We start from the raw sequence: 72,089 nt of genomic DNA, 5'->3' as shown, positions 1-72,089 counted from the left end.
TATAGTAGAGTTGCACAGGGCGTGGCACCTAGGTTGCATAATACTGAATATGATCTTTATCTAACCTAGGATGTTTTAAATTTCCAATTCACCCTCCTTCTTAGGAATAGACCGTTATTAACAATGATGTTGTTTTGAGGAGAGACAATGAAGCTCTAGATAGGTTGACTAATAAGGCTATTTATTTTATTGGATTTTGTATCTGTAATTTTTTCCGTTTGGTTTTAATGAAACTTAATATTTTCCAAAAAAAAATTTGCATAGTTATCAAATTAATTAATATTTTTAGTTTAAAATGTTAACATATAAATACTATTAATGATTGTTAATTAAAGTATAATTGAACTCGGAACTAGTCGGATGGAGTGGATAATTTCTTTGTTAAATGAAAAGGATGCCATGAGGCGGGCCTTGGAAAGTTTTAGATTATATTTCTTTTCTTTTGTATTCATATGCGATTCAAATTCAGCAATCCCAAAGCATGTCTTTCTTTGTTCATGGTTTGATGTTTGGTTGATATGGGCATATAAGTCATGTTATGCTGCCGAAGAAGTTCCTATAAAATTGGAAAATGCCCTACCTTTGAGTGTGGTTTAAAATATTGATTTACGTAATTGGAAGTAACCAATTAGGTTTACGACGAAACCTCTTGAAGAACGAGATTTTTGACTATTTAACCTATTAACCACTATGCTATCAAAATATAACTACATATTATCATAAAATAAATGATTTAAAATCTCTAGTAAGATAAAACATATTCCTCCTTTCGCGTTCCCCCTAAAGAATCAAATTTATCCCTATAACTACCCATAATTGTCCCAAAACTCTCCTATAACTTTCTCAAAATGTCCTCATAGTTATGTCAAATTTATTTCTATAGATACTCAAATAATTCCAAAATACCCCTACAATTATTCATAAATATCCTAAAGAACCCTTATATTTTTTTAAAAACCTTTTGTAATAAATATAAAATTAAAATATTTTTAACTCTTAATTATTTTCTTTATTACTTTTAAAAACCTTTTTTTTATAAAAAAATAGTGGAGCATTCACATTTGCTATTTCTTATTCTATTTGCTTATTCTATTTGATTAATCAATATGCTTACAACAATACTGTATACCTTAAAATGCATGTGATTTTGAATGAAAAATAATAAAAATAAATTAACTTTGTTAAGACATCTTTTAAATAAAACATATAATTATTTAATCTAGTATTAAATGACAATTATTTAATCTAGTATTAAATGATGAATTGGTTTCTTCCTCACTTTCCCCCCTTTCTTCCGTTTTTGAAGTTTCTTAGTAAGAATGGATGACGGTATTATGCCTAAATAGTAGACACAGGTAATAAATAAGAGAATACTAAATATTCGAGCCATAGAATTTCTTAATTCTGACACAAGATACTTATTAGATCTAATGTACTTATTAGATCTAACAGAATGATTTTGCCGTATCCAGACTAATACCAATTCAACCCATTTCATTAATAAAATGTAACCAATTAACCAACCAACAAAACTATTTGTTACAAATAACATCTTGTTGTTGCATCGAAATATATAAATGTTGACTAATCTGGGTAACATTGAACTTGGTAAAATGAAATGGTTGAATAATTGAAAAATGAGATTATTCAGGAATATACATTGAATGCTGAGATTACGCATTGAATTTCTAGTAGTCGATCCATAATAAAGTGTTTGTGATTGTTTCAGAAGAAATGAAACAAATGATACGATAGATCTAGGACAGTTATTGAGTGAGGTCTACCCAATGCTAGATGTAGAGGCGCATAATAGATCAATATGAACATCATGAGCTGTCCCGTAATAAAACCAATTGTTGCTGATACCTTCTTCCTGGTTCCTTCTTCTCCTTCTTCCATAACCTGAGCTCGGATAAGGAAGAGATAAGAGGGCCCTATGGAGAATGTGGTCAGAAATCCATAAGAGTCCGACCACAACGGCCGAATTGATTATCTTCATACATAAGGATACTAGATTACCTAGTAGAAAAGATTTAAAAATCATCACAAACCTCCCTTTTTCTTTTTCTTTTCTATTGTAATTTCTGGATTATTATATGATGATTTTTAAACTTTCCATACATAGAAATAGAAACAGATAGACTAGAAATGACATCTCTTATGTCAATGACATCAAAGGGATATTAAATGAATGGAATTGGGAAATGGATGGAATATAATGAAATAGAGCCACTTTGAGGTTCCCTATGAAATGAGGCATGGAACGAAGCCACCACAAAAAGTTATGGGAGTTACATTACAAAGGAAGCTTCGAGTTCATATTGGTCATGAGTTGAGAACGGGAATTGAACTTTATGAGATCTAATCTCTCGTTGTTCCTCAGTAGCTCAGTGGTAGAGTGGTTGGCTGTTAACTGACTGATCGTAGGTTCAAATCCTACGTGGGGAGATTTGATTCATTATGAATTCTTTAATTCATAATGAAAGGGCTCGCTTTGCCCGTTAAGAGTAGGCAACCCGTTCCCTGTCTTTGTTTCTATTGCATTCTATTTCATCATATCACATTTGGTTTTACGATATTTGAGAATCACTGTCAACCCTGGTAATAAAGACTTGTCTTCTAGATGTAAAGTGAAAAGTTAAAAGGGTAAAAATTGTCATTTAATACTAAATTAAATAATTATATGTTTTATTTAAAAGATGTCTTAACTAAGTCAATTTCATTCATTGTATGGGCCCTTATAATTAAATTAAGTCAAAGATGTATGAGAAATGAGTGTGATAATGCTTATTTGAATTGTGTGGTCATTATAATAAATATATTATTTATTTTATTGCTTAAAAAAAGTCTTGATTTTTTCTTTTTTTTAATTTAATTTTTAAATTTCAAATAATCAAAAATTATGAACTAAGAATCAAACAAGCGCAAGGCTATCGTAGTTGTTGTGAAGTTTCAAATATCATCATATTCACTATGTATAAAATGCATTATAATTTATGAATAAATAAAACTATTTCATTTATTAAGTTTTTTTGGATGGTACAATGAAGTTCATAACATATATGTTATGTGAATAAATAAAATTTACAATATATAAATATGTTATTATATTAATATAATGTGGATATAGTATAATTTTATTTTATAAAATTAATTATTTAATTCCTAAAATTTTTATCCTTTTTTTATTGTTCAATTAATTTTTTGATGTTTTTAACATGTTATTTCTTTTATTTTTTTGTCATTCACACCCCAAAATAATTTATTGTCTTTTTTCCCCTTATGGGCACGCTCATCCTGTAAAATTTATTAATAAAATATTCTTTTAACTTATAAGGGTAATTTTGTATAAAAAATTATTAACAACTCATGTGCAATATGCATTACAATATTCACTTGACTTAATCAATTTTTATTAACAGAAGGAATTTTTTGCAACCATAAAGATAGTTTATGGGATATAAGTGTGGAGACCCGAACTAGGAAAATAAGGAAATTAAATAAGAAAAAGGAAAATGGGGATTTCGGTAGGCTTCGTCAACGAAGTCCATGTTCTCGTCGACGAAGGCCCTTCTGAGGTTCGTCGCCGAAATTCAAAGCATCATCGACGAAGAGATCCAAAACGTCCGAAAATATCAAGTTTAAGGTTCGTTGACGAAGCTCTTCTTTTATCGACGAACGACCTTCTGTAGTTCGCCGACGAGGCGCCATTTCGTCGACGAATTTGACCGAGTCAAGGGGTCTATAAATAGATTTTCAATTGCTTTATTGTTAAGAAATCAAAATATCTCACTCACTATCTCTCTAGAACCTGCGCCCACACACTCTCTCTCTCTTCGATCTTTCGCCGTTCGTTGCCCATTTCAATGATCAGAAGTTACCATGAGGATTAGAGGGCAAATCTCTACGAGTCTAGCGGAGTGGATTCTTGATCTTAGGAAAAATCTAGGGTTCAATTTTCGAGCATCTCAAGTCATTTTTTAGGAAATAGGTAAGGGAATTATATTGTGTCAGCTATGTTTATGAGTTCTAATGGAATGAAATGTTAAAACGGTTTTTAGATAAACAGTTACGACTTTTCTAGGGTTTCTGAGCTAAGGGTTCGGTTAACCAACTTTATTTTTGAAATTGACCTTTTAAATTTAAGTATGATATTTTAAAAGTATAGTATTGGACTTTATGAACATTTTCACCGGTTGAGTTGTTATTTCAAACCATAGACTTATTTTAAAACCAACCAAAGACGGTATGGTTGATTATCTCCATTTTTCCCGTATTCAGCTATATATTTATATTTAGTAAAATAACAACTTTGAGATATTCATACCCCAGTTTTTGCAACAGTAATTACTTTCCCAAGAAGATGATTTATTTATGAGTTACTAGAAGAAAAATTGTGTGGCATGAGTATAGTTTTAATTGACATTAAATGAGCAGGTTTTGTGTAATACTAAAATGTAACAACTATAAGCCGAGATATGAGATATGATGGCTATATGCCCAGAGATGAGATATGATGGCTAAATGCCGAGTTTATGATACGCTGGTTTTTATTGAGTCAGTATCTAGCAGATGTTTTCACATAATTATGTACAACATATGTTACATACGGTATTATGAAATGAATTATGATTATAGTTTTATATAATGTGAATTTCCATATATGATAGTAGAGTCTTGTTGTTATGTTCTCATGGTGAAAGTACGGTACTATAGTTATATGTATGCAAGGGTGCAACTACACGTCTCAGATAGAGTGTGGATGGGAAAGGCGATTGGTGACCTGGGTAAAGTACTCCCTGATGTAGAAATTCTAGGGCTCCATCTGATGTAGTAATTCCAAATGACTCAGCCTTCGGGCGGCCTTTGGGTACAGATTGAGTAGGCACCATCGTACTACTTTATGTTTAACTTAGCATTAATCGGCCGACTATATGCTAGGTCCAACCTCTGAGCCGCACAACTCGTCACGGGGGGAAGCATGTCACACGTGTATGTGATGGCATGACAACGCTAGTCCTACAGATTAGATTGTATCTTCTAGGCATATATGGGCATATTTACTATAGAAAGGGTTATATTGAGTCAGCAATATGTATTTTTAGGTTTACAGAGCAATACAGATTTTAAAATTCCAATTACATGTATTTAAATGTTAGCAGTATATGTACACAAGAAATCTCATGCTAGCCACACACTGATGATAATATAATCCGTCTTACTGAGAGGTGTCTCACCCTAGCATACAAATATTGTTTTAGGTCTTCCAAGGGATCGAGCCTAGCGTCCTGCCGGGCTGAGTTTGGATAGTAGACAGTCCTTGTCAGAGCTAGTGAGACATTAGACAGTGTCTGTCTCTTTTGGGAATTGTAATAGTAGATTATGTTTACGTATGGATGTTTATGTGAGACAGTTAGAAACTCTAGTAAATATTAGATGATGCATGTATTTCCGCCGTGTATGTGTATGCAGATCAGTATGGAATACTCGTTTTTCCCTTGTTTGGACGGGTTGTATATGTATGGTATTTGAGAGATGTATGTTATGTATGTTTAGTGATACTTCGGGCCCACTAAGAGGGTCGGGGAGCTACAATGAGCGTTATTTTAAAAAGTTCAAGGGGCTATTTGTAGTATATGGTATTGTTTAGAGGGTGTAAGTGTATTTTCCCTTTATTAATATTTTTAAATTTTAAAATCAATTAGTAATTTAACTTTTGTATCATTAGCTAATAAATTTACAACTTGAAGTACATTACTAATAATTATTCATAACTAATATTTAAAACAAATGAGACAAAGTTTATATTATCATAGTTAATAAAAAAATTTAAAATAAGAGTTAATGTGTTGTATATAAGTGTTTGTAAAGTAATTTAATGAAATAAATAATTAGATATACACCTCAATTTTGCCAAAATGTTTCATATATTTCAAACATTTTCCTTAGACCCAATTTGGTGAAAACTTAAAATATTGTACTACATTTGATTGAAAACATTTTTATTAATTTAAAATTATCTCATAATTTGATAATGTAATAAGATGATTAATATTTGAAATTGATATATATATATATATATATATATATGAAATTATTAATATTTTGAAATTGTATTGTAAATTCGTAATTTAACTTTATAGCAATTATTGGTGATTGAATTAAAAATTTTTACAATAACCAATAATCATAATTGAATTAAAGTTTCTTGTAACAACTTATATAAGTTGACGTCTACAATCCTTGTTAGTTTTTTTTTTTCTAACACTTTATTTACTATTATTATTTTGAAATTCCCATTAAAAATTAATATTTTTAAAACATCTGATAAATTTGTAATTTATTTATCTAGTTTCTACCAAATTTGAATTAAATTTATATAATTCATAATATATATTTATGTATAGTGTCACGCCCCGAAAATTCTGCTATATTTTTTTTTTCTCACATAATATTAATAATACTCTGATATCATAAAACGTAATCAAAGTCAACCCAAACCCATAGGTATCGGGGATTCACTTGTTTATATATACATGTCAACTAAGCAGCGGAAACCATAATATACTTAACTTATACACAATGCCAGAGTTTTACTGTTTCCATATATATATCCCAAGAAGGACTATAAATCCCATAATCATACCCCAAAGATCCATCTTGCACTCAATCCAATTACTTACACTTCAACTAGGGTAGCATTATCAGTCTCCTCTATCTTGGAACTCGCTCCGCTCATCTGTTTGGGTTTCCTAATGTTTGTATTGTTAAGGTGAGACACCTCTCACTAAGGGAGATAAACTAACATCAGTGTGTGACAATATGAGTATTATCGTGTTATAAACATAGATTGCAAGTAATATAATTATAATATATTAAGTTGTAACTATTAACTCATGAAAATCTATACTTTTAAACATAAGCATACTATATCATAATAAAGTTTCGTATATTACTGAAATTATACCCTGGATGGATAAATGTGTATCATGAATTAACCCCGCATGATTCGGATTATGTGACCCGTAAGCTAGACTTAACTCTGATTGACCTACTAGGCCAAGTCAAACATGACATAACTATGCACAATTGCCCATTCAACCTAGTCCACCCATCCTACTCTCCGCAATGCTTCTTGGGTCGACACATAGTGTGTAATAACCCCAAAAAGGGATATAAAAGATTAGTGGAGTGATTCCAAAAAAAAAATAATAATAAAAATAATTAATTAATAGGATATTAAAAAAATAAAAAATAAAGAAAAAAATAATTAAAATTTATTTTTATTATTCTTCTTCTTCTTTTCTTTTCTTTTCTTTTCTTCTGCCTGCACGCAGACACTCTCTCTCTCCTCTCATTCTCTCTCCCTTTCTCCTCAATTTCGTGGCAGATTTTCGCTCGATCGAAAATCGAAAGATATTGCTGGACTCCATTCTCTGCTGTCGTCATTTCTACCTGAGCGGATCGGTGGTAGGAGCGGCGTAGACATATCTCCTATGGTAAGCCAATTTTCCTTTTTTCTTTAATTTCTTGCAAATTATAAACCTGATTGACAAACAGACACCACCATGAGAATCTAGAGATGATTCTCTACAAGTCTAGCAGGACGAAATTCTCGTGGGGTCGTCGTGGGCAAAACCCCAAATTTGGGGTATGGGGGTTATTAAAGGGTTTATTTTTAATTAATTAGGATTAATTTAGAAATGCTAAAATGTTGAGCATCTGGAGTTGAAGTAGGATTTCTGAAATTTAGGACCCGAGTGAGCACCGCGGGTGTAATTTTGAGACCCACAGGCAAAATTCAGAAAATTAAGTAGGGTTGTTAAATGTTAGTTTAAATATTAATTTGAGGTATATGGAGTTTAGGGAAGATTAGTTGAGTATTATTTTGGGGGAAATGAATTAATTAATTTAGAAAAAATGTGAATTTGAGGATTTGAGTTTCGGGCGCCAAGGGTGTAAAATCTGGGTGTTAACGAGTCTCTCAGTAAGTCAGGTAAGGGGAATAAATTATAGCAGTATTTTTAGAATTACTGTTTAAATTAATATGTGAAAATATGCTTACGGTATTTTGTTTGGAAATTATTACGATATAAATATCAAATAAATTGTGTGGCATTTGAGTGATTTTAAATTGTGATATTTTGAAGTGTGAAAATAATATGTTATAAATATTAGATGAAAACTGTGTGACACATGACATGTGTTGAAAAATGCGAAATATAACGATGGGAATTTTCTGAGAAAATATTGAAATGAGCATGATTGATGTGATTAGTGAAAAATAATGAAATGTAATATTTATATGTGGGTGAAAATTATTCGCATGAGAAATTAGTTTGTACAAATTACTGATATGAGTATTTTGAAAAAATGTGAAAATACGTGAAATACGATATATATTATTACGAGATGATGAAATGTGCATAGAAAATTATGAGAATATTTATATTGAACTGAATTATGATATACTGAAATATGATTGATGAAATGTCAATACCGCATAATGATTGCGGGTATGTGGTAGTAAACCCTGTTAGATGGTTATGATATTGAGCACGGTACCATTGCTAGTGGTGTTAGTGCAACCACACGGACTCTTGGAGTGTGTGGCGTGATAGTCGACTGAGTCATTTTGTAGGGTTTTGGGCCCCCTGAGTCCGGATCAGGGTTATAGGCCGGCTAATCCTACTACAGACGTGATATGTGATATGATATTTGATCTAACCGGGTCGGCCAACCGCGGTTAGATCCAGCATTCGGGCCGCACAACCTTGACCATGAGGGGAAGCATGACGTGGATAGAAAGATCCTCAAGGTGGCCATGAGTTATAGACGCGATGTTGGTATTTGATACCAATGATACTCATGAGTCCAAAAGTAAAATGAAAATGGAAAGTGAAAGAATGATAAAATTGGCTAAAATGATAAATGAAAGAAAGAAGGGAAATTGAGAAATAAAGAATGTTAAATATGATAAATGAATTGCGTGAGTTAATGACATAAATAATTTAGGCAAAGTGAAACTCTCCGCCCGAGGGCTTACTGAGTAAGGTGAGTGTCCTGATAGGTATCAGATGTGGCCATACCTAGCTGCATAATGTGTTAGGGCAGAGGAAAACTACCTGTATGGGCGGGTAATCTTCCCTATTCTCAGGAACTGTGCAGATAATTATGTGTTGGAAATCATTGAATTTGAGAAATAATTTTTAAGTTTATAAAAGCTTGTGTTGTATATCTATATGATTATGAGAATGTGTATATTAGTGTATTTTCTCATATGAAATGATGATTTGAAAAGTAAAGTGTATTATAATTGAACTCATATGATCACACACTATAAATAATTTATTCCTTCTTAGTGAGATGTGTCTCACCCAAATTATCTAAATTTTTCAGGGAACATAGATAGACCAGGTGATAGAGTTCCGTGATCATAGGGAGCTGGGATCTTGACACACAGGGTGAGTTTTTGGATTAGGGGGTGTGTAATTTCCCCTAGAGTTGAGTAGTTTTTGAGTTTGTGATAATGATGTATATGTGTGTATGTAGATATTTTGGATATTGTATTCTGAATAATATAAATACACTGTCTTTTGCTGTTAGGTTTTATAAATAAAATGACTTTTTACCCTGTACCCAATGTAGGTCGGGTCGTATGAATGTTAGTAGGGTTGTTGACTTGGCCGATTTGTGGATGTTATTGATGACGTGTAAATTATTTATTTATTATTGTTTACAAAAAAAAATTATACGAAAATCGGGGCATCACACAGTGGGTATCCTACTCTTCGTAACTTTTTGGGGTTAATCGGCCTCCAACCCAACACATTTTGAATAGTGTGGTTGTGTTGTCGGCTCTTACCAACTTGGTCCGCCCATCTTACTCTTTGCAACACTTTTCGGGTCGGTACACAGGGGTTACACTGTCTGGTCTGACTAACTAGCTACGGTACTGTGCTTTGTAATCTGTTCTGGTCCATCAGGGATTCTGGTATCATAGTACATTTCATATAATATATAACTAAACATATCTCATTTCATATTTCTGCATAAAATATGTCATATTATAATTTATGAATAAATTGTTATATATATAAAAATCTGTTTACGACATCTAGGCTGGTTGAATAATCACAGCATCTGGGCCGATTGTATTATCACGATATACTGAAAATATAATTTCTGTATTGTTTATAATTTTTCTAAAGACTATTGTCAAATCATGCATGTACAGTGAATTCATAAAATATTATGACATGCTATTATTGTTATAAATATATATATACTCATGCCACATGAGTGAGTGCTACTATATAACATAGTATCTAATTGGGGAAAAGCGTATTTTACTGAAAAATATTATTAGATCTGTTTTTAAGGTTTTCTCAGTTCAACATCAGTATCCCAAAAACTATACTAAATCATATATATAAATTTCTGAATCAAATACTGTATATTTAATAATTAATTTTTTGAAAATACCTGATTTAATTTATTCCCTTACCTGTTTCCTAAAAAGGCTGTTGAAAAATCTTAAATCACGCCCGCGGCGCTCAGAACTCCAAACTCTGAAATCGCATTATCCCTCAGTTCAATCAACTCAACCCCAGAATATTTCTCATTTAGCACTTCCTAAGTTCTATATATTCCAAATAAACACTTAAATCCTAAAATACCTTACTTACCCTGATTTTGGAGTGGTGCCCAAAGACTTCAAATCAACAATCCGCTCTGGTCAACTTGCAAAGAATCGTCCCTAGATCTTCGCGGTAACTTCTGATCGTCAAAATGGGCTAAAATGGAGTCGGAAATGAAGAGAAAATGTGGAGGATTTGAAATTTAGAGAGAGAGAGTGAATAGAAAATGAATTTTCTCACTGAAATCTAATTTTAACATATATATAGACCGCTGACCACGTGCATTCGTTGACGAGACACGTGTACTCGTTGACGAACCACAAAAGGGAGTTAGTTGACTCGTCGACGAAGATAATGAGTTCGTCGATGAATCCTTTAATGGCCTAAATTCTCTGCTCTCGGTATCTCCTTGTGGACGAGACATGTGTATTTCATCGACGAGATCAAGAAAGACGTTCGTCGACGAAGACAATGAGTTCATCGACGAATCTCTACTGATGTCCCTTTTTATAATTCATTTTTCCTTCATCTCATTCTCTTTCTTTTATTTTCCTTTATTACTTTCGTAGTTTAAATTTTTTCGGGTCTCTACATATAGTGTCCTTAGTAGCCTTTTTTTTTAATATTTTATTAATGGAAGTATACCTTTATTAATAATTGTTTATTTCTCTTAAGAGTATAGATATATTATATATTGACAACATTCTGAATTTCGAGTTTAAAATATATTTTTCATGATTACTAATAAAATTTAAGATTAAAGACAAAAAAGAGTTTTTGATTACCATCTAAGTTGAAATACAAAGAAAGGGAAAAAGAATTCATCGGATTAATAGAGAAAATGTTTTCCAAACTAATATTTTTTGCACCAAAACAACAAAAAAATCAATTAAATGAACACATAGTGTTCCAAGAAATTATAATTCAATATTCACCACAGCAGGAATGGTTTTTAACGACAATTATTTACCGGTGTTTCACTAGTTGCCTATTACCTTAAACCATGCCTCCTAGGGCTAAAGAAATAATTGTCGCACTTAAGTAATTTTTAATGATGTTACTATTAATTGTCATTATAAATCACCACTAAAAGAGTCTTATTTTTGTGTGTGTGTGTGTGAGGCATTCTCATTTCCCTCTAACAAAATCCTTTGTGCGCCTGACTGTTTTTGGCTTATCCAAAGTAAAAAATCCCTAATTTGAGTAAGATTTAATTTTTGAAGATAATTTATTCCCGAATCATTTTATTTTTTTAAATTGACTTATTGTTTGAATTTTACTTGATTTTGACATCATTCAATTTAAAAAATTAACTTGATTCTCGACTAAATTTAGTAAATAAATTATATTATTATTATTTTAAAACATATGTAAATAAATAGCCATTAGAATCAAAGAATTAAAAAATTCAGCTAATAAAATTTTAATTTAAAATTATATTATTATTATTTTACAACATACGTAAATAAATAAACATTACAATACAAAAATTAAAAATTTTAGCTAATAAGTATTTAATTTAAATTTTAAATGTGACCAAAAATATAATTATTAAGTTGTTCATTATTTGCTCATATTGTTGCTATTACTCTTTTTTCTTTTATATTAGATTTTTTTTTTCCTTTTGTATACAATATCCTAATAAATTTAAAATTGTATTTATTTCTTAAATTTGCTTTCAAGAGTGATGAACTTTACTTTTATTCAATCATATTTATGTTTAAACTTAATTGAAGAAAAAAAAATGATAGTTGTAATTGAATTACTTGGTTAGATGTTCTATCTAAAATATACTTCATTTACAATCCATTTACTTTCAAAATTGATTTAAAAACAAATCATAATATTAGAATGCAAACATATAGCGACATTCTAGATTTTCCAACATGTAAATTTTTTTTTCCTATGTACAAACTATAATGATCAACAGAAGCATTCATTTTCTTATTGATTAGTAGTAATAACCCTAAATGCTCAAAACTTATCAAATATTGTACTGATTGTAAGACTTCGTTCTCTAGTTTTATGAGTATCAATTTTTCACAAACACTTTATTAAAAATAATAACAGTGAAACATACAAATAAAAATCAAGTTTTTTTCGTACTCTAAATTTTACTAATTGTTAAGCTATTGATTGACTAGAGAGATAAACACTCGTAAAATTAGATCAGGTTGGGATTTTGGGAAGTCAATGGAAAAGGTCATTGTCATTGTGTCGTTAAAGTGAATTCTTAAACCATACCCAACATCTTTGCTTTCGTTGCATCAAACGTTTGCACCATCAAAGCTAGTTATATAGCGTGACTGCACTCAACGATTCTTGACACCCTCTAAAGCGTCTGAAAATCAGAAGTGATTGAAAAATTAACTTTATTCACTAAAAAAAATGCATCTTGCGAATAACATCCTCCACTATCATGAAATGCAAGAACTTGATGTCTAATTAGAGTTGCTCGTTGGTGCAGCTGAGATTGTCCAAGTTGGCTTGCGTTAAGGCGGAGTCCAGGGTTTTGAGGTTGAAATTGGTGCAAAAAATGTTGCAGTATGATAAAAGCACCGAGGTTTTGGTAAAGGGAGCTAGAGGTGGTTGAAAAATATACCTGGATTTATTTTAGAGTTTTTTGTGATTAATTAAGTGAATGATGATATATTTTTGATTGAGATAGAGATCCATAAAGAGAGAGATTGGCGCTATAAAGATATAAGGTGGAGAGAGAGAGAGAGAGGGGAAAAAATGTGGAAAATTTGGGTGGAAATATATAGAATAAAGAAATAATAATTTTTAAATTTTTGTTAATTTGAGAAAGAGAATAGCGTGGAAGAAGAAAGAAATTTTTTTAGAAATTTCTGTTAGAAATAAATATAAATAAGAAAATAACAATTCTGAATGTTTTATTAGAAAGAGAAATAATTTAGTTTAAATTTTAAAATATGAATTAATTATGAATACATAGAATTAAGTACAATATTAAAAATTTGAATTAATTTTAGATGCCTAAATTGTAATAAGATTTAGTAATATGTCATTTTATTATTTTAATAATTTATTTTAATAATAATTAAATAATTATACTTAAGAGTACATAATTTCAGTCAATTAAAATTTAGATAGAGAATTTAAAAAGTTCAAAATTTCTAAAAATTTAGGCTTGGGGTGTTGGAGCCTCCTCATTCACCAATCATTTGTATTATATATATATATATATATATATATATATTTATATATAAATTATATTCTATATTTGGTAGTAACCTAAATTCTGAAAAAGAGTCTTAACCTAAGTGCAACAATTGAATGTTGGATTAGATCTTGAACTAGTTTTCTTTTTATAATGGGATTCATAATCTAAAGGTCATTGGGAAGTCCACAAATCCGACGGTGCAGATCGATTTGAGCACCCGCAGGCCCACTGAAAGACCCGTGAGAGAGAGTGTTAGGGATGACACTGTAGATTTTCCGTCCACGAAATGCTATAATTGGGTAATTAGCACGTGAGGCGCATGCGTACGATACTCACCATGTCCCACCATTCTGAAACCTGTTTGCTCTCCATAAGAGAAGCCGATGCCCCCTCTCCCTTCTCCCAATCTCTGCAACCAACCGATCGCTTGAAGCGTCTGGACCACCGATAGTCGATGACCGTCGCTGCCGGAATTCGAAGCAGCATCTGGCAGAAGCAGTCTCCGTTCTAGGGTCTCGAGCAGGGAGAGAGAGAGAGAGACGGAAGAGGTGCGTAATGGGGAAGAAGAGGAAGTCCGTGGCGAGTAGCCTGGACGAGGTAGATCGAACGATGTACACGACGTTCTGTAGCGCGGCGAATTCTCTGTCGCAGCTATACACGCAGACCATGAGCCAGCAAAAGCTCTCCTTTCAGGCCGGAGAACGCCATGGCCTTGTATGGATTTCAACCCTCTTCTTATTGTTTTTTTCTACAGTTTCTTTCATTTTTAGACTGATGATTTTGTTACGTTCTTATTTTGCAAAAAAAAGTTTAAATTTTTCCTGGACGTTGTTTAGTGCTTCCGTTGTTGATGTTTAATATGGTTCTATTATCTTCTTTCTCTCTTCAACCTTTGGATGTATTGTAGTTATTTTTTATTTTTAAAAAATTTCTGATTTATTACTGGTATTCATTGTCGTACCATTCTCGCTTTCAGTTTCCCGGAGCTTGTTTGTTTAATTCTGGATTTAGATTAATAGCATTCTACGATAGGCTAGGTTTGATGTTTTCTATTTCGAGGCAAACTGTTGCGTGTTTATGAAGCACAGTAAGAAGTAAATATAGTTTGTCAGCAATTCCATTTAGGGGTATTGGCATTAGGGAGTTTGTGGTAACAAAATTTTGTTTTCTAGGAGTAATGATAATCATGGAAACAGAATCTGAACATAGTAAGCCATAGGAGATAGACAAGCATATTGGTCACCTTTAAAGTGTGGACAAGTATATTGGCTTGCCCCTTTTATGGAGATGGTTGTAGAGTGTACTGCAAGGTAGAAGCAGGATTGCTTTTGACATCGAAATTAAAGATTTTATTTTATTTTTCTCTTTTTATGGCTGTATTTGAAGAGGATTGCAGCACCCATGAGACAACCAATGTTGGGGCTTCAATGATTTTTGTGTTGGGGAACATAACTACTGCTGAGTTTTGCCTATATTACAAGGATCTTGCCTATATGAAAAATTACATCGGCTTCCCTTGATAATTAATTTTGCTACAATATTTTTTCTTTTTCTTAAGCACCTTTTCATCACACTCATTGAGGTTTTTAAATAATATTTGGTTGATAGAAAAAGAAGCTTTATCGAAGACCGCAAGCAGAATTAGATACAGTAAAGGAGAAGAAGAAGTCCTCCCTCAAGAAAACATAGAAAAAAAAATTAACACCTATTTAATAAAGCCACAAAGTCTCAGTTGAACTCCTCATAAGCTGAAAGAGAACAAAAAAAGGAGCCCCATTGATAGTATCCTTTGAGAAAAAAACTCTCTAGCTTTTTTTAGTAGTCATATTCCCCATAAAACAACACAAAGAGCTCACCTCCCTAACTTGGTTAACAACCTTACCTTTCCCAAAACCATTAAAATAAATAATTAAGAGTTCCTCGATCAACTTTGGATGAATCCATACTTCACCAAGAAGTCTACGAAATGTATTTGGTGATCCCCTTGCTAATGGATGGTGTTAGAACGAATGGCCAAGGGAATGTGCCCTTGGCTATTGGTTCCCTCGTTGCCATTCTAAACTTGTTGAATCTCCTACTGTGGCCTTTCTCATTTTGCAATGGGGTGGCCTTTTGTGGAGTTTTCACTTTGGGAGGAACCTCAATGAGTGAGAAATTGATGAGCTTGCTTCTTTGACTATTATGCTTGATTCTTTTTGTGACTAGGTGGGGAGCGATAGAAGTGTTTGGAATCTTGATTCTTCTCGGATTTCTTGTGCAAATCGTTGTTATGCATTTGATTTATGACCCTATTGTTAGATCCTTCAGCCCCTTTTCTTTAATCCAGAAAGCTAAAGTTTTTTCAAAGATCAAGGCCTTTTTCTGGACTACCATTATTGAAAGAATCAATACTAATTATCTACCTCAAAAACGAAGATTCAACAAGGCCCTATCTCCCATTTGTGTTCTCTTCTTTAGGAATGGGGAGACATGTTCTGACTTGTTTCTACATTGTCCCTTCTCGAGATTTTGGAATGATTTATTTTGGATATTTGGAGAAAATTGGGTGTGCTTGATTTCCTTGGATAATTTTTGCGTTACTATGGTTGAAGGCTTTGATAAAAGCATGGAGAGGAAATCTCTATGGAGATGTAGTGTTTTGGCAATTATTTAGTGCATTTGGATGGATAGAAATGCAAGATATTTAGTGGGTTTTCCACATCTAAGGCATTATCCTTCTGAAAAAATAAAATTTATACTAGTATATACATGATGGTTAAGCATCCCATGTATATAAACAAGACAAGTAGTCACAGGCAAGCATAATGCCTTGAACAAGCTTGGCTCGTGGTTTGAGCATATGTCCCATTGGCATTCTGCCTTGTGCTTTCAATGTTTTTCCCCTCCTTGAAGTCGGAGACATGGGTCAACCCAGCCAGTCCATTGGGTTTGTCCGAATCAAGTCGAGTCACCCAGTTTCAACCAAGTTGAGCCTGGGTTGCACAATTTCTAGTTTGGTAGCATAACTTGAACTGGAAATTGGACCAGTGTGAATCTAAGTTTAAAACTCTGTTTCAAAGTTGGGAATATTTTTTGAAGAATTTTGTGACAAATTTTCCAAGAGGAATGAATTGTAGGATTGTGGGGAAAGGCACATGAGATCACACACTCCTCCGTACATGTGGTGGCTACGGGAGATGAAGGTGGAATAAAGCTAGATACCTCAAAGTTCAAAACTCATATCCAAACTGAGGCCTCCCATTCCTTGAAGGCCCAAAACCTTTGAGAGTTTTGAAGCAATGGGGTTGGGCCTCAGAATGGCTTTGGTTGGTCTTCAAGCTCATCTATTTTAAATCCAATTTCTCCTAGTGTAAAGCCTTGTTTGTTTGTTAATGAGGGGAATGGGCCAAGATGTTGAAGCCTCGTAGATGGACTTTTTACAAAGCCCATGGCCTTGTCCATAGCATTGTTTATGCTAAAAAGAGGGCTTGCCTTGAGGAAAGAAGAGGAGATAACAGAGAATTAATGATCTGTTAGCGTGAGGGCCAATGAGATGATGAGGAGTTGAAGGAGAGTTTAATGGCGAGTGAGAACCTTACTCTCAAATGATGGAATAGTTTCAGACAAACCTTTGAGTCAGGGGAAGTGAGTGATGGTGGTGAGTGAGATAAAAGCACTATAGGTGAACTGATGTTCCCCTGTACTATTTCCTTCCATCGTTGGCGAAATTTAAGGTTGTGAAATCCTTGGTTGCAGCCTAATCGACATACTACTAGAAGAGATTCTGAAGGTAGATATATTGAGAGAAGGTATTAGGTTGGGTTCTTCACAAACTAAAAACTGTCAGTAAAAATTGATAGAGATCTCCTTTGAAGGTTTCAAAGAGCATATTTACCACTTATTTAAAGTAGAGAGCTATTGAAGAATCTAATTGGAGAAGGTAGCAAGTCAGCAAGCCACCATGCAGAAGGTGTTGCAAAAATAGAGAGGTGAATGGGGAATTAATATGGATTTTGGGGTCAACTATGATCTGAATAAGAAAGTAAAAGTTGCTGAGATGAGAATGCTTAGATGGATGAGTAGTATAACTTTGAAACATAAATTAAGGAATGAACATATTCATGGTAAGTTAGGTGTAGCTCCTATAGAAGATAAGATAAGAGAGGGACGACTCAGATGGTATGGACATTTGCAACGTAGGCCACATAGTGCACTAGTGAGCAAGAGTGAGTTAGTTATTGTGGGGGGCAGTAGAAGGGGTAGGGGTAGACCTAAAGTAACTTGGGAGGAGATAGTGAGTAAGGATTTAATATCCCTGAATCTGTGAAAAGAAATGGTCCATGATCGCATAAATTGGTAGAAAAAGATTCATATAGCCGACCCCACCTAGTGGGACTTAAGACTTGGCTTGGTTTTGTTGTTGTTGTTGTTGTTTATGATCTGAATAGGATGGATTAAGGGTCAGGCAAAGGTAAGGTAGAAGGGAGAGCAATCGTTTGTCAATGATGGCATTGAAGATAATCGCTTGGAATGTTAGGGGATTGAATGGCAGTAGAAAAGGTCAAAAAGGTTGCCATAAAGCATTGCTTGAAACTGTGATGTGGATCTTGTGTGCATCCAAGAAACAAAGTGGGAAAGTAGTACTCATCAACTGGTGCACATCATCTGTGGTGGCAAAGTCTTCGATTGGAAAACCTTGCTTGCTAGAGGAGTAGCTGGAAGGGTACTCGTAATGTGGAAGATGGATCTGTTGGATGTATTTGGCAGTGGGTTAGGCAAGTTTTCTGGGAATTGTTGTATTAAAGACCTATATGATGATGCAATTAATCTTTGATGAAATAATCTTTTCTTCACCATGGTAGTGGAAGCTAGGCGGGTTGTGGCTATTTAGAGTAAGTTGTTTGATCTTGCACTAAAAAGAGAGATTGAGGATGTGTGTCGCATTTCAGGGAATGGGACAATTAGGAGGGTTTAAGGGAAGGGCTGTGTTAGCTAAAGGGCGAGGGACATTAATGGAGGACGTTTGATGTAATAGATTGAATGTTGATCTTCCCAGTTCCCACAAATAGAAACATGAAAACGAGATTCTTGGAACTGATGGAGATTCATAAAGTGGGTGGTTGAAAACAATGATATTCCTAGAGGTTTCAACTCTAAAGGTTGGGGAAGAATCTTTGACAGTGTGAAGGAGCTAGTAAGGTTTGCAAATTCATAAAATGGCCACCATGATGGGTTGAATGGGGAAGAAATTTTTTGGGTGCAAAACATTCTGAAACAGAAAATGGATTGATTGTAGGTAATTACTTGAGATGTAGCTGCCATCTAGAAAGAGAGGTGACACAAATAGGACTGAAACTCACACATCTAGGGTTCCAGGCCAGCGTAAATTGAAGGAAGAAAATGGTGTGCTCGGGATAGGGTTTTGGTACATTTGACAATTTTTAATATATATATTTGTTTTTGTTTTATGTTTTTTTTTCCCCCCAAATTTGAGTCTTAAGGGTGTGGACTAAATTAAGCCCATAATCTTTTTGGGATTTAGGAATTGGGAGCTAGTTTGTGTTTTGTGGCCAAGAGAGAAGAATGGTAGGATGGTACATAAAGAAGTATTGGTACATTTGATTATTTTTAATTTCTTTTTTGTTTTTGTTTCTATTTTTTGTTTTTTGTTTTTTGTTTTTTGTTTTTCTTTTCCTGAATTTGAATCTTAAGGGCATGGGCTAAATTAAGCCCATAATCTTTTTGGGATTTAGGAATTGGGAGCTAGTTTGTGTTTTGTGGCCAAGACAGAAGGATAGTAGGATGGTACATAAAGAAGTATTGGTACATTTGATTATTTTTAATTTCTTCTTTGTTTTTGTTTTTGTTTTCTTGAATTTGAATCTTAAGGGTGTAGGCTAAATTAAGCCCATAATCTTTTTGGGATTTAAGAATTGGGAGATAGTTTGTGTTTTGGGGCCAAGAGAGAAGGATAGTAGGGTAGTACGTAAAGAAGTATTGGGAATTTGGGATTGGGCTTCAGAAGGATTGAAGCCCTGGTTCAAAATTTAATATTTATCCCATTTAAATTAGAAGACACAAGCCCAATAATTATGAATAAGAGGAGTGATGAGCAGCGACTGAGGCAATTTCACCAATTGTGAAGCCCTTTAGAGGAGAAAAGGGAAATTGAGGGATTAAGGGAAGAACTCAACTCTCGGAAAAGAAACTAGTGAAGATTCTAGAACATGCAGTCAAGGAAGGAAACAAGGAATGAAGACGACGAAGATCTTTGTGGTTGGTTCATTGCTTGCAAGAGATAGAAGCATTGGTAGATGGGGGAGTGTGTTGCAATTATATCTAGAGAACTTGATTTGGGGTGAAAAGGGAAATTGAGGGATTAAGGGAAGAACTCAACTCTTGGAAAAGAAACTAGTAAAGATTCTAGAACATACAGTCAAGGAAGGAAACAAGGAATGAAGACAAGGAAGATCTTTGTGATCAGTTCATTGCTTCAAAGAGATAGAAGCTTTGGTAGATGGGGGAGTGTGTTGCAGTTTTACATAGATAACTTGATTTGGGGTTTGACAAAGGGAGAGGAATGGGCAATTGTTAAGCATATGGCTGTGAGCCTTTGGAGATGGCGCCGACAATGAGTTCAATTCTTGACCTGGGTAGTGACTTTTAGGAGCAGGTCTTGAGGTAGGTCTTCTAAAAGAAGAGGCCAATATGATCCTGCGGAATCATTTGAAGGTTTCAAATAGGCTGTTATTCTATTTGAAGATATGGAGAAAAATAGAAGAGATAGGAAAATGATAATAAGGAAGAACACTATTAGAAGTTGTAGAAAAAGGGAAACTTTAAGAGATTAGAAAGCTTAATAAATTATGACTGAAGTGGTGGAAGAAACAACATGTTTGGAGGAATGCAAGGGGAGAGGGGGCATAGTAGTCAAAAGTGTGCCTCTGTGAGGCACAGTGGGGCGACGAGGCCAGCGCCTCATCACTTGTGAAGTGAGGTGACCTTTAAGTGGCGCAGGAGGGCGCACTGAGGCGCATTGATGCACTAGGCGTCATGAGTTGTGCCTTGAAATTTTTGAAGCTGTTAGCTTATTAATAAAGAAATAGCCTGAATAAGCCCTAGCCCTCATTCGACTCGAAGCAATAGGATTCATCTGCAACTCTTTGAGCCAACACGAAACCAGACGAAACCCTGCACGACACTAGCAGGAGCCCTTTGCGAGTTCGTCTTCGTGCCTTCAAACCAGAAGGAGCTTCGTGTGTTCGTCTTTGAGCTTTCGAACCAGTAGGAGCCCTTCGGGAGCTAGTCTTCGAGCCTTCGAGAATCGTTAGATCATCTGCTTCAAAGTAGCATGAAACCAGCAAGAGAAGTTCATTTTCGACCAATCAATCCTTCGAAGCAGTACGAAACCAGCAGGCCCTTCATCTTCGACCTTTCGAAGTTCGAACCAGCACGAGGCTTTTGTCTTCAAGCCTTCAAACCAGCAGAAGCACTTCATCTTTGAGCCTTTGAACCAGCAGGAGCCCTTCGTCTTTGAGGTTTGAGCCTTCGTGAGTTGTTAGGCTGCTTTGATTTTCAAACTACTAAGTTGTCGTCTTCTTCTTCTTCTTCTTCTTCTTCTTTCTTCTCTTCTTCTTCAGTGGAGGGTAGTGTCTAGTGCCTTTATGGTAATTGGAATTTGTGAAAATATGGGACAAGAAGGCTTAAGGGAGGCCCTTTTGAAGAAATAGGGGATTGTGGCAGCACTTAGAGATAGTAATAGGGAAAAACGCCAGGCATGACCTTTAGGAAAATTGGTAGTAGCCTAGTAACAAAAGAAAATATTCTCAAGGTGTTCATTGAATACCACGAAAGAGGATACTTTGTGTTTCAATGCTTCTGTGGCCTTGATACTCGAAAAAGTTGGAGCTATGGGCCTAAAAGATTTTTGCTTGATTAATTTAATAGGCTGTATTTATAAATTCATTGCGAAGATCTTGGCAAAATGATCAAAGGAGGTACTATGAAAGGTTGTGGGACCTTTTCTCGGTTGATTATTGTATTCTCGGTGGAGAGTGGTATATGAGTTGGACAAGTTATCTCAAAGCTCTTGTTTGCGGGTGACCCACATCTTTTGTGGAGTGGTCTTAATGAAATGTTGAATTTGAGGTGTATTTATTTACGCTTTTTTTAAAGCAGTCTCTGGCTTGAATGTCAATTTGGGCAAAAGTGACCTAATCCCTATGGAGAAAGAGCTGGTGGGAGATTTTTTTGGCTTGTGTACTGGGGTCTAAAGCGGGAAATATCCCAATTCTGTACTTGGACTTTTCCTTGGAGCAAAACTTAAGGACAATGGAATTTGGGGTCTTGATGGTAGAAAGGTTCAAAAGAAAATTAGCAGGTTGGAAATGGAAATAACTTTTGAAATTAGGGAGGCTTACTCTCATTTAGAGTAACACTTTCCTATTGAAAATGGTTATCTGTGCTACTTTTTTGGCATATTGAGCTTGGTGCTGAGGAAACTTGAAGATATTTGGAATATGTATTTCTTTGGGCCAGCATGTGGGGAATAGTTCAATTACAATTTGTGAGATGGAGATTGGTGGAACAACGCTTTTGGGCAAATGGATTTGCAGGTTCATGATGGAACACAAATAAATTTTGAGAAGGGTTTGAGTGATGAAGTATGGAGTGGAGTATAATGGGTGGACTACTAATTACACAAGAGGCTCATATGGGGTGGGAGTGTGGAAATATGTGAGGTTGGAAAATTTGTTTGCATATATTATATTTCAAATTGGAAGAAGGGACACTGTCCTATTTTGGCATGGTGGCGTCGAGCTTGCCTTTAAAAAACTAGTTTCCAGATCTGCTTTTGCTTCCAAGAGATGAGGATGCTTTAGTAAGCTCTTGTTTCTTCACTTCAGCTAGAAGGGTGGTGCGGGATGCACTATTAATAAGAAGAACCCAGGATTGGGTTTTGGGAATTGGAAAGCTTTGCAATTTTTTTGAGTGCTTGGATGGGACTATTTCCACTTCACATAAAGAGGATAATGTGAATTGGAAAATCTCAAAGAATGTCTCCTTTGATTTTTGTATTTCTTTTCAAGATTTCAGTCCTAGATAACCTTCAGAAAAAGGTGGGGTAGCAGTGTTTTCCATGCAAAAAGAGGTTGTGTGTGCATGTAATATTCTAATTAGTTGTAACTGGGCTAGAAAATATTTGGGAACATGCTCTGTCTATGCTGGGAATTATATGGCTAAAAACATGCTTTGTCTTGGAAGAATTGTCGGCATGGAGGCGAGATGTTCAAGCAGACAGTTAGAAAGCGAGTGATGAAGCTGATCTCCCAATCTAGAGGGGAAGGAATCATAGAGCTTTTGAGGACATAAAAGTTTCTATTGACATCATAAAGGATAGAATGTTTGAACTTTTGTACTTCTGGTTTAGTAGTAGGTAGCACCAATACTCGAGCTGCCTTAGATTTTTGTTGACTCTCATTTTTCGTACATGGGTTGCATGCCATTGGTGCCTATGGTGTTTCTCCGTTTAGCCACAACAACAAACCACCACCAACCCGAAGTCCTATTTGGTGGGTCGGCTACATTAATTTTCTTCTACCAATCTAATATTCTCATCAAGTTGGAATGCTGTCAATGCATTCAAAAAGTGCTGTTAGGAGACTTTAGCCCCCATTTGGGAGCACTTAAAAAAGTTCTTATAGCACTTGTCACTTAAAATAAACACTTTTACAAAAAAGTGGTGTTTGATTGTACTGTGACGCCCTGAACCCGCGGATGGGTCCCAGGTGTGATTTTAGTAACCTAACCTGTCTCTGTATCATTTAAAACATACATGATACTATACTGAATGAGGGTCCGACCTCGTGGGGTTCACATACACCCTATACACATTCACATACATATCCATACTCATCAAATACGTAGCGGAAATGTTCTTTCTATGCATACATCATATTATACAACGTACCATACCAGAGTCTATACATAACTAGAATCTACATTCCAAATATCATATATGCCCCGGGTGTCTATAAAACCCAACAATGACAACCCGGTTACAACATCCGTACTTACACAGGTACTCTACGTAACTAACCGACACCCACGCTTTCGCTGCGCTAGGATGCTAGTTCCGGTTACCCGAAGGACTTAAAAAATATTTGTATGTTCGGGGTGAGACACCTCTCAGTAAGGAAGAAAGCATGTTATATCAGTGTGTGACATACAAGTGTTATTTCAACATAAAACATAACACAATATAGTTCTAGTATTTTTACAATCTAGTTCTAGTACATACGATACCAAATATACGGTCAATGTCGTCACACTCAAGCACACGATACCCTGCAATAACTGAAGCCTCAGAGCGATGTCGTTGCCAGTACGGTGTCCACTCACACCCATCGGTGACCAGCCTGAACAAACAGGCGATATTTCACACCCTCGGATATAGAGTCGGACACTTTCGCCCATGGTAATTAGCCAAGACATGGCGGCAGCGTACGGTAATTAGCCGCCCCTAGCTACTTTACAAAATCTGGAACAATTTTGGAACTCATGTTCCTATACTCATCAGCGTACGGTAATTAGCCGCTCCTAGCTGTTTTACATAACCTGGAACATTTTAAATACAACAGTTCATTCCACACTTATTTGAGCATACACAAATCATATTGTTTTTAGTTCGAGAAATACAGTTTAATATAAATACATGTACGGTCATCTCAATATTACCATTTTATACAACATATGATTTTCTAACCGAAATAGAGATGATACCCGAAACCCCAAATTTTTCCAAAATTGTAAACCGAAAATTCACCTGATAGATTTTCCCAAATAGGTAGCTAAAACTTACATACGATCGTAACCTACAAGTTTACCGATCCCGAATTCAAAAATAACTGATATAAACAGAATCCCTTTACCTTTTCCTGAATACCACAAACCCGAACTCTACGGCTCCAAAACTACGAACCGAGTTCCCAAAACCTAAACATCAAAGAACTATACTTCACTATAATTCTTACTACTACATATATACCGAAACGAAACTGAAATCGGACCCTTACCTCGGTTTTGGGTCAAAACCTGAAAATCCTCGAAACGAATTTATGATTCGCTAAAAACGTAGAAATTCTCCTCTTGATCCACGTGGTAACGTTGGATCGTTGATTCCGGTAGCAGATGACACGAAATCCTAGAGAGAGAGAGAGAGTATTTGAGTTCTAGAGAGAGAGAGGTTTTAGCTTTCTTAACCATTAAGCAAATGAAATAAGATATTGGCCTCATCGACGAGCTTGAGATTTCAGGATTTCTCAAAATCTCTTGGCATCTCCTCGTCGACAAGCTACTTAATCTTGTCGCCGAGCTAAACAAGAGGCTTCGTCGACGAGCAAAGAAGCCTCGTCGACGAGCCTTGCAGATTTTTACCCTTTAAAATTTTCCTTCTCTTTTCTCATTTATTTAATACACTTATCTCGGGTTGGGTTCTTACATGTATTACAAGTTTTTTGTAAAAAGTGCTTTTCCTGAACAACTTTTTTGAGAATTATTTAAGTGAATTTTGAGAGGCAATCTAAGGCTGCTTTTTTGGCCACTTATAAGTGAATAGGCAGGGTCAATTTTGCAAATATAAGAAAATTTAGTGGCTATTTTATAACTTAAAAAATACAGTAGAAGATAATAGTATATTATTTTATTATGTATTATAATATATTAATTATTAATGAAAGATAATTAATTTTTGGAATAAAGAAGAATCATCCATTAATTGAAAAAAATATTAAAAATTAAAAATATTAATTTAATTAATAATATTATTTTAACATAAATTAATATGATAATCATATGTTATAAATATAAATTAAGAGCAAGATTATTGTTAATAAAAACAATATTATATTATTTTTAATTAATAAAAATATTTAAATGTTAATAAAAATAACAGCAACATAATTGTTAATTTTTTTCAATTAAATTAATTATATATTATTTTATTATGCATTATAGCCTATTAATTATTAATAAAATAGAATTAAATTCTGGAATTAATAAAAAAACCATCTATAAATTTCAATTAACATTAAATAAACTAAAATTTTAATTTAATTAATACTATTTTTAACATAAATTAATGTCGTAATCATATATTATAAATATACATTAATAACAAGATTATTGTCAATTAATAAATAATATTACGTTATTTTAGTTAATAGAAAATATTTAAATTTTAATTAGAAAATTAATATAATTATCATTTAAATTTTTAACAAAAAATTATTAATATTTTTATTTAAAGTATATTTAAACATACATATTAGTTATTATAATTCAATTCTGGATTGAACAAGAATTATTTATTAATTTAAATTAACATTAAATAAATCAAACTTTAAATTTGATTAAAATTATATTATTTTTTATCATAATTTAATATGATAGTAATATGTTATAAGCATACATTAGTAACAAGATTATTATTAATTAAAAATAATTATCTAATATTATTTTTTTAATAGAAAATATTTAAATTTTAATCATAGATAATTAAAATAATAAAAAACAAAACAAAACAAAACCAAGCCTTAGTCCCACTAAGTGGGGTCGGCTATATGAATCATTTTCTGCCAATTTATGTGATCATGGACCATTTTTTTTTTGATAGATTTAAGGATATTAAATCCTTACTCACTATCTCTTCCCAAGTTATTTTAGGTTTATCCCTACCCCTTCTATTGCCCTCTACAGTAACTAAGTCACTCTTCCTCACAGGTGCACTATAAGGCCTACGTTGCTAGTGTCCATACCATCTGAGTCGTCCCTCCCATATCTTATCTTCTATAGGAGCTACACCTAACTTACCACGAATATGTTCATTCCTTAATTTATCTTTCAATGTTATACCACTCATCCATCTAAGCATTCTCATTTTGGCAACTTTTACTTTTTGGATATTATGTTTCTTTGTCGCCCAACATTTTGATCCATATAGCATAGCTAGTCTTATAGCTGTCCTATAAAACTTCCCTTTCAATTTTAAGGGTATTCTACGATCACATAGCACACTTGAAGCACTTCTCCATTTTACCCAACCTGCACCTGCTTTAACTCCATGCATTACATCAACTTCAATTTCTCCTTCAGCTTGTATAATAGATCCAAGGTATCGAAATCTACAAGTGCTATTTATTTCTTCATCATCAAGTTTAACTTTGTCTCCAATATTCCTCTTATCATTATTAAAATTACATTTCATATATTCTGTTTTATTTCTACTTATCCTAAGGCCTCTAGATTCCAAAGCTTCTCTCCATAATTTAACTCAGCCTCTACTCCGTCCCTAGTTTCATCAATTAATACAATATCATCATCTGCAAACAACATACACCATGGAACCTCCTTTTGAGTACTCTTAGTCAATTGGTTCATCACTAAAGCAAAAAGATAAGGACTCAAAGCAGATCCTTGATGTACACTTATGGTAATTGGAAATTTTCTAGTTTCTCCATCTATAGTTTTTACACTAGTCATTACTCCATCGTACATATTCTTAATGACATCGGTATACCTACAACATACACCCTTTTTTTTCTAAAACCCACCATAGAACTTCCCTAGGTATCCAATCATATGCTTTCTCAAGGTCAATAAATATCATATGCAAGTTCCTCTTCTTTTCCCTAAATTTTTCCATTAATCTTCTTAAAAGATAAATAGCTTCTGTGGTAGATCTCCCAGGCATAAAATCAAATTGATTTTCTGAGATCTTCGTTTCTAACCTTAATCTTTGTTCAACTACCATTTCCCATAGTTTCATTGTATGACTCATAAGTTTAATTCCACGATAGTTATTACAATTTTGAATATCTCCTTTATTTTTGTATATAGGTATTAAAGTGCTTTTCCTCCATTCATCTGGTATTTTCTTAGTTTTTACAATTGTATTAAATAAATTAGTTAACCATATAATTCTGTTATCACCCAAGCATTTCCAAACTTCAATTGGTATGTTATCTGGTCTCATAGCTTTCCCATTTTTCATTTTTTTTAGTGCAAACTTAACTTTGTTAACTCTAATTTTGCAAATAAATCTTATATTTTTAGTCTTTTCCTCATTTGACAATTCTAAGTTTAAGCCTTCTATTTGGTTTTTGTTAAATAACTTACTAAAGTAACTTCACCATCTTTCTTTAATATCTTTGTCCTTAACCAAGACAATATCATCCTCCTTTTTTATACATTTTACATTTCCTAAGTCCTTGCTCTTCCTTTCTCTAGCTTTAGCAAGTTTAAATATATCTCTTTCCCTTTTTTTTTTGTACCTATTCTATCATACAAACTATTAAATGATCTATATTTAGCTTCACTAACGGCCCTTTTTTGCATCTTTTCTTGCCTCCTTATATTTTTCAAAGTTATCTCTATTTCTACATTTTTGCCACGTTTTATACCAAATTCTTTTTTTCTTTATGATTTTTTGTACATCTTTATCCCACCACCAACTTTCTTTGCTATTCGAGAATCTTCTCCTTGATTCACCTAAAATCTCTTTTGTTATCTTTTTAATAGAGCTAGCTAATCTATTCCAAAGAGTATTTGTATCTATCCCATCCTCTAAGGTCCAATCCCCATCTTTGATCATTTTATCTTTAAATTTTATTATATTCTCTCCTTTTAGGTTCCACCATCTAGTTCTCCTTCACTGGTTTATTTTATCCTTTTTCTTTCATTTTTTAATACATATATCTAACACTAAGACTCTATGTTGTGTGGTTAGCCTTTTACTTGGAATAACTTTACAATCCTTGCATGATAAACAATCTACCCTCCTAGTTAAAAAAAAAATCTATTTGACTTCTATTTTGTCCACTTTTAAAGGTTATTAAGTGTTCTTCTCTTTTCTTAAAGCAAGTATTGATTATACTAAAATCATATGACATAGCAAAGTCTAAGATCATCTCCCCAGACTCATTTTTGTCTCCATATCCATATTCTCTATGTATCCTCTCATAATTTTTATTATCTCTTACAATGTGTCCATTCAGATCTCCTCCTATAAATATTTCCTCAGTCCCTGGTATGCCTTGTATAATACTATCCATATCTTCCCAAAATTGTCTCTTAAGATTTTCTGCTAAGCCAACTTGAGGAGCATAAGCACTAATGATATTTATTATCTCTTGTCCTAATACCATCTTGATTTTTATAATTCTATCCCTTACTCTAGTTACATCCACAACGCTATCTTTTAAGTTTTTGTCTATAATAATGCCTACTCCATTCTTATGTTTTTCTTTTCTAGTGTACCAAAGTTTAAATCCTGATTTATCGATTTCTCTAGCTTTCTCCCCCACCCACTCAGTTTCTTGAAGGCAAATTATATTAATTCTTCTTCTAATCATTGTATCCACAATTTCCATGCTTTTACCCGTAAGTGTCCCTATATTCTAAGTTGCTAATCTAATCCTAGTTTCCTGAACTAACGTCTTTACTGGCCCACGTTCAGAATGATGCAGGAACCCTCGTATATTTGACACCGTACCCGGGTGCCGACACGGCGCGTCGCTTTGGGGCGACGACCTACTAAGTATCTAAATACCTCGTATTTTAAATACAACCAAACACCACTTATAACTTACAACACTTTTCAAATTCAACACGTATTATCAACACTAATTAAATTCAACACTTTTTTTTGAAAAACACTTTTGTATAAGTGGTTCCAAATGATCCCTTAAGGACAAAACTTGTATGCATCTCAAAAACCAATTTTCTCATTTTGGCATTTATGGGTCACAGGAGGTCAAGGCCGGGCATGCTTATGGGATGAAGAGTTCAATGTAAGAGGTAGAGGTGGGAAAAGCTTTAGCTTCTGGGAGGATGCATGGGTAGGAACAGATCAAGCTCTGAAGCTGCTTGCATCAGAGTTCCATGAGTTTTTAATTCTGAATATTCTTGTTGTTTTCCCTTTTTTAGGAGGATCCTTTTCCCAGTTAAACTTTTGGAAGAGTATATCCAGTCCAGAATTAATAGATTCTTTAATTGGTGGGTTGGGACTTGGGAATACCACATCCCTCAAAACTGCCCTAAAACTCCTTCCTGTACTTGTTTCAGATCCCCATCTAGTTCTCTGGATGATGGGTGTGTGAAATGGGGTCTGCATCTTTTTGCTTTAAGAATACATGGCTAAGAGCAGAAGGTTTTGGGGACCGTGTGAAAGAATGGTGGAATCAGTTTCAAGTTGAGGGGCATGCCATTTTCTTGGAGAGAAAATGAGGCTCAAGAAAGGAAATAGGAGATGGAACATAGAAGGGTTTGCGGCTGTGAGGGTGAAGAAAGGATACTCAATGAAGAGGAGGTATGATTGCTTTAACAAATTGAAATGGGGATAAAGTCCTAAGTCCGGATGGCTTCATAATAGTTTTCTGGCAAACAAGTTTCGAAGTGATAAAGGAGGATTGATGAAGATTTTGAGTAGTTATATGCAGCAGGGTGATGCAGGACCAAATGGCCAACAACTTGATATTTAATTCCCATCCCGTAAAACCTGATACATAACAGATTATTTATAGGTTTTCAGAGCTTGGAGGAAAACTAATGTGAGAAACCTAAATATACTTAAAAACTAGTTTCCTAAATAGAAATACCCTAGAATCTTGCGTCTCAAATGTTAATAATCTAGTCCCTCTTGGTGCAAAGTTAAAGGAGAAAAGGACTTGAGATCCTATTGAGATCTGAAAAAAAATTTGCTGGTTGGAAGCATAACTACCTCTATAAAAGTGGCTGGCTTACTCATCAAAAGCACCCTCTCCAACCTCGTACTTCATGTCCTTCTTCCCTACCCCTTCTTCTATGGTCAATTACTGGAAGAGGAAGACTTTCAAAAAGTATTTCTTTGGTGAAAAAACCAATCCCAAGGGACAGTCTGGGTCTCAAATATCTCCCTCTCTCTCTTCAACAAGGCAGTCTTGGGCAAGTGGATGTGCAGATTCATGAATGAGAAGGAGTTATTTTGGAGGAATATCATTGCTTTAAAATGGCCTTGATCTTAACGAGTGGATATCCAATGAGCCCAGGCAACATCCTATGGGTTCAGTTTTCAGAATTCAATTAGGAAGGGTGGAAGGATTCATTCACCTTCATCCATTTTCATGTTGGAAATGAGAGCAATGCCTTCTTTTGACATGATAGCTGGTGTGGCTCATCACCTGTAAGCTCTCAATTTCTTGCAATCTTTAACCTCGCGTGCAAGGCTGCAAGATACTTTAGTGAGTACTTATGTGGACAATTCCATCAGTAGGGCCTGGAACATCCCTTTTGTTCAACATGCTCATGATTGGGACCTTGATTCTTTTGCTAATTTTTATGGCTGTATTTATAGAAATGTCCCCAATAGGATACTTCTCGATGTGCCCTTATGGAAGCCCAATAAAAATGATTACTTCTTGGTCTGCTCCTTCTACAAGCAGCTGGACAGGCGTCAGCTCTGAGACCAGGCTTGATTTCCCCTGGAAAGCCATTTGGAAAACCCTTGCAACAACCAAAGTTACTATTTCAGCTTGGGATGCAACCTTGGGGAAGATATTTGCACTCAATAATCTTCAGAGAAGGGATTTTACTTTGGTTGACGGATGCTTTCTCTGCAAAATTGATGCTGAAACTGCTGACAACCCCACCTTCTGCTCCACTGCCCCTGGATCAGAATATTGTGGAATGTGGTCACTGCTATTTTGAGACAGCACTGAGGGCCACTGCTGAATCTGTGGGAAAGGAAATCTGGGCTTGGAAGGGTATTTCTGTGAATAGAGGAAGGGAGAAAGCATTGTCGTTGGTACCTCTCCACGTCCTTTAGATTATGTGGAGATAAAGAAATTCTAGAGCTTATGAAGGAACTTCTTCTACATCCTCAAGGATAGATGGCTGTTTATGCTTCCTTCCTGGTTAGCTGGCAGTACATGCTGGGGAAACATTTAATTTTCAATCTCTTGGATATATCGTCACACAGTTGATTCTTCTTTTTTGTTTTGTTTTATTTCTCTCTCTTTCTCACCCCTGCTTTTAAATGGGTGCCACCTTCTTGGTGCCTTTTTAATGAATTCTCTTCTTTCCGGTCAAAAAGTATTCTAGAATCTTTTGAGGATATTACCCTAATAAAAATTAACATATATAAACCAAATGGAAATACAATAAAATTTAGGAAAGTAAAATAGATCTTGCTCATACGCCCCATCATTCTCCCCCAATAACAACAAATTTGACCTCAAATGAAAAATCCAGATCATGACCATCCTTAAGGGAGGTCAACATAATATATCAGCTTTAAATTGAGATGGGATCTTATGAAATGAGCAGGCTGTGTAAGTATAACTTGCAAATTATTTGGGCTGATGAGATCAAATGGTTTGAGGATCGGACTCCAGTTTTGAAGCATCCATTATTTCTTCCAGTGACCTTTCAATCTCAATAGTAGCTTCCTCAACTACGTGAACAAGTTGAGGCTCTGGCACCCAATGCAGTGGTTCTGCAATCTCAATTGAAGCAACCTCATTTTTGGACTTCCTCTTCCTGAATGGACTGAAAGGAAGTCATCTCTTCTAAGGTGCAATTGGAATAATTAGGATCAAGGAACGTGCTAAGGATGTGAATTATTGAATAAATCCTAGCATCCGTCCTGTCCAATATAAAGGTAAAGGTAGCCTCCATTTCTTTTTTTTTTTCTCGGCTGGTTCAAACTGGTTTGGATGAATTATCCTGGTCTGGTCCTGCGCTCTCTGGTTCAGGTGAACAGATTTAGTTGTGCCTCATTGGACCAATTTTGGTTAGATACTTGAATGTGCCTAATTGAACTTAGGGTTGACTGCGGCTGCTCTGTCTATGCTCCTGCATGTTGATGACGATGGTGAGGGAGATCGAAGGAGACATTGTTGAATGATGTGCAAGGCACCCAACTTGAGGTACAAGGGCCTTCTTTCGAGCTTCTTTCTAGAGCTTTCATTCCAGCTTTGTTCTAGGGCCACTTGATGATGATGAAGGCAGCAAACTCGATGACGGCTATGATGGCATAGAGCACTCAAGAATTTGGGATGGTGTGACTTGTTTGGGCCTTCGTTCAGTGGCGATGACATGACTAGATGGTGATGAACTTGTGATGATGGACATAATTGGACAAAAGGGCAATGAAGGGCGTTGATCCGAAGGAGGCCTTGTAGGCTTCTGTGAAAGGCATTGTTGGCAATGAGGATTTGCTTTGATACCACTTGATGCAGGGCCAAACGTTTGACAACTTAATATTCAACTCCCACCCCTGAAAATGTAATACATAAAGGCCTATTTATAGACTTCAAATGCTTGGAGAATAAGAAAACCAACTCAATTAACTTAAATAAACTAAAAAACTAGTTTCCTAAATAAAAGATACCCTAGAATCTTGTTAAATAAACTAAAAGACTAGTTTCCTAAATTAAAAATACCCTAGAATCTTGTTTCTTGAATAATAGTAGTCTGGAATCTTTGAGAATATGACCCTAATAAAATTAACCTAAATAAAACAAATGACAATACAGTAAAAGTTAGAAAAGTAAAAATTATCTTGCTTTTATGCTGCATCAAGGGGATTTTGTGGACAAACTTGATGCAACTTTTGTTGCTTTGGATCCCAACAGAGTCATGCTATTAATATTAAGGACTTTAGGCCTATTACCTGTGCCAGGCCCAAAATGAGAATCATGCAATCTGGCCCAGATCTCTTCACTGCCTCCTCACAAACACAGCCCTAGCCGCCTCTCTAATAATTTCTTTTCCATTGCAAACCCTAGCTTCCTTCTCGCTCCTGTCAATCGAAGCTGATCGATTAGTGATTGCCTTAGGTTCATTTCAATGCAACTTGTCTCCACACCGGTGGCACAGCTCTTGTTTCCCAACCTTCAGACCTTGCTTTATGGACTAGGCTTGACTACTGTACCCATCATTGTCGCGATTTTTGCCTTCCAACACCACCTAACTCCACAATCTATGTTGTGAAGAGTTATCTGCACCCACACTGCCAGTTTCCTTAAGAAAACCCTTTGCTGTCTTGTAAAAGGCACTCATGAAGCTTCACCAACCTTTACCTTCTACACTTTGAGGAATAAAGACTAAAAACTTCTTCCCTTTCCATCCAATCCTATCTTCCAAAACTTTCCTGCCTTTGTCCATTTAATCGACATCCAAATTTTTGTGATACACAATTGAACTGATAGAAACCCTCATTGCATGTGACTGATATGCCATCAGTGAACCAAAGCACAGCCTCTTTGGAAAACCTAACCCAGCTGGTACGAGAGATATTGTTCTTGACCATGAGCAAGGATGCAAGCCCTCCAACCTTATCTAATTGCAGATCGAAGGATTTACCTTTGATCTGGATCGAGCATTTCAGTATTGGTTACCATAGAAGCTTCCATGGATTGAGCACAGGGAGGGGAGAAAAAAGTTTGACAGAGAGAGAGAGAGAGAACCCATTCCCTCGCTCCATAGTCTTTGTTAGATCCTCGTGATGAAACTGGGAATTAGAATAATTTTATGAATTATTTAATTGTTTGTATGAGAAAAAGAACTGTCGTGAGGACTGCAAAATGGAATCTGATAGAGGGGGACAGATTCACTGTAAAATCTTTCCAGAAAGAGGTTTGAAGCAAAATAGTGGTGTTGCCAAACTAATTTTCATTAGAATGCTGTTTTAAAAAATGGGTGAATCAACAAACAGTGGCTTTCTTTACTTGGGACACAGCCTGGGGAGGATCCTACTATCAACATTACCCAAAAAAAGAAAAAGAATAAAGGCATAGCCAACAGATGCTTCTCTTGTGCAAAGAAGATGGAGAATCTGTCTCCTCTGCCTTTGCTGTTCTTGGATTGAGGAACTCTGGGAGGTAGCACTTTTTGCCATGGTTCTTCCTGGTTGAGGATTGGATTCTATTGCCCAAGAATCATGGGATTGGTCAACAATTTTTAGAGCTTGTACGGATAGAAGAAAACCACACAGCTGATCCCGCTTACTCTTATTTGGGTTGTGTGGAGGGAGAGAAACAGAGAGCCTTTGAAGGAGAGTAAACCTCTTTTGATTGTCCTAAAGACAGATGGTTTGAAATTTTTTGGTATATTAGTAACTGTAAAATGGATGTACATGCGATCTTAGATTTTGATAATATAAGTGATTTGTAGTTTGGTTCATCTACCTTGGTACCCTACTAATGAAACTTCTCTGCTTATCTGTTTATTTAAGTTTTAAAAGTATTTTAATGGTTTTCAAAGTTTTAGGCTGGTAACAGTGATGGAGGAGCAATGGCACCATGAATGAAATTTTATATTTCCTTCATTCTAATGCTGCTGGGTCTCCTTAATGCCAGATATTTTGAAAATAGATCATCTCATTATCTGTAACTAGTATTCTGCAAAAGAATTGGTACCTCATGTGCGAAAAAACCAGAGGAATCAGTATATCATTCTATTATTTAAAGTTTGGCAAGTCAGGTGGGCTTTCATTCATGCTCCTTTTAAGGATTAGTGGATGATTGAATGTGTTTGGGAATTGTTTAGGTAGACTTCAAAGGTGTGGTGCATTGCATTGTTTTTAGGTCCTTGGGGAAAGAAGGGCATTGAAAAGTCTTTGATGAAGATGATCATCATGTTTTGAAGATGCTGGTTTTTGATAATTGTTGCACTTTGGAAACTGAAGGATATGATGAGATAGGAGATGGGTTACTATTGTTATTATTATTTTGCAGTAGATTCCTTGTATATCCTTGTTCTTTGAGCTTCCCAGATCTTTATTGCTAGGTCTTTATCAGGCACCTTTCTTTTTATTACAGCTTACATTGCTCATCCAAGGGAAAAAAATTGTGATGACATCTGCTTTGTGTGCAGATCCACTAGAAAATGCTTCTATTTCAATTTTCTAATTTTTTCGTGTTACTTAAAAATAGGTATGAGAAAGGACATTTTCAGGGAGAACCAACAGGCAGTTCAGCCTCCATTCCTCGAACTGTTAAAAAACATATCAAATGATCATTGCTGGGGCATCTTCTTTGTCACCACCCCTCACCCTGCACACCCCCCAAACCCTCACTTTTTTTGAATTCATTTTTATTTTCCTCACATTTTAAGATCCATCCTTATTTTTATGATTATGAAGGTGATGATGATGCCAGTGGATTATATTTGTAACTCTGGACAGGGAATGAGTTGGAGATTAATTGAACACATGGCCTTGTGGTTATGGGAGATGTAATGGTGATGCTGAAAACAATCAAATTTTAGGAATCATAATCATTTTAAAAATTCCATTTTCCTTGCAATTAGTATTGCCCATAGAAGGAAAAAAATAGTGAATATGAGCAATTCATTCAATATTTCCTTTTTTCGAGGAATTATACCATTTAAATTATATGTCAATTAAACTTATACCCTATCCCATGTATTTGGAAATCTTGGCGTCACATTTTGAAAAATTTGTCCTTTTTGGAATGGAAATTCTGCTTTTCCTCTTGATCTTTTTTCAATCTTGGGTGTAAGGTTTCTTACAGATCCCTATTGGACGAAGGGGAGCAATCGCTGCTGCAACCCCCAAAAAGCTTTACATTCATCAATTTTATATTGTGCATGATGTACATAACATTTTTCACCAGGGAAGTAAGCTTTTGTGAGCTTAATTTGCTTACATTGGACTATGCTGGATCCCTGTTGTATTTTTCAGTGCATATATCCAGATTATAGTTTTGTTTTCAAAAAGTGAAGTGAGGAGAGGAAATTTGATCCAAAGAAGAAAATCGGAATGGACACATTAGGTTGTCTAATTATCATGAAACATGGCGTAGCCGAGTTGAAAAATTACTTTATGTTGAAACTTGAAAGTAAATGATCAAGAACTTGTATTAAATGCTTGCATCTTTATATTCCTCCTTGTTAAGCTTCCTAAGATGAAAGATTTTAATCTGTGTTTTCTCTTTTGAGCCAGTTGGTGTAAATTGTGAAATTTACTAGCACCAAATATTCCTTTCTTTGATTGTATGCTTGATGTTTCTTGACATTTCATTTATGCGTCTGTTTACCTTGTATTACAGGAAAAGCTATATCAATGGATTTTGAGACAAGAAGAGGGAGGATCGAGAGTGACTGCAGTTGATATTCTCACTTACCTGCAGGTTTTGGCTGCTTGGTTCTTTTTGAATTGTCACTTTCTGTTTGTGTGCTTAATGATAGAAACATGTGTGTGTATGTGGCTTTTATGCTACAGATCAATTTATATATGGAAGATTTTAACGGTTTCTAGCACTATGTTTGGGAGGTTGGATGGGCGGGGAAGACACTATGTGGAGGGGAGGTTCTAAAAAGAACTCTTGTTTGGGAGGTTTTTTTTTGGAGGTTTTTAGGGGGGGATGTGTGGAATGAGGAGGACATTTGGGGGTTCTTCAAATTGAAGAGTTGGGATAGAACAATAGAGCAAGAACAAATTCAACAATTACCCTCCATTTCTCCTTTTTGCTTCCTGTCCTGTGCCTTTTCTTTAAAACCTTTCCATTTGTTCCCCTTCCACGCGAACAGACAGTTAATGAACAAATTATTACAATCAATGAACTTGGTATCAAGTATGGCCTGCGATGGTGCCACTCAATACATAGAATCCTTATCTTTAGCATCTGCGAAATAAAGTATAATCATGGGTGTTTCCTATATTATGTCATAAATGTTAGTGCTTGGTTTATATGATTACACTTTCAAGGCATCATAAAAGTACTTCTCATGTGTGGTCATATTATCAACATTTGGTAATTTTTCTGAAATTTCAGATTTCGGGAGGGATCAAAACAAAAATGGAGCACTGTTTTCCCTGAAATTTTTAGCCTAAAATTTGAAAATTTCCAAAATGTTGGATATATCAACAGAGTTAAGAGTTTTTGAATTGAAAAGAAAAAGAAAAATTTGGGGCCTTCTATTTTGATTCTAAATTATTTACACAATCATCTATTTTAACATTTTCCAAAATTTTATTCATAATTTCTATCCTTTTCTTTAAAACAAAATCGGAATATCCACTGTTTCTGTAAATGAATCCCTCAACATTTCCATCAAAATCATAAGTTCAGTGCTGTCCATGTAAATATTCTAATTTGGCTGTGGAAAATGATGCTTGTTCATATTCAAAGGAACTCTAGAACTTGGGGAGGCATTTTTTTAGAAGTATGGGTATATGCCCTTTCCCTCAAGAGCAACTGATATTACAGCAGGACACTGAGTTGTTCCTATGGTTGTCAGTAAAGAATAAGCACCTGCGGTCATTGGTTGTAATCATCTGTTGATGAGTTTCAGCCTGTTTCTTTGCCGGCATCTTGGATTCACTGCCTTCTTCTTAGGCAGAAACAGTACTCCCTAGTCCCTTCAGTATGGTTGATACATTTTGTTATTGCTGTTCACAATTTAAGACATGTGCAATTCCTTCAAGTGAGGAAAATGGCTTCTGTTAAATGGGTGGTTAATTGGTTATATATGTGCTCATATGCGTTCTCATGTGTGTAAGTTTTCACAATATTTGAAATTGTTATTTTATCATGTGACATGTCTACTGTAGAATATTTCTGAAGCTTTTCGGTGAGCCTTGGTCTGTTGGTGAGGATGCTATATCCAAACCTTGAGGTCATTTGTTCAAATATCACCTCCAAATGGGGTGGTAAGGCCACGTACATCGTGCCCTCTCCTGGGTGAACTTTCTTCTCTTTCCCCTAAATATCTGAACTCTGGGATCCTACTTTCGTGGTTGCCGCATTTCTTGGAACACCCAAACTTTAACAGCACATAAAAATTTGCAATTTTCTTTTGTTGCATTGGAACTTGTTGAATGTTATAATTTTGCTGCCTTGTGCAAGTTCATATTGAAATTTGAAGAGTTTTTGATCTCAATACAGAATGAACTGGACTTTTGTGGCGAGGATCCATCCATGTCCCCGAGGGTGCCCCTCCAACATCAGCATTCCCAGCCGACAGTGCACTTCATGAATTCTGGCTTCTTGGTTTCTGCAGGCTCATCTGGCCCAACCGCTGGCCAGGGAACTCGATCTGAGCACATTGATCATCAATCCAAAAATTCAGTCTTCTCGAATGCCCTTTCAAGCCCTGTTCGCCGCAGCCTTCAGCACTATCACCTCTCTCAGGGTGGTTACAACCTAAGCAGTGGCCCTCCCTCTGCAAATGGAGGCCGCAATAGTGAACCCAACTTTGTTCCCCTCCAGAATCGGGATGCTAATCCTCCCAGTTCCAATGATTCCTCAATGGACATGCATGCAGACAGTCCTGGTAATGAATCTGCTTACTGAAAATGCTGTTGTGGCCCCTTCTCACAAGCTTTTTGCCATGCTCTGGACAAGTCTTGGAGGAGCTTTTGCAAGTTTATTGCTATGTTGATTCACTACAGCTCCGTCAGGAAGGAGAGCATTGAATACCTCATGCAAGAATAAGTACATGATGCTAACGAGCTTCTGAAGCGTGTGGAGAAAGAATATATTAGTAGTGCATGCTCTCATTGGGCAGAATGCATTGTCATTGTGGTAAGCACAAAAATGTGTCAAAAAGACTTTTGTCTCGTCCCGTCAAATTGATTAGTTTATCTTGGGTCTTCTATGTATTACTATTATGTAAAGTGTTGTTCTAAAATAGGTTATGAAAAATTTATTGTGTTGCAATTTGTTTTTTTTGCTTTTTTTATTTTTATTTTTTTTGGCTGGACCAGTATCACAAAGCAACAACACACAAGCAACCTATAACGCGAAAGACAGAAAGCAACTACAGCGAGCTGGTGGACGAGGTCAATTAATCCTTCTTTTGGAAGGCTAAGAGTTCATCTGTCAGATTCGAATTGGCTGCCAATCTGCAAGATTGTCAGCTGACGCATTGGGTCCCGGCGGGTGGACTGAAAAGTCCAACATGTAAAGAGTTACCCTCTGTTCAGAATGCCCAAATGGATATCTTTGTTTACGAGTCTGATAGCTATGAAATCTCAAAAGATCATTCTCAGCCTCTTCAATTGCCCCTTGATTATTATGGCAATACAACCTGCGATAGTTCTCCTACCATTTCATTCCCAGTTGCTACGCCGAAGTTCAGTTTCATCCAATCTTGTTCTGGATAGTGTCCTTTGACTTATCTTACGGTTTGCATGTCTTCAAGAGCCCTTTTATTTCTAACAAAAAAATTGCTGCAAAGAGAGATTCTTTGCGTTTGGAATTGCGATGCCAAGATTCTTTTGGGGGTGAGCCATAGCTTGAATTCCAAGAATTCATGCATCTGTCTTCTGCACAATGGGCAAATCTGTAGTGATACAACCAGACTCAACTCGGTTAGGTGTTACATTAGCTAGGCCAACTCAGTTGAATAGTACATTGGATGGATCAACATGGTTTGTCCCATTTCATAATTGGGAAGACGGGGCTGGTAGCGGGAAGCATAAAACGTCAATCACTCCTTCCATTCCAAGGAAGATTTAATTCCTAAATGCTTTCATAATAAAACAAAATTACCAAAAGTAATTCAGTTGCCTGATGAAAAGGTAGAAGTCGGGCAATCTAATCTAAATTTGTTCGCACACATATTCCTAATATTTTGAACGGGCTGGGGCGATCACCATTAGACCCTCCTATAGTGATTTTTGTTTGGTAGGTCTTGGAACAGGCCAACAAGAAGTCTCAGTGAGAAATTCATTTGTATTTATATGCTCAAATATTTGCAGCGTCAATTAGTGTCATATGTGGGGAGCATAGACAAATTTTTCTTAGTGACCTTATGTTGGAAAACTTTGATCGAGAGGATTTCCGTCACAGGGGAAAGGACTCCTAGCACTACAAGAGGCATAACCGAACCTCATTGTGTCTCCTACTAATGAGATGACTGAGTAGCCAGCTCGAATGAATTAGCTATCTTAGGAGGTTAGCTAACTAGTGCTCCCCCCATCATTAAAGTAGGCAAAGTGAGAGGGCCTTTTATCGTCCTTTAGTTTTCTTCTCCAAGTGGGATATGCTCCTCGTGCACAATGCGCGGCCTTAAAATAACCACAATTACCAAGGAACAAGGGGACGTTGTAAAATGCATCAGTTAGTCCACTATTAGTCTAACGATGGGGTTGGGGAAGCAACCTTGATTAAACAAGGAGTTCTGTAGATTTGATAGTTTGCACAAACAAAAGGACAGCAAAGAAAGGAAAAAAAAATTGTCGCATCACCAACAACCTCATGCAAACAATCTTCGTCATTGAAGAATTTATAGCAACGTGTCATATTGAACTATAATGAGACTCTAAATCCAACGTATCATGTAAAGACATTCAGCACCGTTAGATGATCCCATTGCATATAGATCCTTTGTTGCACATTGAAGGGAGTGGAACTAAAATAGCGTTTGATCCCACCACATAGCTTGTTTCATAATTTTAATTAGTTTTTTAATCTGCTTAAGGCTTAGTTTTCAAGAAGCAAGAAGATAAGAACGATTATTGTTGATAAAATGGAAATCAAACAAGGATCATAGGAGTCTTCTAGAGGTTATACCTAGAGATTCAATATGGAGACCTTTAGATCTTAAGCTCGTTTAGGATACAATGACTTTTCATGGTAGGAGCAATGATTCTTAGATCAATTTCTCTCTTTTAAAATTAGCATCAAGTGAATAAATAAGTTTTTGTCACAACTGGGCATATGCATTCAAGTTGTAGAACCAAAAAAAAAAAAAATGAAAAAAATAAAATAAAAGGAGAGTTCATTTTATCTTCAGATGTCTTTGAGCTTCCCTTTTTGATCACTTCATGACACATCATGTACTTTTGAGCTTGTTGGTGATCTTTCGAAGCTTTGTTGAATTTGGCTTACTAAGTTGTCTGAAACTATTATTACTTGAACACATAATGATATTAAAACCGTCTTTTATTCAAAAACTAGGAAAAGGAAAGGGAGATGAGAGGAGTCAAGCCCTTCAACTTCCATGGCTCTCGAGAAAAGTTACAAAAGGCAGGAGGAGCCAAAGAAGCCATACCATCATTGTATCTCTCTTTCAAAGTCCCACGTAGATATTGTAATGTCGATCCAGACTATGATAGAGTAGATGACCCATGAAGATGAATCAAGGTTAAGTAGACAAGGCAGGGATAGATATTGCTAATTCCAATAAGATTATGGGTACATTATTAATGAGTTTGGAAATCTCAAAGACCAAGTAGAACACATCATTTAAAGAGCTTATCTTTGAAGGTTTGTTTTTGGTGATTGGTCAACAGAAGACAAAGGAAGTGATAAAGATGCATATATTGAATTATGGTACAATCACACTAGTAATTTTAGGTGAATCAATTATAAAAACAAGGGCAACATGTAAAGAGGAAATTGGATAGAAACTACAAGGATGCATGAACATGATTTGGAGATTAACTTCCTTAAATTACAACTCAATGTGTTATATCCTTATAATGACACCATATTAATCAATACAATAACTGCCTCTCACATTGTCAAGAGGATGCTAGTTAATACTAGGAGCTCAACCAACAAGATTCTATACCATATCTTTAAGAAAGATGAACATAGAGTGTGACGACCTCAAAATTTACATATATATATATATATATATATATATATATATATATATATATATATATATAAACTACTTTGATACCCCCTGCTATGAAACTCAAGCCTCGGAAGGCACCGGGTAAATTTGAATATAAAATCATACCTATGTAACGGAAACGTAATCCATACATCCATATACATCATACAATACCAGGAATCTGTATTTCTAAACCATAACTATATAATACATCTCTTTCCAAAATATCTGTCCCAAAATACAAAACCCTATTCAAACTTACCCTCTAAACCAGGGTAACCAATATACTCTCTATCCGCGAGCTTGGTCTGCTCGCCCAACTGGCTTACCTGAAAAATGTTAAAGTCATGGGGTGAGTCGACGCTCAGTAAGTGGAAATATGCTATTACTAGTGTGTGACAACTAAGTTAGGAATACTGTTTAAATAACAACTGAACTATAATACAATAGTAAATCTGTAAAACATATCTTTCTTTTCACAATTTAAAATATAACTGTATCATCTGTATTTTCTACTTTTCATACTGCTAAAATCATACTATACTCATCAGATATTGTAAAACTATATGCATATACATAACTGTGCTTTATCCCTGGAACTCTGTATGTCATGATTTGACTCCTCATGACAGGGTTGTGCGGCCCGTAGGCGAGACTTAATCTGGTCGGTCCTCTAGATAAGTCAATATATTCTACACTACCTCAGCTCAATCAAACTGCATACACTCTTAGGCGCGGGACTAACTGCTACCTCGTCAAACAGGCCCCTTCTACCCAACGAATTGGGGAGCTGCATACTATTCGAGCACGGTCGACGGTACCCACACACTATCTGAGATATGTGGTTGCACTCTATCTGTATCTAGCAATGGTACCGTGCTCTATATTCTTTATCTGTATCTATTTGTAATCTTTCCTCAGGGATATGATACTATATATATATATACACATATATACTCTTTTACTATTTTCATCATGTTTCCAAAATTACCATAACGCTATCTTTCTGTACTGTAAATACTGTAATCTCTGTATACTGTATCTATAATATCTTGATGCTATCTTTGTATATCTGTCTGCATACTCTGTCTATATACTCTGTCTGTATACTTTATATGTTATGGTAGTAGGAAACATGACATACTATAAACAATGTATATACTGTTCTGAATAAAGCTGTAATATACTGATCTGAGTAAAATTGTATACATGTATATGTATATATTTCTGTTTTATGAAACTATTCGAATAAAAGCTGTATATGTATGTATATCTTTCTGTATAATCTTTGCGAATATATGGTTATACTGGGAAAAACTATATAAATTGTATATATTGTCTATATCTGTGTATTCAGTTTAGTATGATATATTGTAAAAACCATATAAGTTCTTTATTACATAAATATCTACTCAGGCCACACAAGCATTTAAATCTCATATTCTATAAAACTAGGTAATAAGCTAGTATATACATATGTGTGAAATCTCTGTTAACATTATAAAAATTCCTAGCATAACATATTTCCCTTACCTTGTCTTTGAAAAACCCCTACTGTACTCTAGCCCTATACCCGCAAGGTTCTCCACTCAACACCCTGAAAATCAAATCTCCTAGAACAAAACATCAGTATTTCTTCGTGTATTGTATTTCTTATAACCGAGGGAAAGACAAATACTGAATAAAATGTCTTACCCTGAGATTGGGACGAAATCCAAACCAACTCCACCAATGATTAGCTCCAGTAGACTTGTAGAGAACTTTGTCAGGAGCATCGTGGTGGCTTTAGATCGTTGATCCGACGTAAAACGGACCCGGAATCGAAGAGAGAAGGAGAAAGGGATGTAGAGAGAGAGAGAGAGAGAGAGAGAGAGAGAGAGAGAGAGAGAGAGAGAGAGAGAGGAGAGGGTTTCTGTGCGAGTTTTGCGTGAAAAATATGGGTTTTCACTATTTATAGAGTCAGATTCATCGACGAGACACGTTACCTCATCGACGAGTCCTTTAATAATTTCGTCGATGAATTTCCTCCCTCGTCGACTAATTTCAGACTATCCCAAAAACCCTTCTCGGTATCTTCTCGTCGACGAGGCGTGGCTTCGTCAACGAGGTCCCCTTATGCGCTCGTCGATGAACTCCCTGTGTTTGTTGATGAGGCCTTGTGGAAAAATCTTTTGGGTTATTATCTTCAAAGCGCAATGTCTTCGATGAAGCCTACTGCCTCCTTCTATTTTTGTTTCCATTTCCCTCTCCCTTTATTATTTAAATACCATTATTTTTCGGATCGTTACATAGACCACTTGAAGTTGGATACTATTCCATTGGAAAAATTTATTAGAGAAGTAATCTACTTTGTACCATTGATAGTGAGGTATTACTCTTGACAAACGACCATTATGGTAAACTTCCTAGTGATGGAAGGATGTTTGGGCTATAAAGTAATGTTTGACTGACCTATCTTGAACCAAATGAGAGCTACTACATTAATGTGCCACTTGTTAATGAAGTTCCTTATTAAGAATTGGGTTGCGAAAATTAAAGAAGACAAGGGCATAGTTTGGTAGTGCTATGCTGCGACTTTTAAGGGAAGTCAAAGGCTCTAGCCATTGACACCTTGGATGTTTGGGAAAAAAAAAATCGACCAAATGGCGTCCAATAGAGAACTTGATAAAAATTAGATTATATCTGATGAGAATGAATAAATAACTAATCATAACTCAAAGATCCTATTAGAACTAAGTTGAATGACTATTTGAGAGCCAAAGCTTATGTGTTTGCATGGTACACATTTAATATGTATGACATTGACTTGGAGGTAATTGTCAACACCGCCTCCACCATCTAATCTCAGACATGCCAAGAAAAAGAAGATGAAGTATGCTTTAGATAGGATTAAAGCCATTGATAAGGAGGAGTGAAAACTATTGAAAGAAAGATCCATTAAAGAGGTAAATTATCTGGAGTGTATTACTTAAATGACAAAAATGGCGCCGTGCACGTATGTATGTGGCGTCCATTGACTTTGACATCCCATTGGCAAAACATAGTGATGGTAAGAAGGAAAATTATATAGTACCCCATCATAGTGAATGGAATTTTGTAATTGTTCAGGTTTAATGAACATTGAGAAGGGACGATTGAGATAACTTTTCATCATGAACAAATTTTAATTTGATATCAAATTGATTAACCATGACATGTTTTTCTTTACTCCCCCCCCCCCCGAAAAGAGACCTTTTTTTTTGTTAGGAAAATATTAAACTCCTATATAAAATGACAACCATCAAATAGAATTAAAATCTTCACACCATTCTATTTTACTCATTGAACTTAAAATTAAATGCCTAGTAAAAGGCACACTTCTTTAGTAATTGCTACCAGCAAGCACCACTATTGCCTGCCATCGCCATGTGCCAGCTACCTCCACCGCTAGCCACCATATGCCTATGCCACTACCCCCACCACTAGATGTTGTTGACTTTGGTGTATTCCCAAGAAAGGGGGGGGGGGGGATGATTTGAATATTTAAAATCTTTTGCCTAGGTTCAACTAATCTAACAACAGTATTATACAACCTAGGGTCTGTCTATGTAATCCAAAATGCGCAGATAAGTATAATATATGGAAATTTAAATCATGTGCAGCATTCACCGACTATTGAAGAATAACATACACGTGTAGTAAATAAATTGCGAAAAAAATAAAGTGCACACACGATATGTTATTGGGGTTCGGCCAATTGTGCTATGTCCTCGCCTCAAGCTCACAAGCAAGGGGGTTTCCACTATGGATCACTTAACGGGTGGAGCGGCACCGATTACAACACCTTATCAGGATGGTGCACCTTACTTTCCTAACTAGGTCAAAGCCACTCGGGACTTTTTATAGGGCAAGTCTCCCTCTTCAGGCCCATGCCTGTAATACAATCAATCAACTCAATTTTTGCGTACAAATAAAGTTGCTTCTAATATAAGCATATTTGCACCAGTATTAATCAATGTACACCAACAATGTAAGAACTATAAGCTCAGATGTACATGTGTGCAATCAACACTCAGAGTAATATCTATATTCAATCACGCACAAGAGTGTATCAACAAGCTAATCTTTGAAACTATGTATAAATGTAAATCTCAATCACAGTTTAGGGTTTCAAAGATTTCTACCAAGAGTATTCTAAATATCTCTAAAAATAATTTCTCAATATTCAAGCACAAGAGATATTCGAAAATGAGCTTGTGAAAAGATTTTTGCATTCTAAAAAATACAAGCTCAATGAGTCTTGCAATAATGATGCAAAGACTCATTAGCTACAAGATTTTTCCACACACAGATTTATTAAATAAAATCGGGGAAAAGACCTTATGCTCAACTCTCAATCCGAAGATCAAATATACAACACAATGAGAGTTTCTTAGCAAATGAGAATAATGTATAACCACTCAAAGAACTCTCATTGGGATTGATTTAGCTAAGGAATAATAATATGTGAATATAGAGACTTGAAGACTTATGGTAATTAAATAATAAAAGAAATGAGAGAAAAATGAATTTTTATAAGAAGGTGCAGTAGGGCCTCGTCGACGAGTGTAGAAGTGCTCGCAACGAGTAGACTCTTGGGCTTGTCGACGGGGACATGCGTCTCATTGACGAGAACTTAACAAGAGGCTTTTCTAGGGTTTGAAACTCGTTGACGAGGAGATAGTGGTCATCGACGATCCTTTCATTGACTCTTCGATGAGGTGACATGTCTCGTTGACGAGTCCACGTGGACCAGCTTTCTATATAAGCTCAAAATCTCATTTTTCTGCAAAAAAATTGATAGAAACTCTCTCTATCTTTCTCTTCTATGACTCTCTCTATAACGACTTGGATAAAAGGTGGAATTTAGACAATAAAGAGGGAGGAAAAATGGAAACAGGAATAGAAGGAAGCTGCCAAACTTTGTCGACGAACACAGGGTTTCGTCGACGAAGGCTTTAAGGATTTCGTTGACGAACATAGGGTTTCGTCGACGAAAAAATACTGAGAGGCGGTTTGGGCTGCTCTGAATTTCGTCGATGAACACAGGGCTTCGTCGACGAATTTACTGAAGGATTCGTTGTTGAAGTGATGTGTTTCGTCGACGAATCTGGCAGTATAAATAGTGGAAAACCGGGATATTTTGTCATTTTCAGCGCCTCTCTCTCTCCTACGACTCTCTCTCTCTCACCATTTTCGGGCCAGATTTACGCCGGATAGACAATCCGAAGTCACCACGACGCTCTTGGGGAAATTCTCTCCAAATTTGCCAGAGCAGATCATTGGTGAAAGCAAGTTAGAAATCATCCCTAAGTTGAGGTAAGGCTTTTTAAGCCAAATTTGGTCTTATGGTAGTTATAGGAAATGATGTACGTATGAAATTACTGAAGTTTAATACTAGGAATTTTCAGTTTTAGGGGATTGAGCAGGAAATCCTACGGGGGTTAGGTTAGGATATTTTAGGGGCTTTCTCAGTAGTCAGGTAAGGGAATAAACTAAAGCAGTTATTTTACCATGCAAATTATTATTAATTACGAGTAAATTTATTTTCAGAAAAGCTTATGTTATATTGGTATATTATGAATGAAATGTACGTTTTGGGAATATACTGCTATGATGTTAAAATGTATATGTATGTATGAGATGCTAGAAAATTATGAATTTAGAATATGAAGTATGATTTTGTACAGCACATGTGTGGCATGAATATTATTTTATGTGAAGAAATATTATGATATGTTAATGATATGAACGCAATATGGTTCGAGAAATTATGAAAGTATACAGTACTTTGTGATGTTGAAATGCATGATAAACTGATTATTTTCAGAATGATATGTATGATATATTCGGCACGAGGCCGTAATTATGTTATATTCGGCACGAGGCCGTAACTATGTTATATTCGGCACGAGGCTGTAATTATGTTATAGTCGGCATAAGGCTGTAATTATGTTATATTCGGCACAAGGCCGTAATTATGTTACATTTGGCACGAGGTCGTAACTATGTTATATTCGGCACGAGGCCGTAATTATGTTATGTTCGGCATGAGGCCATAATTACAATATGTTCGGCACAAGGCCGTAATGATATTATATATATGATCATGTATTATATGTTATCACAACTCAGATGTTAGTTTAATTTAGTTTAGGGGCTCGGTACCGTAGCTTATAGATTAGATGTTTATGATCAGATTAGTGCTAACCACCCCACAAAGGGGTGGGAGATGGATAGTCGATGTGGCTTTCAGTAAAGTGTGAACGTCCACTTGGCAGTCCAGACCAGGGTGTGGCGGGCCCATCGTACTTACAGACATATTTGCTTCAGCAGTGGTCGGCCAGCCATTGTCGGGTCCTGCCTTCGGGTTGCACAACCCGTCATGGGGGGTAATACATGATACCAGCTAGCTATTCATCCTGGGTATATTTTTAGTATTATCAGTATAACAGATGTTTACATACGATACGATTTACCAGCTATTATGAAATCATATGATTATTCAGTATGTTATGTTAAATGTCTACAGATATATGAAATGTACTGTATATGTATAATTACATTAAATATACATGTTACCACACAACTGTATTTAGTTTATTTTTCCTTACTGAGAAGTGTCTCACCCCCAAACATTAAATGATTTTTCAGGAAATCCAGAGAGACCGGCGGGTTAGGGCCGCCATTGAGTGGGTTTAGCTTCCCTATTAGAAGGGTAAGCGTTGAATTAGGATCAGGAGATTTTTGTTATACGATCCTAGTGCTATTTTGACTTTTTGGAAGATTGTAAATAAATATAGTATTTTGGGAATGTAAATAACTCTGGTATTATGTTTCGTGGTTGAATGATTGAGATTTTATGTCACTGCTGCTTAGGTTTCCGCTGTGATTGACAGGTGTCCCCGTTACCCACGAGTTCAGGTCGACTTATCCATTTATTATGTTACATTTCATGTTAAGTTAATTAGGGTCGCTACACTCTCCTCCTTCTCTCTTCAATTCCAGCCCCGTTCTTCGCCGGTTCAACGATCAAAAGCTGCTACGTCACTCTTGGGAAGATTCTTTACACATCTGCTAGAGTGATTTGTTGGTTAGGCTAACTTGGGAACCATCTCAAAATTTGGGTAAGTTAGTAAATTTTAGTTTTATTAGTTTTTTTGGTGTTTCTGGACTGAGGAGAATATGTTAGGGAAGATAATACTGGAGTTTTGTGAAATAAATTAGGGTATTATATTTTCAGGACTAGGGTGTTTTTGGGACCTCTGCGAACATGAGTTGGGAACCCCAGTGAAAATTTTTAGGAGCCCAGGTAAGTTATAGTTCAAAAAATTACGAGTATGTATGTTCGAAGAAATATAGTTGATTTATTAGAAATATGAATATATGTATTATTTCAAGATTTTGGAAATAATACGTCGTGAGCATGTGGTCAAAGTTGGAGGCGAATCTCCCAGCCAGTAGGTAAGGGAAATATGCTATGCCAGATAAATTAGAATTTTTACTAGTAAAGATTATATGAGATTATGGGTATTTTTAGAATAGATATTATACAGTTATGCAAATTATATTTAATGAATTATTAATTGTTGTGTGGCATAAGTAATATGAGTACAGTACTGAATTTAGACAAATGTTACAGAATCATGAATGGTTGTACAGTTTTATAGAATTAAGATATACAGGATCTACAGTTATTTACAGAGCAGATTAAACAATATTTATTTCAAAGCTATGACTATCTAGTATTTTACAGAATTATGTATTTAACACAGTTCAATATAGAGTATAGCTTACAGTTTTATAGTGAGCATGTTATACACAGTTTATAGAAATCAGTTATACAGTTTTTAGAATACCATGATGTACAGACTCAGAGCCATAACTAATAGATATACAGTTATATAGATAAGTTATTATAGTATATATTCAGAACAGACGTTACAACTTATATAGAATATTTATTCCAGTGTTATGGCTATTACAGTAGAAACGAAATCATGGTAAACAGTAAAATACATGTATATACCAGAGTATTATATATATAATATCAGATCCTAATGGACCATTACAGATAAGATAGCAGAGCATGGTACCGTAGCTATACAGTGGAGAGAGTGCAATCACACATCTCACATAGAGTGTGACATTTTATGGTCGATTGTGCCATTGGAGAGATTGCAGACTCCTTGGTAATTTGATCCAGGTGGAGGGGAGTGATTGCAGTGCTCCCTAGATAGACCCAGGTTGAGGGGCCAATCGTCCCTCAGTGGAGCTATAGTTGATTAATCCTGGAGGGCCGACCAGAATTAAGTCTTGCCTTCGGGCCGCACAACCATGTCATGAGGGGATTTGAATCATGATATCCAGTTATCCATCCAGGGAAGTTTTCATAGCTATTTTATATGTACAGGAAACAACAGAATTATTTATAGTTATTAGAAGTATATTCAAATAGAAAGTTCAGTAACCGATATATTTTAAGAAACACAGCTGTGAGATACATGGTATATTACTATTACATGTTAATTTAGATTTAGTTAATTACAATATATGTATATAGCTTAAAGAAACTCATATGCCACAAACTGGTAATAGCATATTTCTTCTTACTGAGTGTTGTCTTATCCCAGTAATTTAATATTTTTCAGGTGATCCAGTTAGACGGGTAGACCAGACTCGTAGATAAAAGAGATATCAGTTCTGCCCTGTTTATAGGGTAAGTAGTTTTTGAGTAAGATGTACTTTTGTATAGATCCTAGGGGATTTGGACTTTCAAACTAGAGTGATGTATTTAAGTGGTGAAAATTCTAGTATTGTGTTTCTGGTCGCACACTTTATGTTTTGCGCAGCTTAGGTATTATGTTTTTGGGTATTAGAGAACAAGGTTATATATATATATATTTACCAGTCAGTATTACGTTGATTATTATAAAAAAAATGGCATGAAAAATCGGGTCATTACATTGAGGGTATAGGCTTTGTATTTGGAAAAAAGCTCTCTAAAAAATACAGAGAATATATTTGCTAATCAAAGTGCTAATTACTTACTAATCTGAGCAAATGAAGACATATATATAGGCAAGACTAAAATTGTAACCGTTGGGGATACATAGGGAATAATTAAAAATTTTTTAAATGAGTTTAAGAAAATTAACCCAGTTTAACCCCAATTAACTGCGGTAAAAATAAGGCAACCCGAGAGTTTTGGTCGCCTGATCCTCAGGTTCGGTCGCCTAAACATACACACAGGGAAAAGGTGATTTTTGGGTTCGGATGCCCGAGGGTAGGTTCGGGTTTCCAAACGCTCAAGGTTCGGTCGCCGGGACAAAGTTTGGTCTACCGAATTGGCCATTTCGGTTGCCCGAGGGTATTTTGAACATAAAAGTTTGGGCACCCGAGTTGTTTGAAAAGTCACTAATAAGAGTTCGGTCGATCGAGGACTAAGGTTATTTTGGTTCGGTTGCCCGAGGTTAAGTCAACGTTCTGACTTTTCCTCTGTTCGTTCGACTAAGGTGTTTTCAACACCAAGGTTCGGTTACCCGAATCCTTACTCCTTTAACACCTAAGTTCTATTTTTGACAATTGATTTCCCCTGATAGTATATATGATAGTGGGGCTAAACCTAAGTGCTGGTGTAAGGACCTAAGGTTATTCTATGGTCTTGAGCTAACCCAAAAAATTGGCGTCGGTTGACCGAAGGTGATCCCTAAGGTCAATCTATGGTATTGAGCTTATAAGTTCCTACATGCATGATATGCATCAATTATTACAGACCATTGGAATTTAAATAATATTACAGACCCGAATTAAAAATACAAAGAAATTAAAAACTTTGGGTCTTATTTTTCTTCAAGTCAATATGTTCCGCCATATGATTTCGCCAATATGATCCTGCACACAAACTTGGCAAACATTAAATACCAAAGTATTTGTCATAATCAAAATGGGATATGACCCATAAGGTCGACAGATGGCAAATTTGAAATCGCCAGACAGACAAAGATGTTTGGATTATCTAAAACACATTCTTTGTTTTAATTTTTAAAAAGCTAAACCCATATTTAATTATTCAAGTGCATTTTTGAATATAAAATATGCATAACATATACAAGTTTGATCTTTTCATTTTCCAAAATAAGAATTAGGACAAAATTTCTTAGATCTACAACCAAACAAATTCATTAGAAAGCTAAACAAGATTTATTAGAGAGGTAAGCATAGTGATGGTAAAGAAGGAGCCTATGATGGGTGGAGTTTTCTTATGCCAATTTTTAAGCAACAAGGAGAGGTGCTGTTTTCATGCCAAGTTTAGTGTGGTTTCCCATCAAGTCACACATAGGATAAAGGGAAGAGTATACTAGGCTCTCCATGAACACACCCAAGTTTGCTTTGAACTAGAATAATGGAATCCATGGTGCACAGTATGTATCTTTGATGTTTTACTTAATTGTTTTATGTTCATATGTATGTGATTGATTTGGGAAAATTGTTATTGTTCCAAAAATTTTATCAAGTATCATCCCCAATTAACCTTGCCAAGCTAGAGGAGCACAATTTCCTCATTTCCCCCCCCTTTTGGGTAGCTTTGGTCCAATGTTGCAACTTGTATGTTGAAAGTTCTTTATTGATGCTACAGTGACCCAACTATCAAAATTTAAGCACAAAAACTAGAATTGCTAACGCCACCTTGGAGCTTTGCTCCTTAAAAAATCAGGCATGCAAAAGCATTAGTTCCTAATTTATGCATCTTGCAGTCCAAAATTTTGGCACTGGTTGTTTCTATTGGTGGTAAGTACTTCATTAAGCAAACCATTCTCCTTGGACCTGTGGATTTCAAGAGATTGAAAGCTTAAGAGACTTATCAAACCTAACCTCCATGTGGATTTCAAGAGATTGAAAGCTTAAGAGACTTTTCAAACCTAACCTCCTATGGTCTTATTTTTGCAAAACATATGTATCAAGGAAGTTGCTTGTAACCATATATGAAATATATGTTTGGAAGTTTATAATATTTAACAACAAAAAATTATGTGTATGCTTTCTTTAAAAAAATATATTTAATGCATATACTTTCCTAGGAAGTGAAAAGAAAAAAAAAAGAAAATAGAAAATAAACAAATTTGATAAAAATTTAAAGAACTAATACAAAACTAATCTTTGGATCTTGAGAAGACAATCATAAGCAAACTCACTTTTTAGTCGTCTAGTTTTGTTCTCAATAGTAGAAGAGTAGAACGAAGAATACCATGCCTCAATTTTACTATCTTTAAAATTCTAGTTTTCTTCTCAATGGCATAAGTCCCATAACCAAAATGTATTAAGGAAGCAACATAAACAATAGATATACCAAAAAATTGCAAATATTATTAGGAACATGTTAAGGTATTAGTAACCATAGCAAACTAGAAAGCAAGCACACATTTAGGTTCTTAATTTTGACATTAGACACCTCCCCTTTGAAATCCTAAAGTATAAGTAAACACCTTCCCATTTTTTTGATAGTACTGTTGGATTCTATAACAATGATTTGCATCAATTTCAATTGTTGTTGTTGAATTGCAATACCAACGGGTAGCCCCGAGTTCCTTATGACTTTCAAGTCATGCCCACATTAAAATTCAGTCATATTGGATAATCAATGATGATAAGCCTAAAGTCTATCAATTGCATGTCAATATTATTCTATAGGTAAAGAGTATTAAGAGAGTGAATGGGGAAAAACAAGGAAAATTTACAAACCCTTGTGAGAAATTTTGGTATTATTGAAAGTTCAGTGACCCTTGTAATAGCTTCACTAATGACCCACTATTAGTGATGCTTTTATAGGGGTCACTAATAATTTCATCACTAATACTAAAATGTTAAATTCTCATACAACTTTTTCTCCAAACCTATGTAGTCTTGAGGGACGACTTCACTATCCATATGCTTTTACATTTGATCTTGTAGGTATGAATCCAATGGCTTAATTAAAGAAATTCTTGGCAATGTAGAACTAGTGAAATTTTATAGTAGTATTATCTCTCCAATCTAAAATAAGAATCATACCTAAACCTCCTCTGTCCAAAGATTTACAAACATCTTCCTATTTAACTTTACAACAATGAGTAATCTAATCATTCCCTTCCGAAAGGAAGATTTTTTTAGCCTTTTCTCAACTTCATTAATGACAACATTTGGAACACAAAGGGCAAATGACCAGTAAACTTGAATGCTTAGGGAATATACTTGATAAGTTGGAGCCTCCAAACATAGGAAAGGTATTTGTGGGTCCATTAGTCAATCCTAGTTAAAATTCTTTTCAACCAAAAGGTCATATTCTTGTTTGCAAACCCTTTTGTACTATATATAAGGTTTAGAAGACCAAGGTACTTCATAGGCAAAATGCCATTAGGAACATCAAGTGCATTGAAGATATCCATAGCAATATGAGCAAGGATCCTCGAATAGAAAATTTTAGACCTTGTAGGATTGGACCTTACACCACTAAAGAGAAAAAAAATGAGGTAAGGACATGTTTAATGGAAATAGTTGAGCCCATGTCTCCATAAGATAGGATGAGGTCATTAGCAACATATGTGTTTTTAAAGCCCAATTTGTTGCATTTGTGGTGATAGGAAAATTTTCCATAGGAGGCTATATGCTACAAGAGTCTTGTCAAAACTTCTATAATCGTGACAAATATATGGGGTGAAAAGGGTCCCCTTACTTGATGTCCTTCTCACCTTTAAAGAATCATTTGACAGATTAGTTAGTCATTATTAATGATAATGGGAGTGGAGAAACACTATTAATCCAGGAAATAAACTTAATTGGAGTGTTGGTGCATTTAAGGAAGAGATAGACAAACTCACCATAGAAAGAGTCAAAGGCCTTCATGAGGTTGACTTTCAAAGCAAGCTTGGGAAGAGGGGTTTGAGTTAATAAGGTAGAGGTGCAAGAGCTCAAAGGCCAAAAGAGTGTTATCTTGGATGCTTCTCCCCTTAGTAAAAGCAATTTGGTTTTGGGGTAATATATAAAGGTAGACAAGCCTATAGTGATTTGTTTGTGATAATTTTGGAGATACATTCATATAGGATGTTACACGATATGGGTTTGAAATTTGAAGTCTCTAGTGTGAGAGGAATTTCTTAGGAAATAGAAAAAGGAGAGTGGAATTTCCACAATTTTGAATCCTTGAAGAAGGATATGGTAGCAAAGATATTTTTTATGATAGTAGGCCAACATAATTAGTAGAATTTCGCAATATACCCATCTACACTAGGGCTTTGTCATTACAGAATGAAAAATGGTTTTTTTTTTTTTTGACTTTTTTGTTAATATCTTTTTTAAGATGGGCACCCTTGCCATTAGTACACTAAGAGAAGACTATTTCTGAGAGAACTAATGTTGTAGTGCATTAGGTCATTATCCTTCTTCTTTAGGAGGTTTTTTTTTTAGAAAGAATATATTTCCTCTAAATTTTCATTAGCAATAGTGAGATTCTTTCCAAATGAGTCATTGGGAATAAATTTCAGCTTTGACTCTCACACTTGGACTTCGTGATTATAGAAAAGAATTTCCTCTTTTTATCACCCAAGTTTAGCCAATCAATTTTGATTTTTGATTTTTATTTTTTGGGTCTTAACAACTCCTCCTTAGTTTCAACACGGTGAGATGGTCATGGTATTTTAAGTTAAAAGAGTCCCTGTCCAAGACAAGCTAAATGCATTTTGGAGTGCAGCTTTTCCTCAAAGATTGCATGTATCATCCTCAATTTTATGTGGTTTTGCAATAGTTTCTTTTGTGGTTAATTATTTTCAAATTGCAATAATAATAGGTAGCCTTCAGTTCCTTGCGACTTTCAAGTCAATTCCACATTATGAATGACAAAACCCAATCACATAGACAACAACAATGATAAGCCTCAAGTCTCTCAATTGCCTATCACTATTATTCTATAGGTATAGAGTAGATTTTTAAGAAGGTGATATGGGAAAAAAAGAAAAAAAATTACAAATGATTATAACAAATTTTAGAGTTATTGAAAGCTTAATGACCCTTGTAAAAACATCACTAATAATCCATTATTAGTAGTGGGCCACTAGTCACACTTTTATAGGGGTTACTAATAGTTTCATAATTAATGCTCAAATTTTAAATTCTCATGAGATATTTTCTCCAAGCCCAAGTAGATTTGAGGGATGGCTTCACTACCCATATGCTCTTATGTTTAAGCTTGTGGGTATGAATCCAAATTACCTAACTAAAGAAAGCTTTTGGATAGCAAGACGAAAACTAAAACTTTAGAGTAGTAGTATCTCTCCAATCTAAAATAAGGGTCAAGTCTAAACCTCCTTCATCCAAAGTACAAACATATAACCATTTGACCTTGTAGTAATGATTATTCCAATTGTCGCGACGTCCCGGCGCAAAGCACGGGAGGCAAGGGAGTAAGATATATGATTTTGAAAACTTTGAATTTGGAGTTGTCACTAACCTATTTTTCCTTGGTGTGATTAGAACACCTAGTTACTACTCATTTAATTGGTCTCTAGATTAAACCTAGGCTAAGGAAACAATAGTCTCAGTCTGTGTATACCAGAATTGGGATCGAGAGTTCGATTATGTGAGGGTACCTTTGCACCCCCTACACACCCTTTCTACGAACGATACCTAATTAATTAAGAATTATCCCCAAATTGAATTTAATAATATTTAATTAACTCCTTTTAAAATAAACAAATAAATGAATAAATGTACAAAATTAATAGGAGATTAGAAAATCTGGGCGTGACTTAGGAATGTCTACTAAGACTTCCAAAAGAGGGGATCTTGTTAGAAACCCCCCACCCTTAGAGCCGATACAGGTGAGGTCTAAAAATACCCCATTGCCCTTTTTAATACTAAGACTTCCAAAAGAGGGGATCTTGTTAGAAACCTCCCACCCTTAGAGCCGATACAGGTGAGGTCTAAAAATACCCCATTGCCCTTTTTAAATCATAAGGACACACCCCTCCAAAATCAAGAAAATCATCAAAATATTTATAAATTTATTTCTAGATTTTATAAAATATTTTCTAGAGTTTTAAACATTTTTCCAAAATTTTCTGGGATTTTAAAGCATTTTTCCTCACTTTTTCTAGCTAAAAAAAAATCAAAAGTATTTTTTAAAATTTTTTCTAGCCTTCAAAATATTTTTCTAATTTTTCTCAAATTTTTACTGATTTTCTAAAAATTTTCCTATTTTTATCAATTTAAAAATTAAATAAATAACATAAATACATAAAAAATAAATAAAAAAATAGAGTCAAACGATTTGGGGGGGTTTGAAGCAGGGCCACGTGTCAGCTTAGGATGAGGATACGTGGCCGTATATATATAAAAATATTTTCAAAAGAGTGGGGGTGACATTAGATGACGTCGCCCAGGACACGTGTCACTCTCTAGGTGACTCCTCCTTTGTATATTAAAAAATATATATATTTTTAAATTCTTTGTTAGAGGATGATGTCAGCATGATGTCACTCCAGCCACGTGGCAGCCCCAAGAGGTGCTGATTAATGGATGAGGATCGTTGACATGGCATGATCTAGACCATCCGGAGAAAACACAAATCAGATGACCCAGATTAAACCACGCCACCCCTGAAATACCCGGACCAGAATGTGCCATGTGTCACCCTTCGATGGTGACACATGACCCACTAACCCCACATATAAAAGTTAAAATTTTTTACTTTTTTTTTTCTTTCCATTTTTCACTCTTCTCTCCCTCCCCTCTCTCTCTCTCTCTCTCTCTGGTTTGCAACCTTACCCCTCGCATACTTGCAATGCTTCTTCTTCTTCTTCTTCTTCACTTTCTTCTGTGATATGTTTTATCCCTTTTTCTATCCTCTTCTCCCCATGTTTGTCGCCTATCAGATCTGCGATCCCCATTGTAGATCTGCGATGCCTATTCTATTCCCCTTCGCACTTACTCTCTTTGTGGTGTTTCTAACCCCCGCTCCTATAGCTCTCCCTCTGTGATTCGTGAGGGGTCGGGTCCTAGGGTTACGGTTTTTCACTCCTTCCCCTCGGATCTATTATATTGGTATCCTCTCACCCCTTTCCTTTTTTTTTTTTTTTGTTTTTTGTTTTTGTAGGTTAGGAGTATTCAAAGTGCAAGAATCCTTCGAAAAAGATCCGAAAGATGAGTTTTGCTTTCCCTTTCCGATTTTTGTTATGAGTTTTGAACTTGGATCGGTGATTGTGTTCTGGGTTGGAGTCCGATCTGTGTACTGAGTCAGCTAGGGTTTCAAGTGAGTTAACTTGTAAAGCCCTGAACCCGAAACTAGGGTCCAGAGTGTTATTTGAAATATATATATATATATATATATATCCTATATATTCCACCTGTATCTGATATCATAATACCTGGCTCTATATCAACTACACAGTGAAAATAAAGATAATACCTTCATATTATACCAGACTTTCTACATCTATAAACAACTCAAAACATAATCCAACATCCAGTATTCCCAAATATTCACAATACTGAAAACATAAATATATCACAACCTAGAAGTTTAGCCAAAGTTTATACCCCCTCTCTCTCTACAAAAATGCTACAATAGCCCTGAGCTCTCTAAGCTCGATCTCGTGGAGGTCCTGAAAAGATAAAGTTCAACTATCGGGTGAGACATATCTTAGTAAGGATGGAATACATTAAAGCCATGTGTGGCTAACATGAGATTTGTGTACAACATACATAAATATTCATAAATTTAAAATGAAAGCATAATTATAAAACCATTCTCTGCTCCTAACCAAACACATACAAAGTATTTTACCAACGAGAGTTCCCAAGGTTTGGGGTGATTACCTACCCATATAAGTAGCACCCCTATGTTCTGATACTTTAGGCAACCTACAGTCACATTTGAAGCTTATCAATGCACTTACTTTACTCAATAAGCCCACAGGTGATTAGTTTATTTCGTACTCACACATTTATACAAAGGTTTACAGGCAGAAGTTCCCAAGAATAGGGAAAATTACCCACCTAAACAAGTAGTTTCCCTCTGCCCTAACATGATATGCAGTCCACAGCTGCATTTGATACCTATCAGGGCACTTGCCTTTTTCAGTAAGCCCTCGGGCGAAGAGTATACCCCGCCCCAAGTTCATGTAATATGACGCTACTATATACAAAACGTTTTACTTTACTCTGTATCTAGTATCTCTATAATATTCATATTTTCATGTTCTCATTATTTTATACTACAAAGTTCACTTCCATAGTTCACCTTACGTGAATCTCATGTACAGTATCTATCACGTGAGTCATATAAAATCCACATTACGTGGATCTCATGTAAAGTCCATCCTACGTGGATCTCATGTATAGTCCACCTTGTGTGATTCTCATGTATAGTCCACCTTGCATGGATCTCATGTATAGTCCACTTTGCGTGGATCTCATGTTTAGTCCGCCTTGCATAGATTTCATGTATAGTCCACCTTGTGTGTATCTCATGTATAGTCCACCTTGGGTGGATCTTATGTTTAGTTCACCTTGCGTGGATCTCATGTATAGTCCACCTTGCGTGGATCTCATGTCATATACATCATCTGTAATAGTTTCCTTCATGTGAATCTCACATTATATTTAACAATACACATGCAATACATATTTTTATCACATTTCAATATTCCCAACATCTCATAAATATACATATCATAATTCATCATAGCATTTACATTTTACTCATGCCACATTGTTTAAATAATACACATATTCATATTATTTAAAATAACAAAAGCCAACCCATGTTCATCGTTCAATTTACTGAAAATACATATTTAATATTCTTCCCATATCTCTAGAAAATTCTTTACTTTCCATATTCCACTTTCACAAATAATATCTACACAGCTCTAGAGTCAAAATCATAATTCATACGGTTGTCTTTTCAGAATTCACATGAAAATTATATACATATATTCATAAATTTTCCATTTTTACCTGTTAATATCACAAAAATCCTATTTTAATATATTCCTCTTACTTGCTTTATTGAATTACACCAACAAGAACCCTAAAATGATGCCTGTGGCGCTCACCCGAATCCTGGATCAAAAACCCTAGTTTAACCTGATAAACCCTAAATAATCCACTATTTCAACAATTTCTCAACTTATAAACCTCAAATAAACATTTAAAAACCCGAAAGTTAGAAATCCTAATCGTTACCTCAACTTTGGAGTGTTTCCTGAAAAGCCCAGTTTAGAAATCTACTCCGCTAGTTGTGTAGAGAATCTCGCCTAGAACACCGTAGCAATTTTCGCTTGTTGATTCGGGCTGAATCTGGGCCGAAAACTTAGAGAGAAGGTAGAGGAAACATTTTAGAGAGAGAAAATAAAATAGAAATATGATTTCTTCATAGAGAAGCTTCCTCCAATCTTTTTATACACGTTGTTGCCACATGGCTTTGTCGACGAGATGACTGGATTCGTCGACGAACCACAGAAGGGACTTTGTCGATGAGAGGATGCGTTCGTCGACGAGACTTAAAATCTGAAATTCATTCATTCGGAATCTCTTCATTGATGGTGGACTGAACTTCATCAATGATCTCTAGAAAAACACTCGTCGACGAAGATAGTAAATTCGTCGATGAGATTTGCTTTTATTCCTCTTTTTAATCTTCCATTTTCCCTTAGTCTTTATATTTATCTATTCCATTTATTACCTTTCCTAATTATTTTAATGGTTTTAATTTTTTGGGTCTTTCCACAACTCGCCCAAAACCCAGTGATTGGTGTGTGGGGTTGGCACGGGCGAGTCACATGGACTTAAGTGGGCTTAGGGTTTTGAGCGTGGGTCGGGTTTATTTTTAAACGGGTGGGCCGATTTTGTTTTAAAGGGCTTGGGCTTTTGGTTTTTGAACTTGGGCCGGGTCTTTATTTTAAAACATGGGTTGATTTTTAAAAAAAAAAAAAAAAAAAAGGTAGGCCAACTTATTTTTAAAACACACCTATTTTTAAAATAGGGGCTTCTGGGTTCTGAACTTGGGTCAGACCTTTATTTTAAAACATGGGTTGGGTTTATTTTTAAAATAGGTGGGCTGGATTATTTTTAAAATAGGTGTGCCGATTTTGTTTTTAAAAAGGCTGGGGCTTCTAGGCTCTGAACTTGGGTCAGGCCTTTATTTTAAAACATGAGTTGGGTTTATTTTTAAAATAGGTGGGCCGACTTATTTTTAAAACATGTGGGTCAGTTTTGTTTTTTAAAAGGCTAGGGCTTATGGGTTCTGAACTTGGGTTGTGGGTTTTTTTTTTTAAAAAAAAACATGGGGTGATTTTCATTGTTTGACTGGGCTGGGTATGTTTTTGAAAAGGAACTTGGGCTCTGTTTACTGGTTTGGTTTGTAGGCCTTGGTGGTTTTAAAAATGTGGGCTTCTTGAGGTGGGGTTCACCATTTGAGCTGTAGGGTTGGTTTACTATTTGGACCACAAGGGTGGTTCTCAGTTGGGTATGCAGGATTGGAGTTCTTTCACTGTTTGGACAACAAGGTTGGTTTATTGTTTGGGCAACATGGTTGTATTATTGCTTGGGCTTCGTGAGTTAGTGGCCTTTCTAAGGAAACTCATGAAGTTTTCTAGTCTCACAGAGGAGACCTACGTGCATGCATGGGAAAAGGGGCTTCCTTCCTTTGACCGGGTGTACCTATGATATATGATAGTTTAGAGGAAGGATAAGTTAATTGTATACCTGAGGTCTTCTACTCCTTCGAGTATTCTTATCCCTGCGTTCCTTTCTATCTAGGTAGCCTCTTGAGTTGCAGGGGACCTTTGGGTTACATGGGGACTGGGCTGTGCCTTCGAGTTGTAGGGGCACTGAGCTAGGCCTTCGGGTTGCAAGGGGCACTGGGATGTGCCACCTCCTTCTGTGAGTAGGGCAAACTTACCTTTCAATCTCTTTAGGATTTTTGCCTTATTTTGTCCCTTAACTCTCAGTATTGCCTCTCTTTTCTTTTAGAGCTTTTCTCTATGTGTTCTATTTATGAATTCGTCTCCCCCTCCTTTTGCGAGGCCCTCAATTTATAGGGTTGGGGCTTCAGCTAATGTAGGCAGCCTTTAGTCCTTTCCTTTTATAGTCTTTTCCTTTTAAGCAAAACCCTAGCTTGTGCTTTTCATCCTACAACAATTGATCCCCCTCTTTATGAAATTTGGTTGATTCTCCCTTTCTTTTAGTCTCTAGTCGAATATATGGGGGATACATTCCAATATTCTCTAATTATTTGCAAGATTGACTCCAATTTAATTTCCTTGGTTGCTTGATCTATTTCTCTTTGTGGATGCAGGTATCTTCCGAGGATGCTAGGGATATTTTTGCACAAGATGCTTATTCGGCCTCTCTATATTTTTGTTTAATGTTGGGTTTCTTAGAATGTATTTCCATGTATTTGAATTTCCCTGTATTTTAATTTCTCTATATTTGTACTTCCATGTATTTGTATTTTCCTGTGCTTTTGTATATTTGTATAATCAACCAATAAATAAAAAAATTTCCCCACACACTTGATTTAAATAATTACTAGGGACTCGGTGAAACTAGAATGCAAAGAAATTGTGAAAAAGGACTTAAGTAAAGAAATGAGACTCTATTAAGGGGCCTATTTGAATAAAAAGAAAAAGATGCTATTAACAGGGATCCGGGTTAAAATAAAAAATGAAAAGAATGTTTTCGAAAGAGACCCTTAAATTCCTGAAATGAAAAAATGTTATAAAAATTGACCTCACCTTGCAAAATGGTTAAAAAGGACCTTATAAGTTTCTTTCATTTTTTATGAGATGAAAAAAATAAAAAAAAATCCTATTTATAAGAGGCCCAGTTAAAATTGGGGTGTCTACACCAATCATCCCCTTTCTAAAGGAAGACTTTGTGCTTTTCATTAATCATAACATTTAGGAGGCGAAGAGCACATGGATGTTAAGGTTGAATATGTAAGAGAATAATCTTGATAAGTTGGAGCCTCCAAATAGAGGAAAAGGTATTTGTGGGTCCAGTAGTGAATCTGAGTTGAAATTCTTCTTAACCAAAAGGTCCATTCTTGTTTGCAAACCCTTTTATAATATATATAAGGCCAAGAAGGCCAAGGTGTAGTGATCCTAAAAAATAAAAATAAAATAAAATAAAATAAATAATTTAATAATTAATTAAATAATAATAATTATTAAATAAATTATATAATATAATATATTAATATAATATAATGTATTATTAATATATATATATATATATATATATATGTAAGTTTATTTTAAAGTAGATAGTTAAAGCTTCCTCATGAAGCTTTTGCATATCCAATTTCAAATTGGATTGCAGAGGTTGTGTCTCTCATCTCTCCAGTATTCTCTTCTCACGCTCTCCTCCTCTCTCTCCTCATTTTCTCGGCAAATATTCAACCGATTGGAAAACGGAAGATATTGTTGGGTTGCTATCTCCGCCATCAACATTCCTACTAGAGTGAATTTCTCGTAGAAGCGACGTAGGCACCACTCTTGGGATAAGGTATACTCCCTCTCTTTCCTTAATTTATCCTTAAATATTCAACTAAATCAACGATCAGGTACCACTATGGGATCCTAGTATTGATCGTCGTCATTTTGGTCGAAGAAAATTTTCAATTTGGGGGTCCTAAGCATCACTTCAAAGTGAGGGTGAGATTTAAAGAATTAAAAAATATAGTTATTTTTGGGAGTTTAATTGTTTATTAGGAATTTATGGGCTTAGGAAATGTTAATATAGTATTTTATTTAGGGTTGATTTGATTGAACTAGGGTTATTGAATCATGGTTCGGGTGAGCACCCTAGGCATCGTTTTGGAGTCCCTGCTAGTGTAGTTTCTGGAAACTAGGTAAGGGGAATAGATTAAGCTAGTAGTTTTGTGAATTTATCGATTAAAATGGAAATTTTATGTGTTCATAAATATATATGATTATCATGTGAGTTTTAAAAGAAAGCCAACTGTTAGAATTATGATTTTGAGCCTAGGGTTGCGTAGATATTATTTTTGAAAATCAAATATGGAAAGTAATGAATTTTCTGGATAATTGTGAAGGATATTAAATGTATATTTTCATTAATCTGAACAATGAACATGGGTTGGCTTTTGTTATTTCAGATGATATAATTAGGTGTATTATTGAAATGTGTGGCATGAGTAAAATGAAAATACTGAGTTGAGTTGTAATATATATATATGCTTTGTTGTAAATACTGAAATGTATTGGGATTATATTGCATGTGTATTATTAATCAGAGCTGGATGTGAATGTTAAATTGCAATGTATGATTTGAGAACTCCGGTGGACCATAGTAAGGCACAGTACTGTTGCATATGTTTTTGGTAGAGATTAGTGCACCCACACATTTCGTGGAGAGTGTGGAGATGAGATGGTCGATTGTGCTGTGTAGGGTAGAGATTCCCCCTGGAGTCTAGACCAGTGTGGGAAAGCCAATTTGACTTACAGACTAAAGATGTTGTTTTCTGATTTATCTCTGGTGGGCCGACCAGGGTTAAGTCCAGCCTTCAGGCCGCACAACTCTTCATGGGGGGAAGCATGACAGTGATTATCCATCTGGTAGTGAGTTCTAAATGCATAATTGTTTAATTTAACCAGTGAATAAAATGAGAACAGATTATGTGAATGCAAGCATGAAAGAGTAGCATGAAATCAGAGTAATGTGAAATGTGGATGATGTAAAATGTGAAAGTGAGTTTCACGTGATGTGAAATGTGAAAGTGAATTATGTAATGTGTAATACTGAGAACATGAAAAGATAAGTAATACATAGATAATAGATACAAAGTAAAGTAAATATGTATTATATATTATAGTATTATATATATTTGGGGCGAAGTATACTCTCTACCCAAGGGCTTACTGAGAAAGGCGAGTGCCCTGATTAGTATCTAATGTAGCCATACTGGGTTGCATAACGTATTTGGGTAGAGGGAAGCTACTTGTATGGGCGGGTAATCTTCCCTTTTCTCGGGAACTTTTGCCAGTAAACCTTTGTGTGAATGTGTGCATATACGAGATAAACTATCCACCCGAGGGCTTACTGAGTAAGGTAAGTGTCCTGATATGCTTGAGTTGTAGCCATAGGTTGCGTAAGGTATCAGAGCAGAGGGGTGCTACTTGTATAGGCGAGTAATCACCCCAATCCTTAGGAACTGTCGCTAGTAAAATATTCTGCATGTGTGCGAGTAGGGACAGAGAATGGTTTCATAACTGTGATAAATTTATAAATGATGATTATATATTTGTACACAAACCTCATGATAGCCATATACTGGTACTAATCTATTCCGACTTACTGAGATGTGTCTCACCCAAAATGAATTTTATCTTTTTCAGGACCTCCGCGTGATTGAGCTCAGTGAGCTTGGGGCTGGTGTAGCATTTTTAAGAGAGAGAGAGAGAGAGAGAGAGAGAGAGAGAGAGAGAGAGAGAGAGAGAGAGAAGGGGAGAGAGAGAGAGAGAGAGGGTATAGACTTTTGATGTATAATTTTTGGGTTTGTTTAAGTTTTCTGAGATGTATATATATGTTTGTGAATACTGGTTGTTTGGAGAATACCTTTTGAGATTATATAGGTGTAGATACTCTAGTATATTATGGAGGAATTTTTATTATTTCCGTTGCGTAATTGATGTTAGAATATCAGATACAGGTAAATGGAACACGTGGCACCTAGGCCTCACTTGGCGGGTTCGGGGCATCACACAAGGTGTTAGCCCCAAGGTTTCAATATTAGTTTTGATGATGACAAAAGCAATGGGAAGTTCTAACTATTTGTGCAAGTGTTTTTGAATGCATAGATATGGCTTTTCAAAAGAAAGATGAAATTCTCAAAGATGCATAGATTTCATAGTCAAAGTGGAAAAGAGGTTGAAGGAGGAAAGACAAATTCAGAAATTGAAGAGAATGGACTAAGGAAGAGGAAGTTTTCACTTCGCTGAGGACTAAGTAAGTTTAGGGAGTGTGTTTTTCCCTAAAGAAAAGTTTTAGAGTCAAGTTCTAACATTTTTGCAATTTTACATTAAACTTTGGTTGATTTTTTTTTTCTATAAAAGATACTATAGGTGCATTTTTGTCATTTGAATTCTAAACAAATGCTCCATATTATAAGTTTTCATATAAAATGACTTTTGTGCAAACTTGCACATCAATTGGAGGTCATTTGGTTGGTTTTTCAAACAAAGAAAGTAAAACAACAAAAGTTGCATATGTGTCACTTTAAATTCATTTTCTCTTAATTAGTATGAGATTTTTTAAATTAAGAAAATATTTTTCTATAAACTAGACTGTTGTAGCTTTAATTTGACATATTACATATATGTTTTGAACAAGTATATTGTGCACAATAATTTATTAAATACAAACTATTTATACTATTAAGATTTTATTTCTAAATTCTAACATGCTCTAGTGTTTTGTCCTTTTCTCTTTTTAAAGATATCCAATTGACTTGGTTCTTTTAAAAATAAAAAATAAAAATAAAACTATACTCAAAAAGGAAATTTTTGACATATACACCCCCATATTTGGACATGTATACCAGCCGTTTGAAAATTTGCTAACCAAATCTAACAACAGTCCTTTTCACTATCTGACCATTGTGTGGTAAATGAATTATATCTCATGATGCTCATATCCAAATGAGTTGAAAATTAGTTTTATTTATTTTTTAAAAATGACTCATTTTGGGGTATCAAATACATTTTTGTATTATTTCTAAGCAATTATAATGGTTGTTTTTGAATTTCAAAGTAAAACTATGTGAACTGTCAGAATTGTCTCCTAGCTATCAGCATGTTGTTGGAGTGATTTGAAATGTGTCATTATGAATCTCAAATGGCTAGTAAAAGTTTTTGGCTAGAAAAGGAGGTATTCAAGGTGTTTCAAGGCAACAAGAAGCTTTACATACTTTGAACTCTCATTGTTGACCTGATAGGTCACACCCAGTTTTGATCATGACAAATACTCTTGATATTGATGGTTGTACTAAGGCTTGCATGCAGGTTCACTGTGCACGTATATTTGGATTGAAAGACATACCATGATGGCGTGCGGTGTTCATGCCAAAAAATGAATATTTTTGTATTGTATTTGTAAATCTTATTTATTTTCTTCATTTTGGGATGTAATTTTATTATGGACTGTACACCCTGCGGCTTATAATAATTTGCATCATGCTTGGTAGGTAGATATGCTCATAACAGACCCTAGTTGGACATTAGGTACTTACATTTAGTACACAAGTCCCCAACATCACTCTTCATATTAGGAGAATCAATTCAAGCTAAAAATGAACTTAATAGAAAATATTAAGAGGGTTTGGGCGACCGAACCTATGCTATGTAAAACGGCTCGGACGACCGAACAAGTCAAAATATTGACTTTGTGTTCAGGCACCCAAACTTGATTTGAGTGTATCTTCCTCGAGCACCCAAACATGTGTCAGAGCACTTTTCAACTACTCGGGCGACCGAATGATCTCGCTTAAATTGGGCTCGGGCAACCGAATTGGTAAGTTGGGTTAACCAAACTTGAAATCGGGCACCCAAATTTACGAACAAAATTCTACTGACTTTTGTTTAGCTGATCGACCATTTCTTCGGGCACCTGAACCATTAAAAATTGGATTTTTGACTGAGTCTCTTCAGGTACCCGAATCTCAGGCCGAGCACCCGAACATCGCGGTTAAAATATTTTTTACCTATTTTTTTATGGGGTAAACTGGTTTAATTTTCTTAATGGGTTTTGAAACAAATTTAATTATTCCCATTGTGTCTCCAACGGTAAAAAAATCCTCCTTACCTATAAATACCTATTCATTTGTCATAATTAGCAAGGATTAGCATTTTGATTAAGACAAAAATTCTCTGAACTTCCAAAACCCTATTTTAGCCTATACTACTCACAAACACTCATACACTTCATATTTCTTGATCTTTTAAGTGTTGTGAGTATTTCTAAACTGATTGTGCTTAGTCTTACTAGCTAATACTCTCATTTGATATATTGTTTGATTGATTTTATTTAAGAGTATAGCCTTAAGTTCTTCCACCGATTTTACTTGATAAATCTTGTGTGGGAAGACTTAGAAGGTTGCAGTTCTTGCATTGTCATTGCAAGACACCTAAACCTATATTTTTTGTGAGCAAAAATCCTTTTCAAAAGCTAGTTTTTCAAACAACTCCATTGTACTTTGTATATTGAAATATCTTGTTGAGTTTGTTTGAATAAACTTTCTTAGCATATTTGAAACCCTGATCTGATTTTGTATTATTCACGTGTTGTGTTTCAAATCTTGTTTTGACATACACTCTAGATTTGGACTAATAATCTATACTTGATTGAGTGTTTAGCACACGTTAGAGCACTGAGCATATTTAAATATCATACGTCCTTGCAATATTGCTTGAGCTATACTGGTGTACATATCTGCTTGTGAAGAAGCGTATTTCCATGTACAAATTTTATACACATTGGTTGTATTCCAAGCACGGGCCTGAAGAGGGAGACTAGCCTTGTTGAATAGTCCCGGACTGGCTTAGACCCGGTTAGGAAAGCTAGGTGCGCCATCCTGTTAAGGCGTGTTGGTTGAGGTTAGCCCCTTGAATTGATCTGGTTATAACCGGTGCCGCTCCACTCGCTAAGTCAGCTTTAGTGGGATCCTTGTGCTAGTGTAGCCAAGGCGAGGACATAGGCAATTTGGCCGAACCTCAATAACATATTGCGTGTATTGTTTACTTTTCCGCACTTTACTTTTATTGCACGTGTATGTTTATTTATTGATCGCATAGACTAACCCTAGGTTGTGTAATACTGCTGTTAAAACGATTAACCTAGGCGATAATTTTAAAATTCCCAATTCACCCCCCTCTTGGGGTTGCACCAAAACTAACACTCATTCTCTCATAAATTTTCAAGTTTCATTTGAGCTTAGAAGAGTTCGTGTGCTTGTATTTTTATATCTAGTCTATCAAGAGACTTTAATTTCTTGTACTCATCTACATTGTAACAAGATCATTGATATGAGCTTTCTAACTCGGTTGGAATCAAGTGAGGGTTCTGGGTTGTTCAGCTTTCAAGCTCTAGGTGAACCAAGTTCGATTCCATTGTACAGGAAGTGTGGAGTTCGCTCACTACAAAGGAGCCTCCGGTTGGGAGTTTTTACTCTAGTTCATTAATGAAAGGCGTTAAGAAAAAGGATCTTAACATAAATGGACATAGGCAAGTTGCCGAACCACTACAAAAATCCCGATGCACTCCTCTATACTTTTATTATCTCTAATTTATTTAAATACTTGTGATTATTCACTTGTGCTACATCATTTAACCCTTAACATTTATACTTTGATACTTTGTGTTTTACTTGTAAAACATTGTAATTTTTGAAAATACACACACTTAGCTAAAAAACACTATTCACCCCCTTTAATGCAAGACTATCACCACATTTTCATTTGGCATTAGAGCTTAGGTGAAATTTTTTTTAGCTTACACTTTTGAAAAGATCACAAATGACCCATGAGGATGTGGTAATTTCTCAATTTTTCATTGATGAATTACATGACTTATATGATGAATTGTATGAAAAATTCTTACATGTTTATAGTTTAACTAAGAATTTGAAAAGGTAAGTATCTAGCTTAGAATCTAGAAATGCATGCTTAGTAAAAGAGAATGATGATTTATCTATCAAATTGAAATTGCATGATTCATTGAAAAAGGAACATGTTGCTTTGAAAAATAGGTTGGATGAACTACATGCCACTATTTCAAAATTTTCAAAAGGAAATGAAAGTTAAGAAAAGATCATCAATGATAAAGAAGTTACAAATGATTAAAGTGGCATAGGATTTACACATGGTAGTACACAAGTAGTTAAACCTTTCCATACTCACTTTGTTAAGGCTACTACCACACAAACATAATCACAAGCATTCCACTTTGAAAATACCACCATATCTAAGGTATCACATGACCGTGCATCTACTTCTCATGCTCTTTACCAAAGAAAAAGAAAACCAAAAAATCATTATGGTGGAAACAATTATGAAAAAATGTATGATAGATTTGATAAGAGAACATATAAAAGAAATACATATACTAGTAAAACCTACAGGCCAAGGATTAACTATCAAAATGTGCATTGTCATTATTGGTTTGTCCATAGACATTATATTTACCAATGTAGATTGACAAATAGTGAATATGATAGACCTCTAAAGGTTTGGGTCAAAAAGAGGTATACTGACAAGCAATGACCCAAATTCACTTGGGTACCTAAAGGTTGATCTACTTTGTTTTGTAGGAAGGAGCATGTAGAGACCTGGAAAAGTAATAACAATGAAAATAATAAAGGAAAAGGAAAAAGGAAAGAAAAGAAAATAATAAAAGAAGAAGGAAGAAAGTTTGAAGGGGCAACACAGCAGGGACTTGTCGATGAGTGCCTTGTGCTCGTTGACGAGGAGATCCCGAGAGTCAGGAAATCTCAGATTCAAGGATTCATCGATGAACCCCCTGTTCTCATCGACGAGTATTCTTCTTTGACTCGTCGACGAATCTTATGTTCTTGTCGATGAGTACAACAGCTTATAAATAGACTTTGAATCATTTTCTTATGGAAAATGATTTCATATCACTTTCTCTCTTTAGGGTTGCGACTCTCCTCCCTTCTCTCCTCGATTTCTCGCCTGATTTTAGCCTGAATCAGTTGATAAATGTGTTTTTGGGATCCTGACGGTGATTTTCCACAGATTTACCGGAGTAATTTCGAGAATCGAACATTTCAGGCACCACTCCAAAATATGGGTAAGGAAGCTGTTTTTGAGTTTTGTTAATTATTGAAGGAGAATAGGTTAAGGAATATTAAATAAAAAATGTTCTGGGGTTAAGTTGATTAGATTAGGGTTTATGAATATAGAGGTTTTGCGCGTACGTCTCTAGCATGGATTAGGATCCCTGCGAGCTTATCTTTAGGAATCAAGTCAGGGGAATAAGTTATACTAGCTTTTTATTAAGCTTGAACCGGTTAAATTCGATTATATGAACCCATATATATATGTACAATTTTCTGAACAAATTAGGCATTTGAAAATGATGGTTTTTTATTATAATACATGTTTAGGGAAAAGTCAATATGAGTAGGTTATACTGTTGATTAACAATATAAAATGGTATGGTTGACATTTAAACTATGTGGCATGAGAACAACTTTTTATAATAAACTGGTTATGATTACTGTGGTGAATGTATGGATATGTTTGGATGATTTGCTTTGTGTGGTTATTTGTGTGTATCACAATATAACGTTGGCAGGCCTAAGGAGTTCGTTATATTGCCTAGATATAAGTCACAATATAACGTAGCATACCTACGCAGCAGAAAACATAAAACTGTATATCCATATTTACAATACCAGAATTCAATAATTCCCCAAAAAATACATACACAAAAACACATCTTCCTGTTACATCCATCAAAATCTTGAAAAACTACCTTAAAACACATCTCTTTGAAAACACTTACCTACAACCAGGGCAGTGCAACAATTCCTTCATCGGCGAGCCTGATTTGCTCGTCTAGCT

At 35.3% G+C, this 72,089-nt stretch overlaps 2 protein-coding genes and 1 non-coding gene across 3 annotated transcripts; 2 read left to right on the top strand and 1 right to left on the bottom strand.

Annotated features, from left to right (window-relative positions):
* Positions 1-1,240: 1,240 nt before the first annotated feature.
* On the bottom strand, positions 1,241-2,072 carry LOC131162594 (uncharacterized mitochondrial protein AtMg00370-like). The gene is given in 6 exon segments (XM_058119208.1): positions 1,241-1,338; positions 1,375-1,452; positions 1,490-1,532; positions 1,658-1,710; positions 1,713-1,960; positions 1,962-2,072. Coding segments are annotated over 6 exon segments (603 nt in total). The 5' UTR covers positions 2,045-2,072.
* Positions 2,073-2,376: 304 nt separating this feature from the next.
* Positions 2,377-2,448, top strand: TRNAN-GUU (transfer RNA asparagine (anticodon GUU)). Its single transcript has one exon. It is a non-coding gene; the product is annotated as a tRNA-Asn (tRNA).
* Positions 2,449-14,148: 11,700 nt separating this feature from the next.
* LOC131161271 (uncharacterized) lies at positions 14,149-39,524 on the top strand. The gene is made up of 3 exons (XM_058116914.1): positions 14,149-14,538; positions 36,912-36,992; positions 38,751-39,524. The coding sequence occupies exons 1-3, from the start codon at positions 14,380-14,382 to the stop codon at positions 39,156-39,158; spliced, it is 648 nt and encodes a 215-aa protein (XP_057972897.1). The 5' UTR covers positions 14,149-14,379; the 3' UTR covers positions 39,159-39,524.
* Positions 39,525-72,089: the final 32,565 nt, after the last annotated feature.

Source organism: Malania oleifera, chromosome 8 (assembly GCF_029873635.1).
Source record: "Malania oleifera isolate guangnan ecotype guangnan chromosome 8, ASM2987363v1, whole genome shotgun sequence".
Lineage (NCBI taxonomy): Eukaryota > Viridiplantae > Streptophyta > Magnoliopsida > Santalales > Ximeniaceae > Malania > Malania oleifera.
The sequence above is the reverse complement of the archived record's forward strand: the minus strand, read 5'-3'. Positions and strand labels throughout refer to the sequence as shown.

What these genes read in the sequence shown, in the direction of transcription:
- LOC131161271 (XM_058116914.1), top strand. Translation starts at nt 14,380, where the DNA reads ATGGGGAAGAAGAGGAAGTCCGTGGCGAGTAGCCTGGACGAGGTAGAT. An exon ending in CCGGAGAACGCCATGGCCTT is followed by an intron (nt 14,539 to 36,911) that starts GTATGGATTTCA and finishes CTTGTATTACAG; the next exon opens with GAAAAGCTATATCAATGGAT. An exon ending in ATATTCTCACTTACCTGCAG is followed by an intron (nt 36,993 to 38,750) that starts GTTTTGGCTGCT and finishes ATCTCAATACAG; the next exon opens with AATGAACTGGACTTTTGTGG.